Source organism: Peromyscus eremicus, chromosome 15 (assembly GCF_949786415.1).
Source record: "Peromyscus eremicus chromosome 15, PerEre_H2_v1, whole genome shotgun sequence".
Lineage (NCBI taxonomy): Eukaryota > Metazoa > Chordata > Mammalia > Rodentia > Cricetidae > Peromyscus > Peromyscus eremicus.
This window is the reverse complement of record NC_081431.1, coordinates 2,888,795-2,960,883: the sequence shown is the minus strand read 5'-3', so window position 1 is coordinate 2,960,883 and position 72,089 is coordinate 2,888,795. Positions and strand designations below refer to the sequence as shown.

At 46.5% G+C, this 72,089-nt stretch overlaps 1 protein-coding gene and 1 pseudogene across 1 annotated transcript; both read right to left on the bottom strand.

Annotated features, from left to right (window-relative positions):
- Positions 1-18,327: 18,327 nt before the first annotated feature.
- LOC131925663 (small ribosomal subunit protein eS28-like) lies at positions 18,328-18,532 on the bottom strand (annotated as a pseudogene).
- A 1,443-nt stretch (positions 18,533-19,975) lies between these two features.
- LOC131925133 (protein-cysteine N-palmitoyltransferase HHAT-like) lies at positions 19,976-59,697 on the bottom strand. The gene is made up of 3 exons (XM_059280403.1): positions 59,507-59,697; positions 30,262-30,406; positions 19,976-20,469 (listed from the first exon to the last, which is right to left on the bottom strand). Exons 1-3 carry the CDS (start codon positions 59,642-59,644, stop codon positions 20,372-20,374), a joined length of 381 nt encoding a protein of 126 aa, XP_059136386.1. The 5' UTR covers positions 59,645-59,697; the 3' UTR covers positions 19,976-20,371.
- Between the last annotated feature and the right edge of the window lie 12,392 nt (positions 59,698-72,089).

The following is a 72,089-nucleotide window of genomic DNA, read 5'->3' as shown; positions in this document are numbered from 1 at the left end:
GCCACAGGCCAAGCAGCCCTTCTGTCACTAAGTTGCTCTGTGGGTGTTACATCACAGCAGCAGAAAAATAAGAAACATATACATACAGCGCTACTTCATGCTTTCTAATGGCTGAGCACAGTTCCTCTAACCATGTGCCTGGCACACTGTGGTGGCTTCTAGTAGTCCTTCATTCCTGTCCCTTTGCTATGACAAACAGGGCAGCCAACCATGACTGTCCTCCCTCACATCTTACTTCACACCTGTGCGCTCACATCTGAATGACCCAGAAGTGAAATTTCTGCATCATCACCTTTCCCCACTTAAACTGAGAGTGAAGTTAAGGGATTGAGGGATTGGAGGTGTGGCTCAGCAGTAGGGCCCTGCTTAGTCCCCCTGGGTCATCGCCAACATCAGCGTGGTGGGCAAGAAGCACTTAAGTTGAGCATCTCTTCATTGATTTTACTTCCTTTTCCTGGGAACAGTCTGTTCCCATCTCTTCTCCGCCCATCTCCAGTCTGAAGCTGTTTCCTTGAGGAACTGTGGTGTGAAGACATGACTATGTCTGACCTGAAGGATGTTCCACAGCTGTCTCCCCAAGGAGAGGAAGGCCAAGGCACTGAGTCAGAGAGGCCACCACAGACAAAGCATATGTAGGGTTCTCTACTTCATTACGATTGTGGGTGGGCACAGTGCTGTGGGTGGACACGGCTGGAATGCATGTGCAAAGCACATGGCCAGCACCACATCTGCCCTCCAGAGCAGCTTGGGTCTCTGCTGCTTCTAAGTATTTATTAAGTGAGCAAATCAAAACAAACAACAGCATCATTAATTCAGCAAGGGGGGGGGTCACATGAGCCGAGCTGGAAAGGCTGTATGATGCTGTTTCTATTCCACAGGACCTCAGGCTGGCCAGCTAGGAAGCGGAGTGTATCGGCTCCCTCTCTTCTCCTTCCTCACCTCCCCTTCCCTCCTGTCTCTCCCTGTCACTCCTCTCCCCTCTATCCATCCCTCCCACTGAAGCACCACTTAGTACTGACTGAAGGGCAGGCAAAGCTTTGCCCCAGCGTCTGTATCTAGCTCTGTATTCCAGACACACACACACATACACACACACACACACACACACACACACACACACACCACCCCTGGGCAAATGGTGAAGCATAAGGGGAGGCCCCTCTCAGAGGTGTGAGCATCAGCCCAGAGAACATCTCTCAGCTCCCTCCCTGCCTTGTCCCCAAGCCCTGGGGCCAGCACTCTTTACTGTAGTTAGTGGAGTCTAGGTCACCAAGTGTCCCTGCTGACTTTCCTGTTTTCTAGGCCTTATGTATATCCCTGTATGAAACCTCTTCTGCTTGATACACCCAGCATGCTCTCTGTTTTCACAGATTAGACCTCCATAAATACACCACCTATAATAGTTATTATTAATTGTCAACCTGACAAAATCTAGAATCACTTAGAGATGGGCCTCTGGGCATGCCAGTGGGGGGTTATCTTGATTGGCTTAATTGAGGTAGGAAGATCCTCCCCCCCATCCTCTCACTTCCTCACCCCCATACCCCTGCCCCTGGTGGCTGAGATCCTGGATAATGTGGCGGAGAAAGGGAATCCAGAGCAACATGAATCTATTGTTCTCTGTTCCTGATTATGAATTGGCCAGCTGCTTCAGGTGCCGGCTGCCTTGACTTCCCTGCCAGGATGGGCTGTGCCTTGAACCACAATCGATGTGATCTATATAATATAAACCCTTTCTCCCTTAAGTTGCTTCTGTCGAATTGTTTTATCACTGTAACAGGAAAAGAACCTAAGACATCATCTATGTCCAACCATAGACAGGCTGATCAGTGTTTCCATGGTAGTGGGGAGGACTGAGGAGAGATGGACATTTCCATGTACAGAGGTATCCAGACACCTGGGGCTCAGGCTTCCTGGAGAATCAACTGGAGGAGGAGTTACCATCAACACATCCTCTCTCTGTCTCACGGTCAGTCACAACTGTTTCAAGCACATCACTCCAGGCTCCCCAAAGGGCTGTTCCTCTCTCTCCAGGGGTGAGACTGACAATCGCCCAGGGTTTTCTAAGACAGCACCTGTCAGTAACTTTCATGTGGCTGGTGATTTTTCTCTTCTTCCTTTTATAATCTGAGGATCTGTAAAAATTTTATTTGGTCCACTTACACAAAATAGAGAAGGGAATGTTGTAAGGCCAAGGAAGTTCCCAGGCTGCATGCTGTCCAGGACTTGCCAGCTCTGGCCCCTCCCTTCATCTCCGCAGCTTATAAGAGGGGACGGATTCAAAGGCTTATCTTGTCAAAGCGGGAACTGTTCAGGGATATCCAGCTACTCTGGAAAGAGATTCAAGACACCACCCAAGACCTTCCAAATGTCCTGATAAGATTGTGAGTTGTATATAAATCCCCTTAAATGTATTTATAGTTGCTAAATCACAAAGCCACAAGTTAAATACCCCTGTGTTACATTTGTCCTGTGTGTGTGTGCGTGTTTCTGTGCTCACACACACACAGGTGTATGAGGGGATACAAGTACTCATTTGCATGCATGTGTGCACGTGCATGTGTGCGTGTGTGAGTACACAGGTATGTGAGGGGATATAAGCACCCATTCATATGCATGCGGAGGCCAGAGGAGGGCATTGTGTATCCTTCATACTTGGTTCCCAGTTGGTGGCTGTGTGGGGAGGATTAGAAGGTGTGACCTTGCCGGAGGAGGTGTGTCACTGGGCATGAGCTTTGTGGTGTTTAAAGACTGATACCATTTCAAGTTTGTTCTCTTTGATTCTCATTTGTGGATCAAGATTTGAGTTCTCCACTGCTGCTCCAGTGCATGCAGAAAGTAACTAATACATGTCCCACCACTCCCTGCCTTATTCCCTCAAGAAGGGATGTCCTGCTGAGCCTGAAGCATGTCGCCTTTCAGCTAGGCTGGCTGTCCAGATTGACCCTCATTTTTCTGCTCCCCCCACCCACCCAGCCAACCCCATAATCCCGGCACTGGGATTATATCACTCTGTGGCCACACCTGGCTTTTACATGGTCCCTAAACTCAGGTTCACTCAGCAAGTACTCTTACTCCTGAGCTGTCTCCATGGCCCTATATTTGTTCTTTCAATAAAGAAAAGCATATTTTTGCTCCTTCCTATTAAACTCTGGAATGCACAGATAGTTCAACCCTTTCGTGGAAGCTTGCCAACCCAGTCTTCAGCAGAGCCCTGAGGATGAGGAACCAGGAGGAAGAAACAATATTCCTCATCTCCACGGATAGAGCCAGTTTCTGGACTCAAACTTCCATCCCAGACAATGTAAAGAGCCCTAGGGTACACCAACACAAAGGTTCCCTGAGCCCATATTGTAAGCTGGCTCTGGACATTGGTTCTCTGAGTCTTTTGTGTTCTTGACTTTAAAACTGACTCTACCTCAGCCACAGCAATGCTTGGTTCCAGTATTTTTGGTCTTTGCTGTTATCCCAACCACACACAGCACTGCAGCTACCCTGGTCTGACCCACTCAGGCCTATGTTCCTCATTCCCTGTGATCTTCTCCCTTCTCTGATGCTGGGGTGTAGCCCAGGGCTTCGCAGATGCTAGGCAAGCACTCTGCCACAGCAGTGGTGTTTTTGAGACCAGATCTCATTATATAGCTCGTGCTGGCCATGAACTTCCCATCCTCCTACCTCAGCTTCTGAATGCCAGGGTTACAGCACATGCTTCTAGGGGTTCTGTGGAGGTAGGGTTTGTTTTGAGCTGTTTTTATGCCAGGACTCCTGAAAGACTTCCTATTCCTGAGTTTAGACTAAAGGAGAAAAAGGTGCCTGTGTGGGAATCCAGATAAGATCCAAACTGAAGGCAGTTATGTATCCGAGGACAGCCCTTTGCCTAGAGTAGAGTTAAATACACAGCCAAATATACACTATATTGTCCCTTTTACCCTCCTTAAGCATTTGTGGAGGCCAGCATTATACACTTGGGCTGATTCCAAGGCTTCAAATTACAGGAAGCTGTTTTCATATACACCAATTGCGTTATTTAACATGAAATCAAACAATTCTGGATGTCTGAGCCTGAGTAAAGAATAAAATCATTACACTGAGAATGGGCTGTTTTTCTTCAAAGGCTCCATCCTGGTGTCCCTTGAATTGAACCCCAAATTTCCTGCAATTCCTATATGTAGGCATGTTAACTCAAATGTGCCTAATACAACCTGTGCTTGCATTTTGCATAATGCATGTTCAGGCCTCTGTGCAATTTCCAGATTAATCTTGCATTCTGTATGATCGAGCATACAGTACACGTGGCCACTAATTTCTCTGTAGAGAGGCTGGAAATGCATGTGCTGAACAACAAAACCAGTCAGCTTTGACACTGAGTGAGCGCAGGTTCGGGGTCTATAGCACTGAATAAGCTGGCTGGATACTGAGGGCAAGGTTTCCGACCCCAGCCAGTGACCACTGAGTCCAGGGCTGAGTGATGGCAGAAGAAAGAGAAGCAAAGCCTGCTGGGACAGGGGAGGAAGGCCTGGATAACACATGCACGGCTTCAACCCCCTGCAGGAAGCATGTGGTGGCGGTATGACGTTGAGATGGATGGGATGTGTCACCTAGAAAAACAGCCTGAACTGCTGTTGTCTCATGCCCCTGTTGTCCCATGTCCCACACACACCCACAACGAGGCTTTGTGGGGAGGGGAGGCAGAGCCTCTTGAGATGAGGGAGGAGCAAGAGGCTTTCTCTACACTGGGCCCATGAGCTGACACCTAGGTTTTCATGGCTGGAACTTCCCAAAAGCACAACCACAAACAAGCACACTGTGAGGGTGTGTGTGTGTGTGTGTGTGTGTGTGTGTGTGTATGCACATGGTAAGGGATGGAAGGGTGGGAGAGGAGGAATGGAAGGGCAAAGTTCCTTTGAGTCACCTGCCCAGAGGTGGGACACAGGAAGGAAGGCTGGGCTTAGAAGCTGTCAGCAGTCAAGAAGAAAATCAACAAGACTCATGACAATACATCCTTTAGCCGCCATGAGATTCAAAACCCTATGGAAGTCTACCTACTGTGGGACCCATCTTACCTGAAACTGTAATTTCAACAGGACAAGTTGTAAACCACTAAAAATAAATGATGCTACAGTGACAGGAAACTGGCCCGGTACCCACACATAGCAGATACCAACAACTGAATATGGTGATATTTTATTTGTATTAAAATGTTATTTGTATGTTAATAAATAAAGTTGCCCGGGGGACAGAGCTATTAGCAAGCCATAGGAAAGCAGGGCAGTGGTGGCGTACTCTTGTAATCCCAGCACTTGGTAGGCAGAGCTGGGTAAGTCTCTGTGTGTTCAGGGATACAGCCATTATTGGATACACATGCCTTTAATCTCAATACCAAGCATGGAAAACCTGGAAGCCTTATACAGACAGGCCGTGATGAGGCGGTCATGTGGTTGGGTTTACAACCAATGAGAAGGCAGAACAGGAACACTATATAAAGACTTTAACACAGGGGTACTTCTGGTTTGGAGAGGTAGGACCACTGCAGGAGGAAGGGTAAGGTTTTAGCTCTTAGCTCTGACCTCTTGGCTTTCTTCTTTGCATTGGTTCTGTGTTTCTTATTTAATAAGAAGGTTGGTTACATCTACATTTGAATGTAAATTTAACTTCTATTTCCTCCCATATTTGCCCCCAACCTTGTGTTCTTGGGAACACCAGAGAGAGGTCTTTGGATACACAGGCTCTAACATTTATGTGTAGACATATTGGGGTAGAGATATAGACAATATCAGAGTGGAAGAAGTTCTTTGGCAGTGAATACGGAGGGCCAAGAACGTGGCCACAGCTCTGTGCAAGGACACCTACAAGATGTGCCACACATAGATACTGATCAGCTCCCTGGGTAGAAGAAAATGGCCCCGGTGGGTATGGCTAGGGCAGGAAGGGACAGGTCTATGGCTGAGACTAGGCGGTAAGGGCTTCCTCAGAAGGAAGAAGGCTGAGTCAGTCTCCACTAGCAGGTGTTCTAAAGCCAAGAAGATGGCCATGATCTGTAAGAAGGAAAAACAGACATAGACAGAAAGACAGGGAGAATGGCATATGATGAAACAAGTCAGAAGAGATGCAGCTGCAAGCCAAGGACACCAAGGATGGACAGCTACCACCAAGGCTGACAGGGAGGACAGACAGCCACTGCTAGGGCTGACCCCGAAGGCAGACAGATACCACTCACACTGGGAAGAATGAGAAGGATCTTCGCAGACTCTCAATGACAGCAGGCCTTCCCAGGGTTTGGGTGGCAGTCTTGCAGCCTTCAGGGCTGTTGTCTAAGTCCTAATTGCCCAGTTCTGCCATGACAGTCTTAAAAGCTAAGAAGAAATCACCCATTACTTTAGTCCATTATGGGGGTATGTAATTTTACCACAAATTGGAATAACTGGGATATTACTTTTTTTGTTTGTTTTAGAAATAATGAGTAAACTGGAGATGTGCAGATATGGTCAGCTTGTTATTAAATTCTTCAACATTATTTTAAATATTCAACAAGACATTTCATTTAGAGTTTGGGCTCATAATCATTTTTACAGTCCACAGTTGATATTACAGAAAATTTGCAAATTGAAGATAAAGATGCATTTCTGCAAGACATGCCAGCAAAGAGCAGGCGGGGAAGTGATTATCTCTGGGCTCTGAGATCATAGGTCATTTTTCTTTCTTTTCTGTTACTTTGAAATGTTCCTCATTATGAGGCTACATTTTTTCAAGAGAAACACAGTTTTTTTTTACTTGCAAGAGCTATTACTCTTTCCATAAAGGCAAGAAACAGGATTCAATGCCTTCTTATCTTGGGGCTTTTATCTTGACTATCGACCCCAGGGCTCAGGGTTGTGTTCACAGCCTCCTGATCAGACCTAAGAGGATAAAGGCAGATCATACAACGCCGAATAGCCTGTAGAGGCCAGGAAATGATGAACTGACCCCACCAAAGCCAGAGGCCAGGCCAGGAAACAAGTGGGGGAGGGGTGTTTTCTTTTTAGTGCCATAACATGGATAGTTATGTTCAAGAGGTTTCACAAATAGGCTTTGAAGTCCAGTTGCTCAGTCAACAAATACTCTTGTGAAAATAATACATCTGAAGACAGAGCCCAGCATCCTGGATACTTTTACTTCAATTTAACAGAAGTTCCTTTCCTTTCCTTCTTTCTCTTTCTTTCTTCCTTTCTTTCTTTCTTTCTTTCTTTCTTTCTTTCTTTCTTTCTTTTTTCCTTCCTTCCTTCCTTCCTTCCTTTCTTCCTTCCTTCCTTTCTTCCTTTTCTTTTTCCTTTGAGTCAAGGTTTTTTTTCTCTGTGTAGCTCTGGCTGTCCTGGAATTTGCTCTACAGACCAGGCTGACCTTGAACTCATAGAGATCTGCCTGCCTCTGCTTCCTGAGGACTGGGATTGAGGGTGTGCATCACCACTGACCAGCATTTTCTTAATTAGTAATTGATGTGGGAGGATCCAGCCCACTGTGGGGGTATCATCCTTGGGCAGGTGGCCCTGGGTTCTATAAGAAAGCAGAGTGAACAAGCCATGGGGAGTAATCCAGTAAGCAGTACTCCTCCATGATCTCTGCATCAGCTCCTGCCTCCAGGTTCCTGCCCTGTCTGAGTTCCTGTCCTGATTTCCTTCAATGATGGAGTACAATGTGGAAGTGTAAGCCTAATAAACCCTTCCTCAACTTGCTTTTTGGTCATAGTGTTTCATCACAGCAGTAGGAACTCTTATATCCCAGTCAGTAAAAAGGTGCTCACTGTGAAAGTGTGAGGACCTTAGTTCAATTCCTAAAGCACACAAAAAATATGGCATCTTAGGTTACGGCTGTATCCCTGTACTCGGGAGGGAGAGATAGGTGGCTCCCTGGGGCTTGCTGACTACCCAACCTAGACAACTGGAGAGCTTCGGGCAAATGAGAGACTCTGTCTCAAAACACAAGTCAACCTTCCTAAGAATGACACCAAAGTTGACCTCTGGTTTCTAACACACATAAGCACATACATGTGTATGTTCATCTACACAGACACATGTACCCACACTCACACTGACACTCATTCACAGACACACACAGACACACACACACACACATACTCACAGATACACACACATGCACACACACGTGCATGTTCATCTACACAGACATATGCACCCACATTCATACTGATACACACACACACACTCACAGATACACACACATGTACAATCAAGCATAACTAAAATTAAGTAGGAAGTTCTGATTCTGCTGTGATAGAGTACTCAAAATGGCTACACCATGTTATATTTGTTGTAAAGAAAGGTGGTTTGAACCCCCAAAACATTGAAACAAAATATGTAAACAAGTACCTGAGCAACAAAAAAGTAAAGGCAGCATGTTTTGGAAGAATCAAACTTTGAGGAGATTCAGCAGTGACTTTCTGACCCTTCCTCCTTTGATATCTTGAGAGCAGGTGCCAATCATGGCAAAGCAAGATGAGGCAGACTCTTGGGGCAGGAATCCTGTCTTTCTGACCACAGCAATGGAAAGAAAGGGGCCTTGTGAGCTGGAGAGTGTGAGGGGAACTCCAGAGCGCAGCAAGCTAGCTAAGGAACCCCACAGGTCCAGACTCATGCCTGTACCACACAGGAGGCACCCAGACCAGCATCAGAAAGACTTCGGCAAAGGACCAAGGTTTCAGCCATAGCTGAAAGTCCCAGGTGAAACAGAATGGACTCAAAGGAAGAGACAGAAGGTAGAAGCATAGAACTCCCCACTGGAGCACAGCCAGGCTGACTGGTCATCTCTTGATGGAGGCAGGGTCCACACAGGGCAGTATGTGTCCAAATCCACCAACACTGGACAGTACTGAAAGTGTCTGTATTGTATTATATTTATTGTAAATAAAGACATTTTTTAAGGCAGTTCCAAATGATAATGCCTCCGTAGAATCTAGGAAGGAGGTGGAGGTGTGGTGGGAACCTCAGCTTGTCTGCTGAGCTGGGAGTCAGGTACACTGTCAGCCTCTTTATCTACAACACAGACATCACAATGACAACCTTTGAGAGAAGCTTGTGAGGACTGGATGGACAACAGAAGCAAAGGCCCAGGCAAGCACAACAGTAAATGGCAAGGGACTCTTGTCTCCAGATGACCACTCTGGAGGTCATGGACAAGAAATGAAACTTCAAGAAACAGCTTTACCACTTTCAAAGCTGCTAGGCTTTGCTTACAGAAGGCTCCCATAAGATTGTCCCAGGCCAGATACCAAATTGTTCTAGTATTTAGGAAATGATAAACTCACAGTTACATGTCCTTAGTACATAGCAAAAGTGGCAATGTTTATTACAGACATCCAAAGCAGAACTTGCTAGGCAGCAGTTCCCAAACCAATTTCCCAAAGTATTCTTTTAAAATGGAATGTTTCATTCTTCCACGCTGTCTCAGTTACTTTGCTATGGCTGTGCTAAGACACCATGACCAAGGCAACTTACAAAATACAGGGTTGATTGGGGGCTTCAGCTTCAGAGTTAGAGTCCATGACCATCATGGCGGGGTCATGGAGCCGGCAGGCAGGCAGAGTGCTGGAGCAACAGCTGAGAGCTTACACCCTGACCCACAGCACCAGGCACAAAGAGCTAACTGGTGTGGGCTTTGGAAACTTCAAAGCCAGCCTCTACTGTCAAACTTCCTTCAACAAGGTCATCCTTCCCAATCCTTCCCAAATGGCACCACCAACCGAGGACCACGCATTCAAATATATGAACCTACAGGGGCCATTCTCATTCCAATAGCACACAGGGCTATTTTCTTCATGAATTATACCCTGAGAATACTTTGGGAAGTGCAAGCCTCTTGAAATGAGACCTGGCCTCTAGCTCTAGCTAGCCACAATTAACCGCATCCCCTAAGTCTCAGTGAACTCTTCTACAAACTGGGGTGGCAGGGTGGAGGTAGGCTGGACTCTCTCCTAAGGCCTTTCTGTATCTGTATACAGCTCTACACCTTCTGCAAGATGTGATAGAGTGCATGTCCTGGGAAGATGGGCCAGAAAACATCCAAACTTCCCAATAATTCTGAAAAAAATATCTACTTTTCAACCCTGAAGCATGTCCTGGGAAGATGGGCCAGGAAACATCCAAACTTCGCAATAATTCTGAAAAAATATCTACTTTTCAACCCTGAAGCATCAAAACAAATTAATTTCTACGTGGTATGAGGATTCTTCAGAGTGGCACACCTCCCTTCATGGGCATATCAATTTCTAATACTCTGACCACCACTAGATGGCTGTGCATGGTCTCCCCATTAACTCTGTTGCATTTAAAGTCTGTCCATTAAGATGAATAAAATGCTCCCTCTTTCTCCAAAGCTGTCTGTTGAAAAAAAAAAAACAGTGATGCTAATCAGGGGGTCCCACGGAAGCCACTGTCTTCAGGCAGGCAGCTCACATAAAACCATGATCTTCCACTGACTTCTATATCACCAACTTCCACTGACATAGTTATGATGATGCCATGCAAAAGACAGAGGTGAGTCACTCTCCATATGTCTTAGTTAGGGTTTCAACTGCTGTGAAGAGACACCATAACCATGGCAACTCTTATAAAGGAAAACGTTTCATTGAGGTGGCTCACTTACAGTTTCTGAGGTTCAGTCCATTGTCATCATGGTGGGGAGCATGGCAGTGTGCAGACAGATATGGTGCTAGAGGAGTAGCTGAAGAGTCCTTACAGGCACCAGGAAGTTGACTGAGACACTGGGCAGTATCCTGAGCATAGGAAACCTCAAAATCCACCCCCACAGAAACATACTTTCTCTAACATGGCCACACCTCTTAATAGTGCCACCTCCTATGAGATTATGGAGGCAATTATATTCAAACTACCACACCATTTGAGTGGAACATTCCATAACACATTAAAATACATCAGCCAGGTACTTCATTGTGTATATAAATGATTTTACTTATAACTGATCAAAAATTACCACTGATTAATAGTTTTATATTCCATTGTTTCTAAATAAGTCAGGGTTAAACCAAATGCTGTAAGAAATTTATATATATATTTAGTGTAGCTTCAATATGAAGCCAAAGAAATGTTTTTTGGGTTTTTTTTTTGGTTTTTTTTTTTGTTTTTTGGTAGAAGTTGGTAAGATGTTTCAAGGTCAAGAATAAGCATGACAATTCTAAAGAGGGAAGATGGTCACCTTGACTGTGATAGACTTATACAACCTCACTAAGGATAGTATTGGCCTAACACATTGCACATCTGTGCAGGAAAAAAAAAATGGTTTTTTAAATGAAGGTTCTGGGTAAATTTGATGTCCAAAATGACCCCTCCTCCAAACCTTGATCTTTACCTCCCAACATTCTACAAAATTAATTCTAAATGAATTTGAGATCTAAGTAGGAAAATCAACAAAGCAAAGTTTCACAGAGAAGATACAGAGCGAGATCTTTGTGACCGTGAGCATACTTCCTAAGCAGTGCAGAGAAAATACCAGCGGTGACGGAAATGATTGACAAATGGGACTTGGCAAAAAGTCAGCCGACGTCACTAGAGAAGGGGAGGTGGGGGACACTGTCTTGGGCAATTGTTTTGGTCCCTGTTGGTGGCTGGGGAGGTTTAGGGGAAGTATGTGGTGGTGCAGGGACAGCGGACTCTGAGATAAAAAGCCTCATCCACTTTGAGTTTGCTCTCCCCGCTGATGCAGTAAGAAACGTGAGCTCTCTCCTCCCTGCTCTGGCTACCATACCTGCTGCCTGCTGCCACGATGGGCTCTTAACCCTGAAATAAGCTCAAACTAACTTTTTCTTCCATAAGCTGCCTTGTTCATGGTGTCTTATCACAGCAATAGAAAAGTAACTAATAGAGCTACAGAGCAGAAAAAAAAACAACAACACATAACACCACAGAAATGGCTACACAAAATCTCTACAAACATCTACGGGCTGAGGAGAAGGCCCAGTCAGCGAAGTGCTCACCATACAAGCAGGGAGGCCTCAGCTCCGATCCCCAAGGCAGCAGGCACCGCAGCCCTACCCTTGCAGGGCCGGTGGGACACAGGCAGGTAGGTTTCAGGAGGTCACTGGAGGCCAGTCTAGCCAGCCAGTGGACTCTGGGTCTAGTGAGAGACCATAGTTATCCCAAAACTAATGTGAGGAGTGAGGAGCAACCGAGAAGACACCCAGAGCCACTCTAGTCTCCACTCCTGCACACGTGTGTGGCTAGGCCCGCACACACATACAAGCATGCTCTCACATATACACTACACACACACACACACACACACACACACACACACACACAAATTTAAGAATGCTAGAAATCAAGAAGAAAAGAAAAACTGACACACATTTTTAGAATGGCCAAAAGACTTCTAAGAACTTTTCACAAAACTGAGGTCATGAGGCTGGAGAGATGGCTCGGTGATTAAGAGCACTTAACTGCGCTTGTAGGGACCTGGGTTAGGTTCCCAGCACCCACGTAGCAGCTCACAACCATTTCTAACTCCAGCTCTTGGGGGATCTGATGTCTCGGGCCTCCTTGGGTATCAGCTCACACATACACAATTTAAAATAATAAATCTTTAAAAAGTAAGTAAAAATAAATAATTTTCAAGCACAAGCTTGGATTCTAAGAGGCTAGTAATCCTAGGGAGAACATAACTAAGAGCGAATGTGAAGAAACTTCTAGAGTGTGGGGTAAATCCTTCTCGCTACTCACTTCTCCAGCATTCGCCCACGTAAAAAAGGCCAGGGGCAGCAACACACGCCTGTGATCACTGGGAAAACAGGGATCGGCAGATCCTAGGGGCTTGCTAGCCAGCCTAGAGCATCTGAGAAGCCCCAGACCAAGAGACCACATGCATACATGTGTGCACACACATACACATACACACACACAGACATATACACCTCCCCAGGCACACACAGATGGGCACACTCCCACACTTGTATACATACAGATGTGACCCCCACAGAGGTGCACACCTCCCCTACACACACACACACACACACACACACACACACACACAGATGTGCACACCTCCCTCCCCCACACACACACTAAACAGATGAGGGAATACTGTGTTCACACAGCTCTTCTCAAGAAGCATTTGGTAGCTCATGGTCCACATCCTGAAGACTGACAGAGTAGCCTCATGTAAATTAGCAAAACCAGACAGACAACTAGAGAAATGTCAGTTTTCCCTCAGGGGTGTGACGTAATGGCAAGGTAGCACTGCAGAGATGGCTTGGCAGGTCAAATGAAAATCACAGTGTTTTACAAACTGCACAGCACACTGAAGTGGGTGAGGGACTACCACAGTACTCCATGTTCACCTGGAATTTAGTCTAGGGCTTGTATTCTCTCTCTGTGCATGTCAGTGTTTGGGATCTCAAACTCCCAAATTAACAAGGATGCCTGACAGTAGTCTACAGTTTTTAGCTGGCACATGATTAGGTACATGTATGAGCCTTTGATAGATGTATATAATGTGTAATGATTAAATCAGGGCAATCAGCTTATCACCCCAGGCACTGGGGGCTCGGATCAAGAGAAGGAGGCAGGGGAAGGGAGAGGCTGGTTGGGCTGAGACAACAGAGGCGAGTTCTCCTGTGTGGTAAAGTGCCTGGAGTTGGGACTTTATTTGTAGCTGGGGAGACGGCTCAGCACTTGATAGGTAAGAGTAGGACCCGAGTTCGGATCCCCAGGACTCACGCAAATGTCAGGTGGGCATGGCAACTCCCAGGTAATACCAGCCCTGGAAGGCAGAGATGGGATGCCCCAGACCAAGCTAGCTAGCAGGACTACCACATGGGTGAGCTCGGGTCTTCACTGAGAGAACCTGTCTCAATGAATACGGTAGAAGAGCAATCAGGGATTCTGACTTAAGCCTAGGGTCTTCACAGCACGCACACCCATGTGCACACATGTTCCACATACATACATACACACACACACACACATACACACACACACACACACACACACAAGCACACACACAGTTTAAAAAGGAGAAAAAGAAAAAGAGAACATAATGTCTTTTTCCGAACGGTGAACAGAGACTGTCTCCCTGAAGTGGTTTCTAGCACACTCCCAAAGGTCCTGAGGGCTTCCACAGCAGCATCTGACTGTGAAGAATGCTAGCCCTGAAGGGTTTTTCCCTCACCAGGGAAAGTGTTAGATCTCCACACAGTGTCTTAAGGTGGGCGCAGATCGAGGGATGCTTTTCCACCCGCTGCTCATCTCTGGAGCCAGACATCTGTTGCAGTAACATCTGCTTGCCCCACCCACAGCCCTGATCATGTCACTTCCCAAACCGCCCCCTCTGTCAACCTATAAAAATCCAGTCAACTTATGCAGAGCAGAATTCTGATATTAAATGGTCTGTGTCTAAACACAGATGCTGGTCATTGTGATGAACTGGTCAGATTATTTTTCTCAGTAGGCTGATAGGCTCTACTCCAAGAATTTGAGGGTGTGTTATACTCAGACATATCATACTCATAAATAGAAAATATTGTAGGTCAGCTCTTCCGGGCTGAAGGAATGGGCACTTGTGGGACACAGGAAGGGAAATTGGGAGTTTTCCATGCTATTAACTAAGGTGGCCATTAGCAGATCAGCTATGATAGTTTCCCCGAGTGATACAATTGGAGTCACTGGAGTCCTCTGTACAGTACAGATTCCTGGGGCCATCCCAGAGCTGCTCCATCAGAATCTCTTACAGGTCAGAGCAAAGCGATCACATTTTAAATAGCTGTCAGGTGATGCTGATGGACCTTAGAGCAAGGTAACGACTGTGCTGGAGGCTGGGTGAGAGAGCAGCTGACATCACACTGATTAATGACATAGAGGGGGCAGACTCACAATGGAAGCTGCTTTAGAGCAGGTCAACCTCAGGATCACTCAACACCGTGTAAATAATGAGGAACACAGCTACCAGGCATCCAAACTGCATGAAGCCTCAGACTGCAGGCAGCAGTGAGTGTCAGACATATTTAACATTGAGTCATCACAGCAAACAAGAAAAACTGGGAAGTTTTAGACACATCATTCTAAGGACCCAGCAGAGCTGAGATGTGGTCCAGGTATCCCTGCCTCCTCAGCAAGTCTGGGTCTGTCTCACAGTCTTCACTTCTAGGCATCCATCTGTTTCCGGATGGATTGATAAAAAGCATGCCCCCTGGAGAGCCAGGGAAAGTCACCTTATGCTAAGTTATGAAGCACAAGGACATTAAAAATGACAGCATAATAAAAAGCAGTAAATGGCATGGTTCCTGGTTTTCAGCATCAATTATTACTGTGAACATTGTTTTTGATTGACAGAATGAGAAATGATGGGGAAAAAACAGAATTGCATGAGAAAGGAGGAGGGGTAAATGATAAACTAAAGGGTTAGTGGAAGGCAGATGGACAGATGGACAATTAGACAAATGCATAGAGGAACAGAGAGAAGGGTCAAGTCTGGCTATGCTGTAGATATTTCCTCACAACTGAAAATTCTCTCGCAGAACCATGAGGGAAGCTCAGGAGACTCAGAAAGCTTACAGTAACCAAGGAGGTTATAAAATCCACAACCCCTGCCCCGCAATGTTACACAGGCAGGAAAACCGTTGGGGAGGAGACTCTTCTGTAGCTGCTGTGGGATGTTCTGTATGTTAAATGTGTTGCTCTGATTGGTTAATAAATAAAACACTGATTGGCCAGTAGCCAGGCAGGTAGTATAGGCGGGACAAGGAGAGAGGAGATTTCTGAGAATAGGAAGGCTGAGTCAGGAGAGACGCTGCCAGCCGCCGCCATGACAAGCAACATGTAAAATACCAGTAAGCCACAAGCCATGTGGCAACTTATAGATTAATAGAAATGGGTTAAATTAAGATATAAGAACTAGATAACAAGAAGCCTGCTGCGGCCATACAGTTTGTAAGCAATATAAATCTCTGTGTTTACTCGGTTGGGTCTGAGCGGCCACAAGACTGGCAGGTGAGAGAGATTTGTCCTGACCGTGGGCCAGGCAGGACTGGAGGAAAACTCTAGCTACGTGCAGCATTGCCTGCAAGTCACGCAGAGGGTTCCGGCGATGCAGCTTTTGTGAGTTGTTGTTGTGCTGGGGTGGGTTTTCAGTATGGCAGCTGAGTTACCCATGATCCTGTGGGCAACCCCAGTAAGCTCACTGGTTCCCTAAACCAGTCTGGGATGGAACTGGCGTGTGTGTGTGTGTGTGTGTGTGTGTGTGTGTGTGTGTGTGTGTGTGTTTCTCTGTAGCCAGTGCCCCATGTGAGCTGAATAGATGTGCTCACCTGGCTCCAGGAAAAGTCCCACAACACAAACCAATTATTATTTACCCTTAAGTGATGTCCAGCAGCTTTCTGAGAAACACAATTTCTGCGTTTTGAGGGCATAACTTCATAGCTTGTGGGATATTCAGCAAGTGTGTCACCGTCACCATAGTCTAATTTAGGATATGGGATCACCCTCAAAAAGGAAACACGTACCCTCTAGTCGTCACCCTCCAAACTGTTAACCACTGGTCCAGTCCCCATCTGTACAGCTTTGCCAGCTCCAGGCCGCTCACACCAGGGGAACTACTCCATGGGGGTCCTCTGTGCGCCTTTCACTCACCATGTCTTCAAGTTTGTAGTTCCTAATGTTTTAAAACATGCCACGTTGTGGGGCCATTTCACACACTGCTTCCGTTCATTGGCTGACGGCTGTCTGGGTTGGTTCTCTTTGGCGGTCCTACGCAAGGGTGCCGTGAGCACGCATGCACCAGGTTTTGTATGGAACCATATATTTATTTTTCTTAGATACATACCTGAGAGTAGATGGCTGGGTTATGTAACTCTGTATTTAAATTTTTAAATCCCTGACAAACTCATTTTCTATTTTCATCTGCAGTAGATGAGTGCTCCATTTCCCCGGGGTCCTCCGCAAAACTTCTTCTTTACGACTTTTTGTTTGTTTTTATTACAATCATCCTAGAGGTTGTGACGTGGCATCCCACTGAGGGTCTAGGCGGCCTCCTGATGACTCACCTGTTGGGTCTTTTCCCTGTGCTTAAGGGTCTTCTGCATATCTTCTTTGGACAAATGTCTGCTCAGAGCCTTTATCTACTTTTAATGGAGTTATGGCTTCCAGCTAGAACAACAGTTCTCAACCTGTGGGGTCGCAACCCCTTTAGTGAAGGGGTCAAACTACCCTTTTTACAGGGGTCATCTAAGACCATCGGAAAACACAGATATTTACATTAAGATTCATAACAGTAGCAAAATTACAGTATGAAGAACAAGAAAGATAATTTTATGGTTGGAGATCACCACAACAGCATTAGGAAGGTTGAGAACCACTGAGCATGGAGGTTCTTATCTGACACATGGGTTGCAAAATCCCTCCTCATGTCTAACTATATTTTTATTTCCTTGATGATGTCTTTGAAGCAAAAAAAAATTTTTTTTTAATTTATTTCTTGTTGTGTTTTGGAGACAGGGTCTCACTCAGTAGGTCAGACCAGCCTGGAACTCACAGCAATCCTCCTGCCTCAGCACCCCATGAGTTTTTAATGTTGAAAATGTCCAGTTGACCTGCTTTTCTCTTAGGCTGTCTGTGCTCTGATACCATGGCTAAGACACCACCGTCCAACGGTCAGTCATGGTGCCTATTTTTTCCTAGGAGTTTGATACATCTAGACCTTGCATTTAAGCTTTGATCCTTTTGAGTTACCGTTGGTATGCAGTTTCAGGTCCAGGTCCAGTGCTTTTGCATGTGGACATCAGTAACAAATATTTTGGAAACAAAAAAGAACTGGAGGCAGAATAATATTCCCCTAATATTATCAGTATTGAGTGTATCCCTTGCTTTTCTTGCTGCTGTGGCAAAAACAATGTACAGAAGTTTGGGTTTGTTTGGGGGGCACAGTAGAAGCTGTAGTCCATTATGGCGGCATGAGCGGGAAGTGACATGTCACATGGTGTCTGCAGTCAGGAAGCAGTGACATGAGCCCTCTGCTCCCCCGCCCCCTTTTATTTGGTCTGTGCTCCCAGCCAGTGTCTAGGGTGGGTCTTCCTTCTCAGTTAATACTCTCTGGAAACATCCACACAAACACACCCAGAGTGTATCTCCCAGATGACCCTAAATTCTGTCAGCTGCCAATCAAGATGAGCCATTATGATAGCTGCGCCTAGACTAACACATATTTAACTTACACAATCACCCATGAGCTAGGTATTTTCTTTCTTTTTTTTTCAAACAATACAAATGCTTTGTTTAATAATTACAGGTCATCATGGGCCAAGTGGTGGATATCCAGGAACCAGCAGCAATGTCAGCTTAACCTCTGAACCTCTCTTTCTGACTCCAAGAGGGTGAGCACATCACCCTCCTGGACGGTGCCTTTGACATTTTGGATGATAGAGCTGCTGGTGTCATCCATAAATTCCAGGCGCACCTGCGTGCACTGTCCCTGCGTACCTGCCCAGCACTTTGGTTACCCTAGCCAGTTTGATAGGTTGCACGTGACTCATGTCCATGATGGTGGCAATCTGGGGGAGGAGCTAGGTATTTTCTTAATTCACAGATGAGAATCTGAGTGTCTGAGAGGCTGCATATGTGTTCCAGGTCTCACATTGGTAAACAACTCCATGTGTCTGCCTCCCAAGCCCTTTACTACCCTCTCCCATTGGCAGTGTAAGGAAGATCCCAGAACCCAGCGGACACCTCAGGACACAGCAACTCTCCAGAGCGCACGAATACAGTGCTTACTGGAAACTCCTATTTACATTTGAAGTACGCTGCCACTTCTTGGACATTCCAAATGGCATGTTTGATTCAAGCAAATATTAGGGTTTCTACAGAAAGATTCCTGTTTCTAAGTAAGATCTCTGTTTCTGATAATGTTGTTTTGAACAATTCTTTAAGTAGGAGAGAAAAAAAAACCCTGAAAATTGCCAAATAAATATATTTATTAACCTGGAAAGCTGGTAATAAAAGTAACTAAGATAATGAGATAGTAAGGAATTAAAGTGGGACCCCCAAAGAAGCAAGAGGTGCCCTTAGCCCTCCTTGCCCTAAGGATGTCTGTCTGCCCATCTGTCTGTCTGCCCATCTGTCTGGACTAGATTCTTATTCTGTGCTGCCACCTTTGGGGTAGAGTCGCGGGGTCCGGGGATTCCTCAAGTATTGAGATATGTGAGTAACAAAAGCTAAGGCCCGGGGGCAAGATCATCACTCCAGGTGGACAGGAAGTAAACCAGGCTCCTCTCATCTGGAGGTGACAGGGAGGGACCTGATCCTCCTTGAGGAGATGTAACCATAGCTAGTCCCATGTATCCAGGAAATGCAAGCACAGGCTGCCTAGAGGACAGCGGTACCACCAGGCAAGGTCTCAGAAAACATTCACCACAGGGTCTCCAGATAATGGGCAGCATGCAGAAGAGATACAAAGAGAGAGACATTAAGACTCAGCACTGAGGAAGGAATCGGGGTAAATACGGACACACACAGACTTAAAATACTAAGAACGAAGTGGAAGAGAAGAAAACCACATGCATGTCAAGCTTTTAGAAGGAAAGATAAATGAATCTGAACATACCTGGAAATGTCTATGAAGAGAAATGAACCCAGAAAAGCACATGTTCGGGCAGTTGACTGAGCAAAGCTGCCTGCAGCTACAAAGGACCAGTCCTTGGACTTGCATGCCCCCTCAGTCTCCAGAGTCAAAGGTCAGGAAACAGCGTGAAAATCTACTATTTTTCCAAAATCCAGAAACTGATCTAAGGCAAGCTACTAACATCAATAAGCAAACCTGGAATATTTTTGTCCAGATGAGTTACCCAAACCACTAAACTGCACACACTGTGAAGACCTGGCGGCTGACCCCCTGAACCCCCTCCAGCTTCCCAGTCCTTGTTACCCGGCAGCCATCGTGCAGGACCCCAATCTCCCCCCCCCCCCGTCCTACTGACCCCCCTGCCTCTGGTATAGATTCCCTTGCTATCCAGATAGATACTTGCTCCAACATGAGAAACCCCAGTGAACTGACGACGTGGTCCAGGTCCTCAGCATGGCACTGGGCCCTTCATTAACCGGTGCTCTTACTCCTGGGGCCCTTCAGCACATCTCGCTATTCACCTGCCTCATCTCACATTGTCTCCCATCCAACCCCAGAAGCTGCCAGCTCCTGAATGAGCAATTATGTCTCCCTGCATTTGTGGCTGTGCCCCAATCCCTGGTTCTGGTCCTCACCCACCCTTTAAAAGTCTACCTCTGATGCCACTTCCTCTCTGAAGACTCTTATCCAGACGGTAAGGGGGAACGGTAAAGCGGGGTAAGTAGATGTTCTGTTTCCTGTGACAATCAGCTTATGGCATCTACCCCGGCCACTCACCTTTTTGTCCCCAGAGTGCTATGTCCCCAACACTGCAGCACATTTTTGTCAGTTGGATCGTGATCACTATGACCTCTAGCCCTATGAAACAGACAGCAAGAGCTTTAGGGACCCCTCCACTTCCATCACTTTTCTCTATTCAGGGTCTTAGCCTCACGCCAGACTCCCCTGGCCACTGGCCCCTCTCTCCTGTCTCAGGTAAGCTGACAGGCTCCCCACATTTCTCATTCTTCACAGTGCACTTTTATCTCTTTTAGTGACATTCCCACTGATAACAGCATCTTGTGCAGCGATGCAGGAGGCGTGACCCAAGGCTCCCGCAATCCCGTTGGGCACAGCCACGGAGGTGAGAGGAGCAGTCAAGACACCGGCTTTAAACATGAGAAAACGGAGTTATAGGGTGACGTGAACACACACGGAATTTTAAAACAGGACCGTGAATATTTCCGTTAAGTTTAAATTTACTGGTTTCTTCTTGCTGAATAAAAAAAAACAAACTGAGAAAAAGCAGGGCTCTGAAGACAGGTCTCTGTGACCAGAAGATGCCCAGGCTCAGTTTTGTTACAGAGGATCAGGGCAGAGAGAGAGAGAGAGAGAGAGAAAGAACATGTTCCAGAAAGGCCTGAATCTATAATCCAGGAAGAAGACAGACATAAGGTGGGCTCTATGTAAATGACCCATGACGGGTCACGTCTCCTAGCCCAGGGCTCCAGGGTTTCTACCTTTGCTCTGTCTCTTGGGCCCACCTCTCCCCTCAGAAACATTTTCTTAAAGAACCAAGTAGGTGCCCCAAATTCAGACCCCAGATTGTGACAGTCTGGCTGCAGCATCACTAAGGTCTGACAACCTTCAGAATGCAAAGGCCCCTCCCTGCCCCCACCCCCACCCCCACTCCCCCGCATGGCTGTAGGTGACTCCCACCTGAGACCTTACCAAACAAAGAACAGTGGCCCACCTGCCCAAAATACACACACCAAGCAGGAGTGAGACCAGGCTAGCACAGAAAAACTGCATCTCTTGGTCTCTCACTGGGTGTCCTGGCCCCAGAGCAGCCCAGACACATCTCTAAGTCCTCTGGCTTGTCCCTCAGTACTGCCTCTAAACGGCACCGGTGACAGGCTTCCCCAAGGACAAGGCCCTAATGTTATGATATATTACTTGGGGACCCCGGAGGTATCCTGCACGTGCTGGGAAACTTGCTGGCATGCTGGGCAGATGCAGTTGCGGGCTGGTGCATGGCCCACTCCATACGGGCATTGTGGTGGGGCGGCAGGTGGACATCCACAGCCCAGATGCTACATCTGTGCGGAAATAGTTTATTATGATAGAGAGACAAAGAGAAGATAGGAAAGAAGAGAGAAAGAGAGAGGGAAAGAGAGAAGGGTGGAGGGGTGCACACCTCGTGGGAGTGGAGGGAGAGAGAGAGAAAGGGGCGGAGTTTTTCCTTAAGAAAAGGCTTCTAGATCAGGATGCAGGAAGGCAGCAAGGGGAGGGCAGGTAGAAGAATATTAACACCTAGTCCCCCAGATTTCCCACAGCAAAAGGACATGGCCCTAGGACATAAAAAAAATGGATTTTAAGATAAAGGATTATATTTTTCCTTTTATTTTACTGACAGCAGGTGAGGGTTTTCTTTCCCCCCTTCTTCTGTTATTCGGGGTCACATGAACATATAATCAGAAAAAAATGAAAAAACGTTTTTTAAATTGTGAGTTGTGCTGCCTGGAGACATACTCAATGTCTAAAATTAGCAACTGCCTCCACCTCTGTGCTGGAGAGGGCAGCAGCTGGGCCGTTACTGTGGTCAGAGGGCAAAGGGAGCCCAAGGCACAGGGGCTGCTGCGGCAGTTGAGCTCCTGAGGCTCTGAGGCTCCTGCTGGCTGGACGCTGCTCCGTGCGTGGCAGTGCCTCCCCCTCCCCCTGCCAGCCTGGCACAGGGTGACTTGTTCTTTCCCATCATTGTGATCTGCTGTCCCCTGTGCAATCAACATCCCGGCTTAGAGGGAGATGTGGAAGACACTGTGAGTAAGGAGGCAGAGGCTTGATACCTTCAGGCTTCCTTGGTGTTGCTTGTTGCTTGGGATTATCCAGGGCTTCTCCTGCACACAAGCCACAGGCACTCCAGCCCACCAGGCGTCCCTCGGAGATGCCAGCTCTGCCTCCCAGATGGGCTGAGGGACCCGCCCACCCTCCTCACCTACTGCCATTCTCACATTTACAGTGTTTGTTTTTTTCACTTTTCTAAGAGAAAGCCTCACTGTATAGCCCAGGCTGCCCTTGAATCTCCTATGTAGCCCAGGCTGGCCTCAGACTTAGGGTAATATTCATGCTTTTTCTCCAAGGGTGTTGGGATGACTGTGGCCACCGTACCTGGCTAGTGTGAGTTTGTCTTGGTTTGGTTTGGGTTTCACTTGTTTAGTACTAGGAATGAAATAAACTCCGGCCTTGCACATGCTCAGAAGGTGCTCCCCACTGAGCCATTTTCCAAGACAGCTGCTTCTCTTTAGCCTAACATGGATCACCACAACAGACAAGATCTCCCCAGGATCTTTGTCAGTTTTCCTTGACCAATAAATCTAAACCAAGACGAACCACAGATATATTCAAGAGGTGGCACTAGACCAGCCAGCTGTCCCTTGGTGCAGAGACTGGTGAGCTGAGCAGTTGTTTGCTCAAGCAATTAAAATCTGGGGTGACTTGTTACACTGCAGTAGCTGACTGATAAATGCTACCCCCAAATGCTGCCCAATCTAGATCAATACTTCTTTTCTTTGAGGCTAGGATAAAGACAGTGAAGTAGGCACAAAGCCCAGCTCAGTCTGTGGCAGCCACTTTCAAACTAGGTTATATACACCACAGAATATTTGCAAGGTTCCCCACACAGAATAAGGAGTATGGATAATGCTGAAGACTTGGTTTCCTTATCTTCAACTAAGACACACAACACACACACACACACGTATGTACACACATGCACACGAACACACACCTTTTCCTAAAAAGTAATCTTGCTACCAGTTTTTTGTCTCAATTTGCATAGGAAAATCAAGCCCTTCCGCCACCTTATCTTATAGCAAGGTATTGACCCCTCTGGAGAACTGGAACAATACCCTGAGACACTGAACAGCACCTGAATATGAATGACTGGACAAGATGGTGAGGATGGTAAGAAGTGGTCAGTGAGAACGAAAGGGTTCTAAATCTTTAGGTTTAATTATCAGCAAAGACACAAAATCACCTCATTTTTACTTGATCAGTGATATCTATGCTAGGAGTTCTATTTGCAGACACTTTACAACATTCCCATCTTTCACAGAATTCCTGGTTGGCAGGAATGGGGTTCACACAAGCTTGCAGAAGAGTATTTCCATGCACCCTGGTTGAACATCTTTCCTAGCCACTATAGAATTTCCCTCGACGCTAGTGAACCTCCAGGTACACCGCTGCCCCAGCTCTCACTTCTCAGCGTATGTGCCTGGTGACATGGCCTGAAACACTCCTGTGGAAACCTAGGTATCTGGGTGATGAAGCAGCACAGAGAGAAGAAGCCAACACTTCTCAGCCTTAAATTCAGATGCTTTGATGGTTAATTCTAGCTGTGCCAAGTGTCTTGCTGAGGAGCTGTCTGGAGCAGGGTGGCCTACGGGTGTGCTTGTGGGGCTTGTCTTGATTATTAACTGAGGTGCGAAGGCACACTCAGGGGGTCCTGGACTATATCAGACAGGAGAAGGTTAGGTGAAAGCAAGCAACAGGGATCCATTTGTCTCTCTGCTCTTGATGGTAGATGTGATCTGACTACCTGCTTGAGTTCCTACCTTGATTTCTCCTCAATGGTGAACTGTAATCTGGAACTGTGAGCCGAAACAAATCATTTCTTCCCATAAGTTGCTTTTGTTGCGTGTTTTGTCACAGCAACAGAAAGGGATCTAGGGCAGATGCCAAGTGTAGCCACCATGGACCCACGTCTAACCGTAGGTAAACACTCCAGAGTCTATGAGTCAACGTCCCTGGTCAGGAGACACCAGCTCATCAACCCTCAATAGTCTATGAGATCTGAGGAGTCAGAAGCAGCGAGAGGCATGAAAAAGCCACTTGAAGGTGAGGTCCAGTGAAGTTAGACTGAAGTAAGTCCTCACAAACGCAGCCCGGGAGGCACTGACATCTGCCCTCTATCTTCGCTCACGCACAATAAGTTTTCATTCCTAAGAACGTGAGGAGATGTGAAGGGCTGAGTTTCACTTCACCACAGACCTCTTGGATCTCCAGTGCCACACTCCAGCCCACCTTTAAATAAAATCCCTGTCTAGAAGCATTTGCATCAGGAGAAGAATAAACTGTCTGGACAATCTGGTAATCAGGGACAAAATACATTCTCTCCTCTTTTAGCTAGAAATAGCAAGAAAATTTGGGGAGTGTTGGGGTTCTGACTTGCATAACAGCATCACTCTCTCATCCTTCACTGGAATCCAGAAGGAAAGGAACCAGGTTCTCTGGGGCAAGGGGCTTCTCATGGAGTTAAATGTTTAGGCACGGTTTGCCAAAATACATGGGGTGGTGGGGTGATAAGGAAGAAGAAAGATAAACTTGTGTGTGTGTACATGTGTGTGTGTGTGTGTGTATACCTGTGTGCACAAGTGTGTGTGTGGTACACATGTGTACATGGCACACACATACAGCTGTGCAAGGAGTCAGATAGGAGAGTGTTGGGGTGGTCTGCATGCAGGCATGTGTGTATTGTGGTGAATTGTGTGTGTGTGTGTGTGTGTGTGTGTGTGTGAAGTGCAGACATATGTGCATGCACACCTGCATGTGTGTGCCAAGGAGTGAGGGTAATGTTGGTGGGCTCTGGGTGCAGGTCCATTCATGTGTGAATTGTGTGACTAGCAGTGCAGCTGCCCTAGTCACCTGTGCTCACGTAAGTAACCCCAATAAACTCATCGATTCACCACGAGAGGTTTTGGAGTCTGTGAGTACCTTATCTGGTATGGACAGGTGCCACACCTCCTCAGGAAAAGTCACACATTATGTGTCATTGATATCTTTATGGAGCAGAACTCAACAACCGCCTTTGAAGAGATCAATCATACATCAATGTGGTGGCTGGAGCGTCTCCATCATTAAGCTTTTGGAGACAAAGGGGACATAAGCAGCATTCATACTCGTCTCTGTGGAGCATGACCCAGGGTAGCTCATCCTAGAGTAAGCAGGTGGCCCAAACCCCAGCCACATTCCTCTTAGAGCCATAAAACTAAGTAGTCTGAAGAGGGAAGACACAGATTCCTTACTCTCTGCTGAATTATCTCAGCAACAGAGGTGAGCCTTGCTGTTAAAAATATTATGTGTCGGATGCACCCTGGAGCCCCAGGTTTTTTATTGGGCATGTCTGCCTTCCATTCTTCATTAGGGTGAGGGAGGTGCACAGTATGAAAAGGTGATCCAGTCCCGAAGCCTCCTCTCCTGCCCAGGGTCCAGGACGAAGGCTGCAATGGAAACTCTAGGATGGACTTGGCAGCTTAAAGCAAAGCCAACTGTAGCTGAGTTTATTGCACTGGAGATGGGAGATTCTGACTTTGGGGTCAGTCTTCCACACAACCCCATGAGATACTTGGAACATCGCTGGTGTGAGAAAGAACTCCCAGAGAATTAGTGAGTGTTTATTATGCATGCACTCATAGTCAGTAAAAACTAGTGAGCATGCATCTGGGTGCACCCATCTCTTAGATTCAGTACTGTGCACTTGCAGTTTCTGTATCCCTGCAGAATTAGCGAGCTTGTATCTGTGTGCATTAATTTCTGATTAGTTATGTAGCTAACTGCCAGCTGCAACTCTCCCTCCTAGAGGGAAGGTCCTATGACTCCAGAGTCAGAGACTTACAAGACTTGGGAACTCAGAAGGCTAAGAGTCACTAAGCCCCTCCCCAAGATGATATGAGCGGTGGCAGTTGATCGTGGGAAGAGACACTTCTTTGTAGCTGCCTACAAGTTGAGCAGGGAACGCCAGTGACCAGCTGCCTGTGAGTCTCCCATACTCAAGTAACCTCACACCATAAGGAACCACATTGGACTCGCTGGTTCGCTAAGCTAGACCTGCGTGGAATTATTTCTTCAGCCTGTCTAAGGCAAAGAGACATTTGTTCGTGTCTCCCAGGACAAGTCACACAACAGTGTGATGGTCACTGTATATTATCAACTGGACAGGATCTGGGATCAGCTGGGAGGCAAGCCTTCAAGCATACACAAGCAACTTGTGTAGATTATTTAGAATAGGTTAGGCCTCTGGCATGCCTGGGAAGAACCATGGTAATTATGCTAATTGGGGAAGACCCATCCTACCGGAGGGTGGCACCATTCCAATGGGCTGGGGTCCTGGACTTCATAAATACAAGCACTCATCTCTCTCTGCTTCTTGACTACAGATGTGACCAGCTGCCTCAAGTTCCTGCCTCTACGACTTCCCATCATAATGGACTGCACTTGTTCCCTCAAACCATGAGTCAGGAAGGCCCTTTCTCCTTTAAGTTGCTCTTGTCTGCCATTTTATCACAACAGAAAAGTAACTAAGATGATGGCATTTGAAAATCCTCAATAATCCCTGTCCATCACAGCACAGAGGGAGGAGATTTCTATTAAACCCTGAAGTCTAGGTGCTAAGCTTGAGTATGCTCCACTCCCTGGAGACAGGTCCCCTCATATCTTCATCATGTCCTCCATGTGCGGAGATGACTCTTAGAGCAACAGGAGGTCAGAGGTCAGAGCCAGTCAGGCTGCCAAAGCTCTGACACGTCCATCAGCAGCTACATGCACAGGGCAATGGGCCCTTCTGGGGTCCTTGGGGGCCAGGTGATTTCAGAATTCAGATTTTCCTTCTCAGTTTTAGAATGCTGATCTATTAACACTTCCAGGAAGACCTGAGGATGCATACTACTAACTCATTAATTATTTCTTGTACCTAAGCATGAATATTTATAACAACCGTCTCTATCAGGTTGATCTAAATTGTAAGACAGCCAGGCTAACAGGATGGGAGATGTGGCACCATCTGGCTCACTTCCCTCCATGAGAGACCTAACTCGGGAATTCAGGGCAAAGACCCCCAAGAAAATGACAAAAGAGGCAACTGACAAAATCCCAGCAGACGTTCCTTGACGCCAGCAGCCCATGAAACAGATGGGTTTGTCTTGAGAGCCCCTGGCTTCGGAACCCTGAAGGGAAATGATTTCACAGTCTTGTGTGAAGAATCAGAGTCTCTGAGTCCAAAGAGGACAGAAACACTGTGTGCTACCACACACCACAGAAGGACACACAACGTGCTGGCCCCACATACTGACAGATCTGCAGGGTGCCAGGCAAGCAGTGCAGGGAGCCTCCTGCCACCTGGAGCATCAAGAGCTGTAGATGGTGTTCTGCCCTCTTCAGGGCCAACATGCCCCAGGTCTGTCCCCAGGTCTTACTCCAGGCAGCTCCTGGCTCTGAGTCCACTCCCACAGCCTTGACTGCCAGCTCCATGCACTTGACTTTCACATATTAATCACTGGCCCTTCCTCTTCCTCAAATCCAACTCAAACTTTCCACCTCCATCTCGGTGAGCATGTGACATATACAACTGATACATGCCATACCTGCCTGCGTCCCACAGCTCCAGACTGGCCCTCGGGAGTATAACATAACTGGTTCCGGCCAATGGGACGTGAACAGAAATGTCACATGTCACTAAGGTATTTAGTATCTGGTGCACTGGCCTCATGTTTTCTTTTTTTCCCTGATGCTAAGACAAGACAGTGGACCATCATCAAATGTTCTAACTCCTAGAATTACAGCTTAGAAAAAGTGACTGGGTTTGCCATAAACTATGAGAGGAATAAAACTATGTGTAGGGGGGTGGGGTGGGCACATGTGTATATGTGAGTGTGTGGATGTTCTGTTTTCATTCAGAGAGCAGGGGATAGCGCCAGGCATCTTACCACTCTCTGCCCCACTCCTACGAAATGGGGTCTCTCACTAACTCTGAAGCTGGGCTAGGCCTGCAGCCGGCCAGCCCCAGCAACCCTCTTATCTCCAGCCTCCCACCTTACCCCTACACCACCACCCCTGCCTGCCCACAGCACAGCCCTGGAGTCACAGGCACACGTGTGGTCACACAAGCTTTTATATGGGTGCTGAGGGTTTGACTCCTACCTGCTGAGCCGTCTCCTCAGCCCTGAGTAATAAACATGTACAGTGAACATCCACCAAGATTTGGAGTCTCTGCTATGGCAGCCAACATTAGTTACCTTCTTGCACATTGGTAAATCCTTGTTTGGTGCTTAGCTTAAACACCACTCCTGAGGAAAGTCAGCCCCTCTGCTTTAACGGCTTCCGGCAGTTCCCTCAGACATCTGCACAGTGGTTACCCCAATCAAGTGTCCCGTGGAGAACATTTGTATTTGGCTTCTGTATTTATCTGTGTTTCTTTCATTTCCTCCACCTCTTCATGGGATGAATACAGGGTCTCACTATGTGGCTCAGGCTGGCCTCAGACTCTAGAACATTCTTCCTCAACCTCCTGAGTGCTAGGATTTTGGGTGGAGTCACCACCCCCAGTAATAGGCTTCCTTCCTCATCCTTGTGTTCACAGTGTTTTGTAAACAGCAAACACCTGATAGATGTGATTTACTGAAGTGGAAACCAGAGCCTTCTCATTAGGTGACAAGAGGTCTAAAGTCCCATCCCAACCCCACCCCATCATCTCTGTGCTCCTCAGTGTTCCAGGTTCTGCAGGAGCCATGAGCTGAATGTCCCAGAAAGTACATCAAAGAGGGGCTTTTACAGTGGCAAGCTTACAGGCAGATGGGACCTCGTGAGCCCACAGAGCCACACAGTCTATCTGCTTCATGACTGATATCAGGCACACCAGCTGCATCAGGTTAATGTTTCTGCTGTTAAAAGAAAGATGCACCCAAAATATCTCTGGCTCCTTGGGGACCCGATGCAGAGACGACAGGCCAGCCGCCACGTCCAGTCCCACCACCACTGCTCGGCCAGGACTCCCCAAACCCAAGCACAGGTGGGGGGAAGTAGAACAGTCGATACAGTGGATCCTTTCTTTGGAAGCACAGTAAGCTGGCTACGGTGCTACACTCAGAGCTATTCTATTCTCACCTTTCAGAAGTCCCAGTGGTGACCAGAGAGAACGATGGCCTGCCGTTACTGTAAAGTTTTCACAACTGCCCCACACTAGCATTCCACCTGCTGCAGATGTGGCTTTGCTTGGGTGCTGAGGTAACCCACTCAGTGTTCATGAAACAAAAGATTACCTCAGCACTGGGGCCAACGAGGTGGCTCAGTGGGTGAAGGTGCTTGCGGGGCAAGCCTGGAGACCTGAGTTTGATCCTTGGGCCATGAAAAGGTAGAAGGAGAGAAACAACTCCACAAAGTTGTCCTCTGACTTCTTGTGCACTATGGCACACATGTGCCTACACACACATAAGCCAACATGTATATTGTTCCTTTTCAGAACAATTGGGTGACGAGGTTCAGAGACAGATGTCCAGGTCCAGAGCTGGACACCAGACCCAGGCTCACAGCTCCAGGACAGCACAAGGGGATGTCCAGGAGCGTTGCTGGCAGAAACTCAGAGCATGAGTGGAATAAGGCTAGACTTAATGCGGAAGGGCATGGAGGGTGCAGGAGAGCTGGGGGTCCCACATTTGGATGTCAAGCATCATGGGCAGCAGATATGAGGTGCCTGAGAACAGGTAACACGTGGAGCAGAAGCTGTTCCCAGCTGACACCTGGCGGGTCACATGTCACGTGCACGGTTCTCCCAAGACTCCCGAGTCAACCACAGCACCTCACTACAAAGGAGGCAACTGGCAGCAGCAGAGCCGCACTCACCTTGCAGGAAGATCCTGTACCAGTAGATTTGTCCAACGTGAATCCCCCCGAGAAACACCAGGTTGAACAGGATCAGCATAGAGGTGGAGCAGGAGGCCAGCAGAGCGTGCAGCCGACGGCGAGCTTGCGGGGAGAGGTACCGGGTCTGTGAGGGGAATGCAGACGCGTTTCACTGAGAGGTCAAGAGAACTAAGCTAAGGTTTACTTCTGCCTTGGTATTTCTACTGCTGTCATAAAACACCATGACTGACAACAACCTGGGGGAGAAAGGGTCTGTGTCACCTTACAAGTCACATGTCCATCCTCCAGGGACGTCAGGGCAGGACTAAGGCAGCAGCCTGATGCAGAGGCCAAGGAGGAGCGCTACTGACTGGCTTGCTCCTCATGGCTTGCTCACCAGGGTGTTTTGATACAGCACCCAGGACCACCAGCCTAGGGGTGGCATCACCCACAGTGAGCTAGGCCTTCTCACATCAACCACCAATTGAGAAAATGCCCCACGGGCCAACCTTGTGGGGGCATTTTCTCAGTTGTGTCTCCCTCTTCTGTTGGTATAAAACTAGCACTATATCCTCTGTTGCCAGGGCCAGACTCTTCCTCCTGAACGTGGAGCCATGCCCGTGTGGAGAGTTCTCAGAACCTCTGGCCTACGACATAGCCATTCTACCCTAAGAACTGAAAACATTCCAGCAATGTTACTTCTTCCACACCCGGCCTCCCTCTGGCCTTGGCAACTTAAGTTCTAAAGCTGATTAGGCTGTAGCAGCCCTCTTACCCACCAGGTGAGACATGGTTGTGTGTTTTCTGCCTGTAAATCCATAGATAAAAATCACTTTAAATCATTCCCCACACTATAACTCCATGCCAAGACCAAAGTGACCAGAGGTCAAGATCACGGTGACCTCCTAGATTGGTGGACTGGACCCTAGGACATCAGCCAGCTCCCCTGAAACCTGATTTGATATGAGGAGTAACACTGTGGGTGCATGGGAGACACACTGTGAGCCTCAACTCGATGGACTTTAAAATCACCACAGAAACAAACCTCTGGAAGGTCTGTGAAGAAGTTTCTAGACTGGGTCAACTGAGTAAGAAGAACCATAAACACGAGCCCTAGACTGTGTAAGAGAGAGTGAGCTGAGCCCCGGCAGGCAGGCATTCATTCCCCTCTGCTTCCTGGCTGTGAATGCAGTGTGACCGGCTGCCTCACGTTCCTGCCACGGTGACTTTTACGGCTTGATGCACAGCATCCTCAAACCGTACGCCTGAAACAAGCCCTTCCTTCTCCAAGTCGCCTGTCTCAGGCATTTTGTCACCACAGCAAGGAACTTCTGTAGTTTCTCAACAGCACACAGCAGCAGCTGAGAAGGCGCTGACCACAGTTCCTGGAGGATGGTGGATAGAAGGACCCTTCCAGTGAGCACAGCTGTTCTATTATCCCTCCTGGGTCCTGGTTTCATGCCTCTCTGGTAGTTCCTCTTTGTACCTCATCCCTTACATTGTGCTTGGCCCTCCCAAAGGCCACCCAACCATGACGGGAGGTGTGAGAGCCCCATAAACACATCTGTGAGTTCAGTGTAGAACCAGGGGCAGTACCACAGCAGCTACACACAGCCCGGGGTGTCTGACAAACACTTTCACGGAATCAAGGAGAGGCAATGGACGGCCAGTAGATCTAACAGCTCTCTGAAAACCTACAGATCTCCGAGGCCATCAGCTTCAGCTGTGCTGTGATTTCAAGGGCTCCATGGCCGCAGCCTGTGTGAGTCACACAGGCAGAGACAAGCCTGGAAGGTGAATTTCCTCAGGGTCCCCTCAATCTAGAGAAATCAAGCCCCAGTCTGGTCCTTCTCTCTACTGCAAGCTCAGGGTTATTCCAGAAGCGCACATCTCACTGCAGAGGGGTGTCTCCCTGACACTGTCTCGCAAGAATGGGGGACAGACCGCCAAAGTCTATTAAACCAGAAGCAAACTTTATTCCAGAAAAATTAAAATATTAAAAAATTAAATAAAATAAACACCGCAGGGCACAAAAGCTTATCAGCTAGCTGAGACCACAGCCAATGTTGGAATTCTGAGGCTGTGGCAGCTGGAGGGGGGCTACAGCTTCTTTTTAAAGTAATGGGTAAGCATGAGACATAGACAAAGGAATTTTTACAGTTTTGAAGTTAAACGTTTAGAGACAAATTGTTTTAGGTTTTTACAGTTTTCCATTAACAAGGTTTTAGGGGGTTTCAGCTAAACAATATTTTTATATCCCTGCAGCCCTTCTTGACTCAGTTAATTGATGTTCGTCCAAACCTGCAACTTCCCCTGACACAGCTGGGCTCCCATAGTGGGGGGAATACGAAACAATGCAAGGCAGGTTGTCACAGAGAACTCATTAAAAGTTAACTTTGGTTTCCGTAGTGAGTGGTAGGGGGTTATGGAAGAATAGCTAAGCCCAGGGCTGCAGAGGGCAATCTTTAGTAAAGGAAAACTAACGTTTGGGTTGTTGACAGAGCTGCCCATCACAAAACACGGAGGGGCCCAGTTAAAGGTTGATCCTTGTTTTGCTAGCCATGCTGATGGCTGTCAGTTTCCATTCCTTAAGTTTATAACTTTATATTTTTATATTCCTGGACCCTTCAACCCCATTCTCTCTTCCTACACTACTTTACAGAGGGTTTTATGGCCACCTTACACCAGTGTGGGCTTTGCATGAATAAGCCACTTGGGAAACAGTGTCTGGATGTGGCCTAGAAAGCTCTCCAGCCCAGAGGTCCCAGACACAGTGACACCTAGTCACTCTCACTGCCCCCAGAGGCCATGAGCAGGAGCAGGGGTGTTGTCAGGCAAGGGGGGAAAGGACCTGGAGAAGGGAGCGCTCATCACCCAGCTGCTCACTTCCGAGAATGCCTGTCCACTGTGGTTTCTGCATCTTAAAGCAGAAGAAGATGTTCTAGGAGCAGAACTGACTCAGCTGGCAACAGCTAGGGAGGTGGCTGGCGAGGAGATGAGGATGAAGAACTCTGAATAATGAATCAAGAAAGCATGAGCTGTCTGGATTGGTGTGGATGTGTCCAAATAACTCCCTGCAAGTACAGAGGCCACAGTGACAAATTTGACTTCCCAGGATCCAGGGAGCCAAGCCAGTCATCCTGCCCTCCACCCTGAACCTGACACCTAGGAGGGAGTTGAAAGACCCCTTCCTCCTTCTCCTTTATCAGTGTAAGAGCCAGTGAAGCTAAGGGGGATCTTCTTTTATGAGAAGTGACTAAATTCATTTAAAAAAAATCAACAGAGAGATGTTGACTGGTTAAGCTTCCGAGCGTTGCTCAGCCGGCTGAGGTGCTGTTACCCTGAACAGGAAAGCCAGACTACAGTGAGCTGAGCGTCCCTATGAGGGAGGGTGAAGAGTCAGGCCTGGCTCGCCCCCGAGGACTATGTGAACACAAAGATGTTGTCCCTGCCTATGACACAAGGGCTACTTGAACACAAATGCCTAGCAATCAGCCTGATAACCAAGAGGGGTACAGAGTCACAAGAGGGTGGATAGTTCATACAGCATGGACACACTGGAAAGAGAGAAGGGTCACAGCGCAGTGGAGACAGAAGTAGGCTCAGGATCAAATGTTCTCCAGGCTACTTGGAGCTTTGAACAATCTAAACTTATATGTGTGGGTTTTTTTTATGTCCTAGAATTTTCCATGTAGTACTTTCAGACCACAGTTGATGCAAGTAACTCAAACTATGGAATCAAAAGTGCAGATAATGAGGGTTATTGTCCATGGATAGAGGTGGAAGTTGACGTTAGGGGTCTTTCTATGCTGGAACCTGGGTCTCAGTCACTGGTTTATAAGTTTTGTTTTGTTTTGTTTTAATTAAGACTGTTCTTAGATGTCCCAAGAGGAAAAACAGAGTATATTCCCTTGGTCCAGATAGCTGTATCAATAAGTGGAATGTTCTAAGTCCTTATTTAAACCCATTTCCTTCGTACTTTCTGACACTCTATCCCACTCCTGTGGTATCTTGTATCTAGGATGCAAGCTATCTGATGTAAATAGAGTCATGTCCTCAGCTCAGTGACCCACCCTCCTATCTCATATGCTTAAAAACAGCCTGAAGAAGAGAACTCATACAGAGGATAAATGAGACAGGGGAATGTCAACATACAAGGAGACATAAATTATGACAATGAGAGTCCAGTCTCCAACTTGATCAGATAATAACAGTATGACTGACAAACAGAATTTGAATGTCATTAACATAAATTTATCAGGGCAAAAAGAGTTCTGGTGTGGTTGTGGCCAATCCCCAGATGACAGAAAGGGCTATGGCATTCCAATATGCTGGAAGCAAGTATCTGGGAGTGGTGCTGTCCCCAGGACATGTTTGGAAAGTTGTCAGGTTCTCTAAACAACTACTCCACCAACCCTGAGAGTCAGTGAGCAGATCCAACAGCTATGGATCCTAGCCTCCTCAGCACACACCTCTGAAGTTCAGAGTGTGGAACGGAAGGGAGATAGAGCAAGTTAGCAAGAACTGCTGTGTCTCATGCAGGTACCTTAGACACGGCAGAGAAGCAGACTACTGCAGTTTGTTTTCATGTCAGTATAACCCACCCTCCCCGTTCAGTGAAGGTACAGGACTTGCCTTCATTACACAAGTGTCTCAGAACACCAGGAAGCTCAGGCCTGGGGTAGGCCTTTGCTCAGTCATCCGAGAACACTGTTTCAGACCAAAGGGATTGATGAAGGTGGGCACATAACAGCAGCTACTGAGGCTTCTCTAGCACACCTGCTTCCAAGGTGAGGAGAGTAGCAACCAAGTAAATCTCAGAATTCAACCAACTTCTGTCAAACTAGTTTTCACTTCCTGCTGTGAGATGCTGACTCAGGGCTCCATAGAAACGCCCCCTGCCTTTTCCAGCCAACATCCTGTCCCTGGAAATACTAAGATGGTCTGGGCCAGCAAGCTGGTGCCTGGGGTTCAGGCTGCAGCATGTGGGATCCAGTGAGGCCGAGCACACAAGTGGGGTGTGGGCAGGAGGTGTTGCAGAGCTGAAGGACGCTGAGCTCGGCCCCTTGACTGTCCACAGAGGAGCTGATGTGGGAGGGGGGCCAGCTAAGCATCTGGGGGAGCAGATGGCCGGAGGAACGGCTGCTGGAGACTGCGACAAAGGCTTGGCAAGTGTGACCCGATGCTGTTTATTTTTAAGTAGGGGAAAAGCTAAAAATGGAAACTTGGTGGGCTTGAGCAGCTGGACACGGTTCCCCATGAAATCACAGATTTTCATTTTCTAATGACAATGCTCACTACAGGGTGAGAGGGGGGTGGAAGCAGCATAGAGGAGGTGATGCTGGACATCAGTGGGACAGGTGGGCACCCACGGGCCACAAAGAAGCCACCAAAGAAGAGCGGCCTGGTGAAGCATTCAAGGTAAGAAAAATAGATTCCAAGGTCCTGTCTCCATCTCAAAATACTTTATTGAATTTGCATTAGAAGTCTGTGTTCCAGCCTTTGCTCCCCTCCTTCTGTTCATGCAGGCTCCTGAGAATCAGGCTAGGCCGAGTTAAGCTCATGCAGGAGTCCTTCATGTTCTGTCCCATCCTGTGCCCAAGCCAAATGAATAGATGAAAATATTCAGAACGTAATGCCTCCATCTTTCAAATGTACTGAACTTCAAAAAGTACCTAGTCACAGCTGGGAGGTGTGTGTGGCGCACGCCTTTAATCCCAGCACTGGGAGGCAAGAGGCAGGCAGATCTTCGTGAGTTTGAGGCCAGCCTGGGCTACACAGTGAGTTCCAGGAAAAGCACAAAGTTACACAGAGAAACCCTGTCTCGAAAAACAAAAAAACAAAACAAAACAAAAAGTACCTCGTCACACTTTGTATGCTAATTAAGGTTTTTAAATTGAGATTTAAAAGAACTTGTTCCCCTCAGCTTCATTTCCTGGTCGGCTGCTGAGATCTGAACACGCTCTCAGAAGAGAAACACCTGCAGCTTCAACACTGCTTCTGTCCCCAACACAGAGTGTTCGTCCACACACACACTTCCCATGCAGTGCTGCTCTGCACGCAGCCTGTGTTATCCTTGGGCTTGCTTCAAGTCTCAGTGCAGCATTAGCTCAGAAGAGCAGTGGTGCTGCTCAGGTCCGGCTCTCCACTGTTTAACTGTCCATCCCGAACAAGCCGGCGTCTCACTCAGTTCACAGCTGTGTCTGATGAATGTAGCAGGAATCTTAGAGAGTCTTACTAATAAAATCAAACCCGGGGCCAGTTATTGGGGTGAAATGCTGGATGGTCAGAGAGAACAAGCCACAGCTACCTCACCTCGCCGGATCCTCAGCTGGTTTTGTTTCCTCAAACTGGAGGCCTCTGAGTCCTCATTCAGAATGGGTCTCAGCTGAACTTCTGCTCAAAAGCCTGAATGCTTAACCAGGCCAAATGCTTCTAGTTTTTGGTCCTCACACCTTATATACCTTTCTGCCTTCTACCATCACTCCCTGGAATTAAAGACGTGAGTCACCATGCTTGGCTGTATCCCTGAACACATGGATTTCTGCCTCTGGAATGCTAGGATTAAAGGCATGTGCTACCACTGCCTATCCTCATGTTTAATATTGTGGCTGTTCTGTCTCTGACCCCAGATAAGTTTATTAGGGTGCACAACATTTTGGGGAACACAATACCACCACAGATGAACATAATCCTGACAGCATCAAACAGCTGTCTTCAGTGTGTTCTCCCACCGACAGGACACAGCACGCACCTTTACACTCTATAACTTCAGCTTGTGATGCAAAGACTGCTTGTGTGAGGAATGACCCATCCTGCAGAGTAGAGAGAACTATTCGATCTTACACACAGTGAAGCAGAAGAGTGGTGAACCAGTCATGGGCCCAGTTAAGACACTGACCAGTCAGCACAGGCCTTCACACACAGTTCTCCAACTCAAAGACTTCCTGCTGCCTGGCACTCTACACCTGGGTGGCAGGATGCACGTCTCTAGGCTGTAACCCCTGAGATCTTTTTCTCTTTAGGGTCAGCTTCAAAGTAAATTTTCAAGAACTGTCTATTCACCAGATGCATCCCACACAAGTTTTTCTAACCAGGGTTGGTAGATACACACTGTGGGTCAGTTCTCCCCCACTGTGACAATGTACCTGAGATGAACAACTTCAAACAAGGTGCGGTTTATACTCACTCATTGTTTAACCCATTGCTTTGGGCGAGCGCAAGGCAGAGCAGAATGGTGGTGAGAGCACGTGGCTGGGTGGGCTGCTCATCTATGGTGACCAGGAAACACGGGGAGGGGTGTGAGGCAGGAGATAAGACACAGCCCCCAGGAGATTCCCCAAGAACTGACGCCCAGGAGGTCCTACCTCTAAGGACAGTTCCATCACTCCTGTTTCCGTCACCTCCTAAGAGCCTACTGCACTATGAACTGAAATCGATGGGTTAATCTGCGGATGAGGTTGGAGCCTTTGTGCTCCAGTCACATCCTGAAGCCACACCTCTAGGAACTCTGCTGCAGTGGGAACCAAGCCTTTAGGGACATTTCAGCTCCGAACCAAGAAAGTCACCAAGCATTGAGTCTGGAAGCAGAAATATATGGCTGATACTCACACTGGAATCTTAAAAGGAGGCTTGGTTACCCTGGAGACTCAGCAAATCTTCCTAGAAAGTGACAGATGAAGGAACACAGACTATCTTAATAAAAATGAACAGGTCCTGGGGTGGGGCCCTCCCTCGGACACGAGATTCCAGATAGACAGCAAAAATGAATTCAGAAGCTCTACTCTATAGCACAATGGGGAATTTAATAATGCATATTCTTCTTACTCTTCTGGGGCTTTTTTGTTTTTGTTTTTGTTCGGGTTTTTTGTTTTGTTTTTTGTTTTTGTTTTTTGGTTTTTTTTGGTTTTTCGAGACAGGGTTTCGAAACTGTGTAGTTTTGGTGCCTGTCCTGGATCTTGCTCTGTAGACCAGGCTGGCTCTTCTTCTTTTTTTAAAGATTTATTTATTTTATTTATGTATATGAGTGTTTTGCCTGTATGAATGTATGTGTACATGTGCATGCCTGGTGCTCATGGAGGCCAGAAAAGACCATTGAAGCCCCTGGAACTGGAGTTATGGACAGTTGTGAGCTGTCTTGTGGGTGCTGGGAACTGAACCTGGGTCCTCTGCAATAGCAACCAGTGCTCTTAATCATTGAGCCATTATTGAAAACCATATAGAAAGCAGATTTTTGAGTGTTCTCACTAAAGAAAATGACTTTATAAGATTATGCTCCTATGAACCAATTCAACCATTCCACCACATTTCAGAAGCTGAAATGTAAATTACATAGTAAATATACAAAATTTTCATTTTGTCTATTTAAAAAATGAATAAATTAACTAATAGGCCTCATAACTATATCTGGAAAGGAAGAAGTAAAATGATCTCTGTTCATAACATGAGACTATAGTTTAAAGAAATGAAAAACATCAGTGAAATTTAGGATTACAAAATTAATATCCAAAAATTGGTTGTTTTTATATACTATGAACAATCTTAAAGGAAATTAAGGGGCTAGGAGGTGGCTCGGTGGTAAAATGCTCGCTGTGCAAGCATAAGGACCTGGATTTGGGTCCCCAGGACCTGTGGTCCCAGTGTCTCCATGCACCTGTGGTCCTACTGTCCCCATGCACCTGTGGTCCTACTGTCCCCATGCACCTGTGGTCCTGGTGTCCCCATGCACCTGTGGTCCCAGTGTCCCCATGCACCTGTGGTCCCAGTGTCCCCATGCACCTGTGGTCCCAGTGTCCCCATGCACCTGTGGTCCCAGTGTCTCCATGCACCTGTGGTCCTGATGTCTCCATGTACCTGTGGTCCTACTGTCCCCAGGACCTGTGGTCCTAGTGTCCCCATGCACCTGTGGTCCCAGTGTCTCCATGCACCTGTGGTCCCAGTGTCCCCATGCACCTGTGGTCCCAGTGTCCCCATGCACCTGTGGTCCTGGTGTCTCCATGCACCTGTGGTCCCAGTGTCCCCATGCACCTGTGGTCCCAGTGTCCCCATGCACCTGTGGTCCCAGTGTCCCCATGCACCTGTGGTCCCGGTGTCCCCATGCACCTGTGGTCCTGATGTCCCCATGCACCTGTGGTCCCGGTGTCCCCATGCACCTGTGGTCCCCGTGTCCCCATGCACTTGTGGTCCTACTGTCCCCATGCACCTGTGGTCCTGATGTCTCCATGCACCTGTGGTCCTCGTGTCCCCATGCACCTGTGGTCCTAGTGTCCCCATGCACCTGTGGTCCTACTGTCCACATGCACCTGTGGTCCTAGTGTCCCCATGCACCTGTGGTCCTAGTGTCCACATGCACCTGTGGTCCTAGTGTCCACATGCACCTGTGGTCCTAGTGTCCCCATGCACCTGTGGTCCCAGTGTCCCCATGCACCTGTGGTCCTACTGTCCCCATGCACCTGTGGTCCTACTGTCCACATGCACCTGTGGTCCCGGTGTCCCCATGACAAGATGGGAGGCAGAGACAGGAGAAGCCCCAAAAGCTCGCAGGCTCTCTAGCCTGTTGAACATGGTGGCAAACAAGAACCCTGTCTCAAGCAAGGTAGAAAGGAACAACACCTGAGGCTGTATTCTGATGGCCATACTGTCATCATGCATATGCAGCATGGCATATATGCACCCACAGCCCTGCACAAACATAAACACACACCACCCCCACCACCCCACACACATGCATTACACATGTCGTACACTGGAACACACTTGTGCACACACAAAGACTTTTAAAAGGGGAAAAAAGAAACCATTCAAATGCCTATCATTAGATTAGTGAATAGATAAAATGTAGCATACAAATATAATGGAGTACTACTCAGCTTTAAAAAAGAAATTCTGATACACGCTACACAGATAAACCTTAGAGACGGTAAGCTAAGTGGAAGACACACTGTCTGATTCTGGTTGAATGAGACACATGGAACAGTCGAAGTCACACAGGACACAGAACAGTGGCTACCTGGGACTGCCTAACAGAGTGCACTGATGGAAACCTCTGGAAATTCTTAAGGTAATGGTTGTTCAGCAACGTAAATGAGCCTGACACTGCTGAATTTTATGCTTAATGGTGATTAAAATGGTAAGTTATACTGTACAATTACTTTTATTACAATGAAAAGAATTAACAGGCCTTGTCTATCAGACAGATATGCAGAAGAGAACACATGTAATTTTCAAGCACATCCATGATCACATTGAGCCTGTGCTACATTCTACAACATAGTCATGAGTGTCATGCTCACTGACGAGGTTCAGTTAGCAAGACATGAGAAAACCAATTCTGCATCAAAATCTAAAGTCCTATTCAAACCCAAAGTCTATACCTCAGTAATAATGAAATGGGTAAGCTTCAGTAATTATGATCATGAAACCAAGGGAAAAACATGAGAGGAAGTTATGAAAGGAACTTAAAAGCCTCTGTTGTCTTCACAGCAATATGTTTGGGAATCTCAATGAAAACAGTAATTATCTTGAAAAATAAATGACCTGAAATTTCAAATAGAAAAGCTAGAAACATTGAAGAAACATCGCCAAGGAAGATTGGAAATGGCCGAAGCTGTAGGAACAAAGAACACATGGGAAGCCTCAATGCACAAGTTTAAGCCAATGGTGCAGGGAAAGGTGATTTTCATTTCACAGAAACTATTTTAAAAATGGAAAACCATTTCATAACATTAGCAGAACCCTGATATCAAGTCATAAAAAGATAAGGGGCTGGAGCGATGGCTCAGTGGCTAAGAGCACTTGCTGCTCTTGAGGAGGGCCCAGGTTCCGTGCAACCACCTGTAACTCCAGTTCCAGGTTATCTGACACTCTCATCTGGCTTCTGGGGACATCTGCACACTGCACACATATGATTCACAGAAAACTATGTAGGCCCACACACATAAAATAGATAAATTAAACTTAAAAATAAACTTAAAACCAGAAGCTAACCTTCTACACACTGCCTGAAAAAATACAAATTAAGTAGCAGTAAATTAAAAATAAGAATGATGATTTAAAAACACTCCTGATGTGCTGGCTAGTCTTGTGTCAGCTTGACACACAAACTAGAGTTATCTGAAAGGATGGAGCCTCAGTTAAGAAAACGCCTCTGCGAGATCCAGCTGCAAGGCATTTTCTTAATTAATGATTGATAGGAGAGGGCCCAGCCCAATTTGGGTGGGGTCATCCCTCGGCTAATAGTCCTGGGTTCTATAAGAAAGCAGGCTGAACAAGCCATGGGGAGCAAGCCAGTAAGCAGCACCTCACCACGGCCTCTGCATCAGCTCCTGCCTCCAGGTTCCTGCCTTCACTGCTTTTGATGCTGTGGAAGTGTAAGTAAAATAAACCCTTTCCTCCCCAAGTTGCTTTTTGGTCATGGTGTTTTGTTGCAGCAATAGAAACCCTGACTAAGACAAGTTGGTACCAGCATAGTGGGGTATTGTTGTGACAGACCTGACCGCATTTTTGGGAGGATTGTGGAAGAACTTTGGAACTTTGGTCTAGAAAAGCCACTGAGTGTTGAGAGCTCAGTGGGATGGTCTGTGGAAGCTTGGAGACAAGAATGTTGAGAGCAGTGGAGAGGATAGAGGCCTGGCTTGTGAATTTTCTGAGAAATTTAAAGACTCTATCAGGGTTATTTGCTATTTAGATGTAAGATTCTGTTATTCTGGTTAGCTGAGGATGAAGAATCAGCTATGAATTACAAGATACCAGGACTACTAAAAGCAAAACCTTTGCTTTGTTGGGATACTCGATGCTGGTCAGCAGGAGCTGAGAAGTTAGAGGTGATTGAGACCAACATCATTGAGTTGAAATCTTCTGGGAAGTGTTTCCTGAGAGTCAGCACACAGAAGCTGTATTTCAGAGGTGATCAAGGTTGTACCTCATATTGGCAACTGAACTTGGTAGCATAAGAGTCTCCCAGGTGTAGAAGTAACCAACTGAGGTAGGACCACCGTGATAGTGAAGGATAAGGTTTTTAGCTCTTAGCTATTGCTCTAACCTCTTGGCTTTTATCTCTGTATTGGCTCTGTGTTTCTTATTTAATAAGACAGTTGGTTACTTCTACACCCAGGTGGTGCTGGTTTTGAAGGCATAAGGGGTCATGGAGAACAGCTGAGTCTTGGCATGTAAGAGGTCCAGAGAGGCTATTGGTGAAGGTGCAGCCTCAGTGGCAGTTGAAGGCCCAGGACTGAAGGAGTCAGGCAGAGAAGTTGAGGCTTGACACCATGAAGAGAGCCTATGAGAAGCTATTGGTGAAAGTGTAGTCCAGTTGCAGCAGAAGACCCAGCATTTTGGAGATGCCAGTACCATGGATGACCACCAAGAGCAGCAGGGAGTGGAGTGGAGCCAGCTGGAGCCTAGAAGACAAGCTGTGTGTGCTGCAGAGGGCAGAGCTGGAGAAGTGACCCAAGCCTTTTGGAGGAGCCCAGAAGATGGTGAGTGGATCCTAGACATCGGACATTGTGTTGCTTACACAATAGGAGTTTGGTTTTGCTTTGTTCCGATTGTGACTATGTCCTGTGTCATGGTTCTTCCCTATTGAAGTAAGATGTTATTTAATTTAATTTTGATTTTCACAGGAGCCCACAGTGGAGAGACTTTGTACTTTTAAAAGAGATTCTGGATTGTTAGAGAGATTGGATATTTTAAAGAGACTGAAATTTTAAGGTGTATGAATTTTTAAAAACTGGGATGTTTAAAGTTACTTATGTTTTTAATGTGAGATCTTGGGGATGAATAAGAAAGGAAAGGTTGTGGCTCAATAGTGATGTGTTTGTCAAGTTGACAAGGGGTTACTTGTGCTGGCTAGTCTTATGTCAACTTGACACACAAACTAGAATTATCTGAAAGGAGAATCTCAATTGAGAAAATGCCTCCATAAGATCCAGCTATAAGGCGTTTTCTTAATTAGTGATTAATGGGAGAGGGCCCAGTCCATTGTGGGTGGTGCCATCCCTGGGCTGGTAGCCCTGGTTTCTCTAAGAAAACAGGCTGAGCAAGTCATGAGGGACAAGCCAGTAAGCAACACTCCTCCATGGCCTCTGCATCAGCTCTTGCCTTCGGGATCCTTCCCCGTTTGAGTTCCTGTTCTTCCTTCAATGATGAACAGCAATATGGAAGTATAATCCAAATAAACCCTTTCTTCCAAACCTTCTTTTTGGTCATGGTATCTCTTTGTAGCAATAGAGATCCTAATTAAGGCATTCAACTTAGAAAAGTTTATGCTGGAATGGAAAGATGATTTGATATTAGAAACACTAGAAAATCCATCTAACTCACATATTAAATAAAGAAGAAAAATCCTGTGGTCACTCACTAGATGCCAACACAGAAGAAATAGACACTCATGTGCAACATAAAGTCCTTGGAGGCTAGAAAAAATAAAAGTTCATCTGACGAAGATGCTCTGCCCATAGCTCCTACGCAGCAGCCCCACAGCGGCAGGAGGAAAGGGCCTCTCCCCTTCCTTGTCAGCCCAAACTGAACTGAACAACCTCATCAGTACAGTAAGACCATTAAATGTGTTAGAATTATAATTGCTGTCAGGAACTGAGCTGTCAGGACATGTGAATGACATGGTTATCCTTCTAGAGGACCCAAAAGGGACAAAATGACACAAGGTATCTGCAAGACACAAAGTCATCAGCTCAACGCAAAAGTCAACAGCTTTTCAGAAACCAGGAGTCAAAAAAAAAGAGGCAATAAGAAAACATGCAGGACTTGAATGAACAGCTCTGGCTAGGTTTGGGGGGCATGCCTCTCAACATTCACACCACCCTGCACCCCTGTAGCAGCGTATGAAGAGGCACTTTGGACAGTGATTAAGTCAAGACAGCCCAACTTTCAGGAGTGCATCAGGGTCTTATCAGAAGCACACTGGAGCCCCCTCTGTCATGAGGACAGAGCTCAGACACTGGGAAAGGTGAACAAGCACCATCTTGGACAAAGAGGATCGGATTTCATGTGTTTGTGTCCATGCATGTATGTCTGTGTGTCTTGGGGTTGTGCACCAATGTGCACCCATGCAGAAGCCAGAGGAAGGAACTGGAGCCTTCCTCTTCTGCTCTCCACATTATCACCTTGAGACATAGTCTCACTGAACTGGAAGCTTGCTGTCAGCTAGGCAGGTGGACCTGAGGGTTTCTGGAGATTCTCTTGTCTCCACCTCCCATCTGACACAGGAGCTCTGGGTTACAGATGCTCATACTGCATCCAGCTGTTTGTGGTATCTGAGGATCATGCTTGTACAATATCACTGTACCCATGGGGCATACCCCAGCCTGAATTTCTGTTGTTTATAAATTACTTGGTCTCAGAATTTTGTTTCAATCACACACAAGCTAAGACAATGTAAATGATTGAAACTGGGGTACAATTCAAAGAATTCCCAATATATTGCAGTAAACACACTAAAGGGAGCTTGGTGAGGGAAGCCTCACCAAGTCCAAAGTCCATCTGTAAGAGTCCTGTATCGGCTAGAGAGATGGCTCTGAGGGCAAAGTGCTCGCTGTGTGTGGTGCACAAGCCCAACAACCAGAGTTCAGATCCCCATAAGCCAAGTACAAGCTAGCACAGGAGCACAGATGTCTGCGATCCCACTGCATGTGCCAGGGGTGGGACTAGAGAACTGCCTGAAGCTCGTGAGTTATGCAGCACTGAACAAGAAAGACCCTGTCTCAAACAAGGTAAAAGGCAAGGACATGAAGTTGTCTTCCCATGTCTACATGTGCACTGAGGTGTGCATGTGCCTGAACACACGCACGCGCGCGCGCGCGCGCGCGCGCACACACACACACACACACACAGAGAGAGAGAGAGAGAGAGAGAGAGAGAGAGAGAGAGAGAGAGAGAGAGAGAGAGAGAGAGAACATGTAAAAACAGTCAATTAAATTCTGGAAAGGAATCAAAAGAGGAATAAGATGTTTGCCTACAAGAAAACACAGCATGTTATAAAACACTAGAATTTAAAATAAAGATAATCATCTAGGTCAATGCAATAGACTAGAGAGCCTGGAAATGGACCCATCCATGCTTGGATATTTATCTGTATTTTATGGCAGGGATGGGTGAGGAGCAGTTGGTGGAACAGTTTTAGCTGCAGGCCAACAGCAGACAAGACAGTCCAGATATAACCAAGAGAGAGTTTGTCAGTCCCTGCTCTGTTCTGTTCTTGGTATCTGCCCTAAAGAAACGTTCACACATACGTGTGAGGAGCTTGAATTGGAAGCTTCACTAAAGCTCCATCTGCAAAGGAAAGAAAATGAGAAACTCAAATTCAACAACTGGAGAATGCTATCAGAAGGGTTAACTGACCACACACCCACTACATATGGACCACAGAAACCACACTCCCACTACACATGGACCACAGAGACCACACTCCCACTACACATGGACCACGGAGACCACACTCCCACTACACATGGACCACGGAGACCACACACCCACTACACATGGGCCACGGAGACCACACACCCACTACACATGGGCCACGGAGACCACACATCCACTACACATGACCACGGAGACCACACACCCACTACACATGGACCATGAAGGCCACACACCCACTACACATGGACCACACATGAAGACACACCCACTCCACACCATTCATGAACACACACCCACATTATACAGCTCACGCATCTCTGCATTACCAAAGAATTATCTCTCCAGTATATCACTAAAGAATAAAAAGTTCTTAGCCCATGCACACAGGCTGTGTCTTGGGATGAAGGTGAACACGGCCTGTTTGTTAGGCCTGGACATTCAGTAGAGCTTCAGCCTTCACACTGCATTTTTATTTTAAAGAGACTGAATTGTCAGCTAGGAAAAAAGGGGGAAAGGGAATTCTAGGAGTCTTTCCACTGAGTGACCCGATACTCTGGCTACCTCCCTTGAGCATAAACAGTCACGGCACATGGGCAAGAAGCTAGAAGCCTGATGACCATCATGCTGAAGTTATGCTCATGGTCCTGGAGCCTCCCTCTCCAGGCAACTCTGAAGTCCCCTGGGACCACTAACTAACCTAGGATGTGTGCGTGGGGGGGGGTGGCTTCAGCTGTATCCTGTTTAACCAAAATAACAGCTTGGGGAAAGGCCTGCTTCCTAATAAACCTTGATATTTAACAATTTGAAATTGAAGAGAGGTAACACATTCTGAAATGCCCTGTCAAGGGACCACCTTATGAAAAAAATTCTCTAAGAATCACCAGTTCAGTGTCTTCACAAACATTATGCAACTGATAATAAACATTGAAAAATGGCACAGATCCCTAGATAAGGAAGCAGGTAAGGGAAGTCAACCCATTATAAGACAGCAAAGATAGGGAATTCACATAGTGGAGATACCCAAATATTAGTCCCCAAAGAGAAGGAAAGCATTGTACCCCAGAACAGGACACGGCCCACGTGGTATATGCTCCACAGAAGTTAGGAGAAAGCCACAGAGGAAAAGAGGAGCTTGTTAAAGATCTGGGTAGTACTCTCCTCCTCTTCCACACACACACAATGAAGGTCCCTACCTTAGTTAGGGTTTCTATTGCTGCGATGAAACACCATGATCAATAAGCAAGTTGGGGAGAAAAGGATTTATTCAGCTTACACTTCCATATCACTGTTCTTCAGTGAAGGAAGTCAGGACAGGAACTCAAACAGGGTATGCATGTGGAGGCAGGAGTTGATGCAGAGGCCATGGAGGAGTGCTGCTTACTGGCTTGCTCAGCTTTCTTTCTTTGGTTTGGTTTGGTTTGGTTTTTCGAGACAGGGTTTCTCTGTGTAGTTTTGGTGCCTGTCCTGGATCTCACTCTATAGACCAGGCTGGCCTTGAACTCACAGAGATCTGCCTTCCTCTGCCTCCTGAGTGCTGGGGTTAAAGGCATGTGCCACCACCACCCAGCCTAATTATTATTATTTGTTTTGGTTTTTTGAGACAGGGTTTCTCTGTGTAGTTTTGGTGCCTCTCCTGGATCTCACTCTGTAGATCAAGCTGGCCTTGAACTCACAGAGATCCACCCGGCTTGGCCTTCTGAGTGCTGGGCTTATAGGCGTGTGCCACCACCACCACCACTACCCGTCAGCCTGCTTTCTTATAGAACCCAGGACCACCAGTCCAGGGATGGCACCACCCATAATGGGTTAGGTCCTCCCACATCAATCACTAACTAAAAAAATGTCCTACAGGCTTATCTATAATCCTATCTTTTTTTTTTTTTTTTTTTTTTTGGTTTTGGTTTTCTGAGATAAGGTTTCTCTGTGTAGCTATGGCTGTCCTGGAACTCACTTTGTAGATCAGACTAGCCTCGAACTCACAGAGATCCACTTGCTTCTTTAATCCCAAGTGCTGGGATTAAAGACGTGTGCCACTACACTCGATCTTATGGAAGCATTTTCTTAATTGAGGTTCCCTCCTAAGTGACTTTAGCTTGTGTCAAATTGACATAAAACCATTCAACATATTCCCCACTTCAGATAAACTGCACCTGAGAAACTCTAAACTAGAGAAGTTATAGACGTGATGAAGTTTGAGAACATCGAAAACATTTGCATTAAAGCTTCTAGAAAGAAAACAAAGTCTATACAAAGAAACAAGAACAGAAACGGCATTTCCCAACAATGAAGGTAAAAGATACAAGACAAATATCTTCAAATTTTCCAGAGAAATTGCTTTGCAACATAAAATCGCAAATCAGATATCAATAGTGAGGGTAAAAGGAGCTACTTTTTAAGATGTAAAAGGTCTCTAGAATGTATTTCCCATGATCCTTTTCTAAGAAAGATACGAAAGAATGCGCTCCAGCAAACCGCATAGTAGAGTGTGGTGGAGGGTGACAAGCTGGCTCAGGGCAACAGGAACAAAGTTTTCAAGGAGACTGGGAAAGGCTGGACAGCCAATGAACAGCAGGTCCAGGGGAGGTTCTCCAGAAGTCAGCTGACAGACCTGCAGTACATCTGGCAGGGGGATTTCTATCGGAGGGATTTTTCACTCCTGCAGGTGAGTCTGGAAAGAAGTGGCGGGAACCTACTCAGAGCAGCAAACTGAATGCAAACTGAATTGGTGGGGCAGGAGGGTAAACAAGGTGTTTCAGGGCCCTGCAGTGAGTCACCTGACAAGGTAAACACTGAGTTTTGAGGGAAGTGGGGGATAGAACTAAGATGGTGAAGACTCACAGAAGTCAGACGTCAAGAGTGAGTTAGCATAGACTTGAGAAAGACGGACGATATAATATCGGGGGGAACCAAGGGAATTCAAAGTTGCTGTTAAGGGATGGACATGGGAGTCCGGAGTCAGGGGAGGGAAGCACACCTGTGATAGCACACCCTGCCCCAAAGAACCACACCTCCATCAAGCAGAGCCAGGAGACACCGTGGCGGTATGAGAGCATTTAGGCTGTAAGTTCACACTGTAAAGTTCACACCACTATAAAACACCCACATCTCCGTCATGAAGTTACAAGTGATCATCTAACTGCCTCTATAGCCCTACTTCACTTGGACCGATTTTTCAGATTAGTTACCCCATCCAAGACTGTGTGGAACTACAATTAAATTCCAAATTTTGGAGCCTGGAAAGATGGCTCTGAGGGTCAAGTGCTTGTCATGAAGCAAGACAAACTGAGTTCAGGTACCTAGAACCTACATAAGAATCTGGATACAGCATGCCTATAACCTCAGCACCGGGAAGCGTGACAGGAGGATCCCTTGTGCAGGTAGGCAAGCCTGTCTTGCTGAATTAGTGAGTTGCAGGGTCGGTGAGAGACTGTCTCAGTAACTAAGGTGAAGAGTGATCGAGAAAGATCCCCAACGCTGACCTCTAGAATACACAAGCACATTCATACAAGCATGGGTACACACACACACACACACACAGAGAGAGAGAGACACACACATAGACATAGACACACAGACACACAGACATACACACACGCTTTCTAACTTGTCTAAGAATGGAGGGCTGAGGGCTGAAATGTCACTGAGTCAGATACTCAATATGCACAAGCATCCAAGATCTGCAGAGCAGATGGGCAGGTGCTTCATGTGGGGTGGGAGGGAGTTATCCAGGAATATCCTTCATGTCTGAAATTCAGGATGCTCCTCCAAAGAAATCAGGTAGGACTGCATTCCACTTCCACAGGGTAAAGATAAATACCTTTCCTTGTCTCCGGTTTCCTCATCTGTGAACCTGGTAGAATTATCTGAGCCAGAAGGGCTGTTGCCACTGTTGAGTAACGACACATGTGTGTGACAGAGTCCCAGTGTCCATCTAGCCTTTTCTTTAACAGTCCCTGCTCGTTCCTCAGAATGACAACCCGACCCTCCAATCTCTAACACAGTAAGACATGAGACCAGCCACGCGAGGCCTCTGGAGGGCGAGTCCACCTGCTTGCTTTCCTGTAACCTCTGACTTGAGATCACAATACAGGGTGGAAACCACAATTAGCAGAAACAAAGTATGTATCACAGGTGACATCCCCTGAGGAGGTGGCATACATGCCTTCCACTGCATGCCTCTGACTGCTTTTCTGTGTCCCTGTGTACTTACAAGTAAATCTTAAGACATGTATGACTTGTTCTTCATCTTCACCTAAGACAACAAAAACATGCTGTCTTACAACAGCATTAAGCCAACACCATCATTACGCCAACACTGTCACTTTCAAGAGCACAGCCGGCTTGGCGGAGGCCCTGCATCTTTTATATCATGGTCTTTTCTGTCCTCCTCACGAGACACAGTCAAGGGTCATTCTCTCATTGACTCCAATCTGCTACATGAACAGGGCCAATAGCAGAGGAAACAGGACTCAAAGTGTGCTCTTCACTTTGTGTGGGTAGTTGCAGGCACGTGGCTGCCAGCCCAGCTCATCTCAAACAAGGCCAGCAGCTGCTCGGCGTGCTTTTTTAAGCAGAGTTTATTTCTAGGTCTTTGGAGGGATGTGAGATGCTTTGGGAGGATTTTATTTTAGAAGTCCTGTACTCCGTGCCTTTTCAGAGCTTTAAAATGAGCACTCACACATGCTACACACACACAGGCACAGCACACCACACACACACACACACGTACACACACATCATTAAGACATATTGCACTTAGTATGAGCATATTATTCATAGAATAAGCAAAGAGCTCCTCCTCTCAACAGCAGGAACCACAGCAGCTCCGGCCCTGTTGCTTCCAGTGGATTAATTTGGATTGGGGGCGGGGGAGAAAGGAGACCCAGCCTTAGGGAGGAGACCCAGAGAGGGCTTCAGTGGGTGTGTTCTGAGTTCTTTTTCCTAAGTTCATCTGTGGAGCACCATGAGGCACTGGTCTGAGTCTGTGCTCTTAGGTGGGATACCAGTGCCACAAGACCCACCCTACTGCAGCCTGAGCTGAGAGGGTCGGAAAAGGGGCTAAAGCCAAGAGTCAGCCTCCAGGAGAAACTAGACGCCATGCCAGAGTCTGCCCTCCATCAGATGGCATCTTGGACTCCCTAGACAAAGGGGAGTCCAAGGAACCTGAAAGGGGGATTATATTCAGAGTTCTACCTCCTGGACCAGAGAAGTTAAGACTCAGGCTTCAGATCCCACTGCAAAGGAAATGTATAGGCAACAAATTTCACAGCCTGTTTCCAGCTTTGCTAATGATGCCGTGGCAGGGAGACCACAGAGTGGGCATCAACGGGCCATACCCACCCGCTCCAGGAACATGCTGTTCATAAGAACAGGCTTCCTCTTTCCAGCCTTAAGAGCTAGTCCAGCATGCTGGTCTCACATATGTATTAATATGTTAATGTAAAACTCCTGTTTGGCATTTCCAGATTTCTAAGTGTGGTACTCAAGTCCTTTATGAGAGGATGTCTCTCCCCATGTGTTATGTCAGCCTCTGGATTCCAACACAGCACCCAGGTTCCCAATGTCAAGCAGTGTGTAACAGGACCAGTGTCTGCCTCCCTACCTACCCTTCCAATGCTACCTCACATTCATTACGGTTCTGCCCAAGCCCAGCTCTTTGAGGACCATTCCCAAGAGCTCAGCTTACACCAACTCCTCCCCTCATCAACATCAATGTTCTAGAAACTTCTTTCTGGCTACAGTGCACACAACGCCTTCCTCTGATCCTCAACTGGCTTGCACATGGCATTGCTCTCAACTACACAAAGCTGCAGTGGGGAGAGATGGGGACTCAGGACTCTTTGCTTCTGCTAGCCCTCTGACTAAGGTCCTTTAGTCTCACTTACCTGGTCCTTGAATGGCATCACCCGCAGTGAGCTCTCCATGAAATAGCCTCTTCTTAGTTTCTGCAAAGCCACCCCTAAATCTTTACCCCTCCTCCCGGTTCCCTCCTTCACCCAACTATGAAGTATTAGTGTGTCCCAGACTCAGCGTAGACTTATGTCTCATCACATCTCCCCTCCCCTCCCCTCTTCTCTCCCCTCCCTCTTCCTTCCCTCCTCTTCCTTCCCTTCCCTCTCCTCCCCTTCCCCCTTCTCTGTCTCAAACATTACCATGCATCAAAAATACCATCTATATGCTCCCAAATTTTTATTTTTTAGACCAGACCTTTCTTCTGAGTCATACCTGGCAAGGTTAAGTCAATCAGTGTTTTCTGATATTGTGAAAACAAGTTAATTTTTCATACAGGGCACTTAGCTACTGACAAAGATAAGCTCTATTCCTCGGTCTTATCATGTCTTGAATCTAAAGTGTCTGCCACTGAGATGGTCTCCTGATGAGAAGCCAAGGAAGACACATGTCCATTATAGAAGATGCTGACTAGACAGACACTCAAGTGCACATGACCAGAAGACCATCCAGGGAAATGTGGAGGAAGACACAGAACAATGAACTGGACAAAGGGATCATATGTTACACTTGGCTGAGAGTTCACTGTTTGACAATCTATTCCCCACATAAGACACTAAATTTAAGAAATGAGGTTGGTCATGCCTAAGTGGGCTCAGTCTTGGAAGGGCTCTGATCCCAACAGGCTTACGTCCAGTAAGCACCTGGTCTCACCCTGCTGCACTGGACTCAAGTGGAAGAATGGTAGACTAGCTGCCCCTGAAGACGGCATCGCTCCTCATAGGCAGGTTTGTTCTGTATTCCCTCAGAGGCCCTTAGGACCCTGGCCTCTGACCACTAAGAAAGGCTTTGTGGTTGAGTCAGTGGCATCTGTGTCTTAGTTGGTGAGTCGGGATCCCACAGAATCAAGTCATTTAAGTGTGAATGTCATTGAGCCTTGATAGCCAATTGTCTGCTTGTGTTTCAACCCATCACAGTGTGGATGGCACTGGCCCTTCATAGCCTGTCATCTGCTTTCTTCTGCCCATTTATCTGCCAAGTGCAAGGAGCCTCTCTACTTGTTTGTTCAAAATCAATAAATAAATACAGCCAAGAAGTTGAATGGACAACACCAAAAGCCATGGTCTGCTTTCTTGTTGCTGCACCAGAACTTCAGATCCTTCAAGAACCATTAGTCTGATCCACAGTGGTCAATCCTGGAGGCATGTCTCCTAAGTTAAGCTACAAGCAGAGATTTCACTGCTCAATAAGGGATTCTAGCCAGCTTATTCAGACACTGTGGGGAGAAGAGGAGATGGGGCAGAGGGAAGACATATTTAAATCATGTGTTGAAATGGAGGGAAGACATATTTAAGTCATGCATTGACATAGAGGGAAGACATATTTAAATCATGCGTTGACATGGAGGGAAGACATACTTAAATCATGCGTTGACATGGAGGGAAGACATATTTAAATCATGCACTGACATGGAATCAGGAGTGAGCTGGGGTGGGTCAACTTTGGGGGATATGGATTCACCTTTGCAAAGGAATAACCAACAAGCAGGCTGGAAGGGTCTCACTCCAAGGAAAGATGAAATCCAGGCTGCCAGGAAGCAGCGTCATTCCACCGATGCTTTGAAATGCCACCACTAACTAAGATTTCAAGTCTGAACCACAAATTCTGGCTCCCTGGAGAGTACAGTGTTGGGAAAGAATGAGTTGCCCCAGCAATTCCTCCTCTTCCAACCAGTAAGGGAGCTTGCGGGAGATGCCTTCTGCCAGCTTCCTGCAGGTCTGCGTTTCCCAGAGTCAGGGCCCATAGGTCCTCTCTTGTGAAGTAGCAGGATATAAAGCAGGTGGCATCTTCCCTATCCTTTTCATATGTGCATGTAGTTTTCATTGAGCATTAAAGCAGCATCTTGCTTTCACTAGACACATTAGTATCTGTACTGCTATAAAATAATGCCCAGCACCATGTTTAATAGCCCTCTGCCTTCCTGGGTTCTTCCAGCAGGCAACCTGCATCATCCCCACCACTGCACAAACCCCTTTCTCTTCTACACTCCTCAGTGAAGTCAGAAAACACCATCTTTCACTCAGCAAAGCACCGTGCCAAGTGCCATGATAACTGCCATTCTATGTTGTTCATCTGAACCCGACACCCAAAAATCAGTGAGGGAGATGGGGATAAAACATTGAAAAGTATTTCATTATGCTGTAACAGCTGGATAGGAGAGACCATGTGATGTCCCAAATGAGTTTTCCAGAGGGACCTGCCTGGACCAGGACTACCAGAACAGGGGTCACAAACAAGATGTCTACCAAGACAAAGTCTGAAGAGTTGGGGTGTGGTGGGCAGAGAGGGTACCCCAGGAGATTAGAAGTCTGTGTGAGGGAGCTGTAGCTTGTAGAGGGGGAGGCTTCCAGACAACACCCAGCAGGGCCTCTGAGTTCCTTCTAAACACTGAGGACTTAGTTCTAAGAAGATGGGAAGCCACAATTGAGTTTTATTTTAAGTTATTTTAATTTTACAGTATGGGTGTTTTGCCTTCATATAGGTATGTGCACCAAATGTATAAAATGCCTGTGAAGACCAGAAGAGGTTGCTGGATCCCCTAGAACTCATTACAGACCATTGTGAGCTGCCATGTGGGTGCTGGGAACTGAACCCAGGTCCTCTCTCTGCAAGAGCAGCAGGTGCTCTTTGCCACTGAGCCATCTCTCCAGCCCTAACAACTGGGTTTTAAAGAGAGTGGCATGATTAGGTTTTTACTAAGAAACATCACTAGGTGATGAATTGAGGGGGTTAAAAATGGAAGAAGAGCTACTAATTAGAAGCCATTTGGTTTCTAGCCACCAGGCACTAGTTTAGAGGACTGTGGATGGGGGGGGCGGTCCAGTGACTGAAAAAAAAGTTCAAGATCAAGCTAGGAGGCAGAAGAAACAGTACATATGAGAGACGGAAATGCTAATGGTTTTGGGTAACCCGAGAATGACAGTGTCACTAAGATAGCTAATGAGAATGTCTGAAGATGAGGGGACGTGGGTGCAGAATCAAGGTAGCTTCAAGGGAGCCAAGAAAGAGGTTCAGCTACCAGCTGGATCCACGAGGCAGAGCACCATTAATGAAGACAGTTTTACATTACTGAAGTCAGGGCTGGAGAGATGGTTCCGTGGTTAAGAGCACTTGCTGTCCTTCCAAGGGACCTGTCAGCACTTGGGTGGCTGCTCACAATCACCAGGAACTCCAGTCCCAGGGGATCTGGTGCTGCCTTTTTGCACTGCATGCAATGTGGTACCCAGACATTCATGCAGGCAAAACATTCATACATATAAAATTAAAAATTATCACAGTCAAATATGCTATTTAAAAAATGTTTTTCTAGAACTGTACTATTCAAGATAGTGGCCAGAGGCCACAATTAAGCTACCTAGATTCAAATTAATTAAATAAAATAAGGGGACTGGAGAGATGGCTCAGCAGTTAAGAGCACTAGCTGCTCTTCCAGAAGACCTGGGTATGATTCCCAGCACCCACATGGCAACTCACAGCCATCTGTAATTCCAGTCCTAGGGGATTCAATGCCCTTTTCTGGCCTCCGTGGGTGCCAGCCATGCACACAGTACAGACACACACATGCAGGCATGTGCTGGCTAGTCTTATGTCAACTTGACATAAGCTAGAGTTATCTTCATGAAGGGAACCCCAATTGAGAAAACGCCTCCATCTGATCCAGCTGTAAGGCATTTTCTTAATTAATGATCCATGGGGGAGGGCCCAGTCCATTGTGGGTGGTGTAATCCCTGGACTGGTGGTCCTGTGTTCTATAAGACAGCAGGCTGAGCAAGCCAGGGGAAGCAAGCCAGTAAGCAGCACCTCTCCATGGCTTCTGCATCAGCTCCTGCCTCTGGGATCCTACTCTGTTTGAGTTCCTGTCCTGACTTCCTTCAATAATAAACAGGGATATAGAAGTGTAAGCCAAATAAACCCTTTTCTCCCCAACTTGCTTTTGCTTTTTGGTCTTGGTGTTTCACACAGCAATAGAGAGCCTAACTAAGCCAAGGCAAAACACCCACGTACAAAAAATAGCAAAATAATTTTAAGTGTTTTAAAATGAAATAAGTCCTAATTCAGTGTCTCAGTGGCCCTAGCCACATCTGAAGTGCCTTGTGTAGCTGGTGACTTGTGTGTTACCATAGTGGCCATTTCCATCACCTCAGGAACCTGTCAGAGAGTCCTCTTATGGAAGCTGAGGGCTTCCTGTTCATAACAGTCTTCTGGAGAATGTCCAACTGTCAATCAGCCAGACCAAGAAATCCTGTGCTTCTGAGCCCCATCTAAGGCCCTGGGTCTGAAGGTGCTATGGAAAGAGAAGGAACAACCACCCTGTTAGCAGAGACCTGTCAATCTGTGTCAAAAACTGGCAAAAGATACATGCCATGGTAAAAGAAAAACAAAAAACAGGCATGTTGGTTAGTTTTGTCAACTGGTTGGGACCACAGGGTGCCCCACATATTTAGTTAAACATCATTTACAGGTGTGTCTGTGATAAGAGTGTCTCTGGGTGACATAGACATTGGAATCTACGTTCTGAGGAAAGTACACTACCCTCTCCAGTATCAGCCAGTCTACTGGAGGTCAGGGCTTAAATACTAAGGTCAAGGGAGCATCCCTACACTTGAGTGTGGTCTGGCTAGCACAGATCTGTCTTCTGACACCACCTGGAACTTACACCATCAGCTCTCCCGAGTCTGGACCACTCAGTCGCCATAACCACATGGCCTAATTCTCTACCCTAATCTCTCTCTCTCTCTCTCTCTCTCTCTCTCTCTCTCTCTCTCTCTCTCTCTCTCTCTCTCTCTCTCTCTCACACACACACACACACACACACACACATACACAGTCAGTTCTGTTTCTCTGGAAAACCCTAAAGAATACCAAAGATGGCACAGGCAAGGGAGTGAGCTCACACTGTGAAAACACTATCAGAAAAACTAGAGAGATTAAAGTCATATGAAACCAAGTGCCAAGAGGGTGTCCAGTCTTTATTTGGATTTTGACAATGAGAGGGGAGAGGTGATGAAATCATGGGAAGAGAAGAAGAGACTATGGGGGGAAAATTTATTCAAAAGCTTAAGGGACCAGTGAGATGGCTCGGTGGGCAAAGGTCTTACAGCAGAAGCCTGGAAGCCCAAGTTCTATCACAGGAAACTATGAAAAGGTGGAAGGAGAGAACCAACTTCACCACACTGTCCTCTGACCTCCATACATGCACACCCCACACACCCCCACACGATATTAAATAAATTATCTTAAAACTCCAGCTGTATGCATTTGGAATGCCAAAGGAAAACAGGTTCTCTGCTAGACTGTAAGAGACGGGATAGTGAGAGAGACTCCAGAGGAGACAGAGATGGAAGAGCTAAGGACAGAAGCATTACCTGCGCACTGACAGCCCCAGGTCAACTCGGACACCGAGACAAACAGTGGGCCCTATGTAGTTATCAGACACTGGCCCGTGCTCAGGGGCAGGGTCTCAACAGCCAGGAACACTATGGGAGCTAACATGGGTGTCAACTTGACAGTAGAATCCCCTAGAAGACAAACCTCTGGTCAGGTCTTGAGGGAGTGTCTAGATTGGGTTAACCGAGGTGAAATGACCCATCCTGCATGTGAAGGGGAAACATCATTTCACAGACTGGGGTCCTAGACTAAACGTGAAGGAGAAATGAACTGAGAGAAACAGTTCTCTGCTCTCAGCTTCCAGGCAGCTGATGCAGTGTGACCACCCGCCTCACGCTGCCGCCGCCATGCCTTCTCCTCCATGACACATCCCTTAAACTGTGAGACAAAACCAACCTTCCTTCCCTACAACAATGAGAAAATTAATACAAACACCATCCAGGATCCCAGGATAAAGACAGCTGATGTTTAAAAAAAAGTTTTATAAAATATAATAACAAATAGTAAATTTAATATTACATGAGAATTATTTCACCAAAATGTATCTAAAGTTATTATGCACCTAGGTGCCTGAATTGTGGGCATAATATCAAATGGGGTAAGCACATGAGGGCTTTGGGGGTCAGCACCCTACAAAGTGGCAAATCCTGTGTTTTGGTGAGTTGAGTTTTCCTCTTTGGTTTATTTCCAACCCAATTTAATCAGCAATAGGTCGTACAGAATAGTCCCTTAACAGTTAAGATCCATCAGTTTGTGACTCAGAGCTCACAGTGCTTCATATTCTGTTTAAGGTTAATATTGGAGCCCTCTTGAAGGAACATGGAAACAGAGTACCCGAGCAGGAAAGAACCCTCTGGATTGCAAGGGTGATCTCCAGGCTTTCAGGCTTTGGGGACGAGCATTCAGTCTTGAGAATGAAGATGTCCTTAAGACATGGCCTTGCATGACCCACTGCATGAGGCTGCCATGGCTTTCATTATTTTCCATAGACCTCATAGACATTTCTTGCCTTCTGGATGCTGGCTTCCAATATTGAATAAAATCTTTATCTTTTTTAAAGATTTATTTTAATTTTGATTCTGTGTCTATGTGTGTGTGTCTCTGTGTGGGCCTGTGCATGTGAGTGAAGTACCCTCAGAAGCCAGAAGATGGAGTCAGAACCCCTGGAACTGGAGTTCCAGATGGTTTTTAGCCTCCATGTGGGTGCTGGGAACCAAACCCAGATCTGGAAGAGCAACAGGTGCTCCTAACCACTGAGCAATCTCTCCAACCCCCAAATGTTTATCTGTAAATCTGCATGAGCATACTTGATTTCTTCCAATGTGCTGCTTTGCTGTGTGCTCTGTGTCAGTTTTTACTGAAGTAACTGCCCTTCTGTGAGTGGCTATCTTTATTGAAACACACTTCAATACCTCCGTTCTATCTCAAGGATGTTTAAGATGTATTTGCTTTACTCTCATGCGCTGGGTAGAGTTTAACCACATTCATCATTTTTCCCCCATTGGAATCTCTGGTGTTTTACAGCCTGCCAGGGGAGCAGACACTCTCACATTTCCTTTTAGGCCATTCTTTGGGCTGGCAGAACACTGTTCACATTCAGAAACACTAATTTCTTACAAGATTCTCATGTATCAGCTGCTGCATTTACACGGCAAAATATACGTGTGATGCTTACAATATCTACAGAGGGAAACACTCAATTTCCCAGTCACACCTATAGATAAAGAATGCAGCTTTACCCCTCAGCTGTCTGCTATGCCAGCATCAACAGCATCTGTCAAAAATTAAAATGCCAGCATCACTCAGGTCTAGCAAGGACATCTGGGAGGATGGGAACTTGACGCCTTGTCTTCAGGGCGGTAAGAGCTGATATGCAGCATGCAGAGTGAGCCGTGAACATGAGAAACCCCTTAACCTGACAGTTTTACCTCAGGAGAACTCATTCTGATTATGAGATCCACATCCATCGATATGATTTATAATGGAATGATTAGTAATAGCGTAATTAAACAATCATGAAGTATCCACCTTAGGGCTCCACACAGATCTGCTGGCTCGGAGGGGCAGCTGAAGCACCGCCATAGCATCACTGTGAGTGGCCATGTTGAGTGTGCATGCACAAACAGAACGTGCTTCAGAAGAGTGAATTTTAATGTCAATTTTATTAGCTATTTACTCATGTCTGGATTTTGTAATTTTTCTATAATAAATGCCTAGACTTTTATAGTTACAGTATTCATTCATATATTCACTTGTCTATCCATCCAACCAACCAGCCATTCATGTAAACAATGGTTTTGAAGCCTCCCCCGTCCCCACCCCTATCATGCTTCCTAGAGACACATAGACTGTGAAGTTGCCTGACAAGAACTGCTCATATTTGAGTGAATCTGGTGACCACCATCCCCTGCCAAACCAGTCTCTCCTTGCTCAGCTATGCCCTCCCACACAGGCAATGATGGATCCTGCTCACCAAGGTCTCCCGGATGCAGGGCATCTCCAACAGCCTCTGGGCTCCACTTTCCACAGTGACTCCCAGCCAGTTGAGTGCTGCCCAGCACCAGAGGTCTTCATAGCTGCCATGCCAGTAGCTCACAAATGCAAACGTCATCGCAGTAGAGAGCAGTGTCCCCAAAAGGCCATGCTGGGACCCACCCAGTGGAATGTACACATACCTGGAGAAAGAAGAGGCTGTGAGAAGCTATGCTGACAGGTGGAGAGATGCACCTGCCTCTCCCTGCTCTCTAGCTTGACTCCCTTAAATACTAGCATTATTGTTTAAGGTACAAAGATCCCCCTTCCAGGAAGCTGTAGGCCAAACCTTGAACTCTCCACCTCACTCATTGTTGGCGAAATCCTAAACTCTCACAGGGTGTGGCTTTAGGTTAGATGAGCATACATACCAAGGAGCCCTTATTGTGGCAAAATTGTACTTACAAGAGGCAAGAGGGGCAGTGATGAATTTAGAGCTGATGAATGGATGTACCCAGCCTTGCAGCCCATGATGAGGCACCTACTAAGCTGCTGGCATTGGGAGGACACTGACCATCATGGCAAGTGTGCATTTTACAACTCAGACTACTAAATTTATGGTAAAGCCATATTTAAAGTAATGGTAAAACCATTATTTAGATACAGTTGCTAAAAGCAGGCCCTTACAAGGTAGGAGTGGGGTACATAAGAAGGATAATGGAGCTGGTCCCAGATTCCCAGGCAAGTGGCCCAGAAGCAAGTATAGAGAGGAATTCTGCACTCAACAGGAGTGCTGGACCAAAGCCTTACCTCTGCCCTAGTGCCTGGCATCCTCAGATATGTCTTCATCCCTGAGTCACTAATGCCCAGGTTATGAGAATACGGAAGTGCAGAGATTCACACTCCTTTGTGGTTTCTAGAAGACCACAGGCCTCAGTTCATTCTGGTTAGTTCCTCTTTGTTCCAGAGAATTCCAGGAGGGGGCAAGAGGTCTTTATGATGTCTTCTGAGACACTTTACAAGGGTCTTCCTACTTGATTCCTTGAGGCATCATGCTTCACTTCTACCATCCCAGAATCCAACCCAGAATCCATCCCAGAATCCTTAATGGTTTAGTATTTGTACTATACACTCATTACTTGCTTACTATTGAAGAAGCTTTATTTAAAAATCATTTTTAGGAGCTAAAAAGATGGCTCTGTGGTTAAGAGCACTGACTGTTCTTCCAGAGGTCCTGAGTTCAATTCCCAGCAACCACATGGTGACTCATAACCACATAGTGGCTCACAACCACCTGTAAGGAGATCTGGTACCCTCCTCTGCCTTGCAAGGACACATGCAGGCAGAACACTGTAGACATAATAAATACATAAATCTTTTAAAAAATCATTTCTAATAGAACTCCTCAGAAGAAGCCAAAAGTAAATAAAATTAATCAGACCAAAAGATAAATGTCAAAAAACTATGTAAGTATTTTATTTGAAATAATTTAAACAATGTATAAAAATTAAGTTTATTACTAAGACACTGAATGGCAAGTCAATGTACATTCAATGTAATTGGCCCCTCAAACTCTATTTTTCCAAAATTCTGGGGCTAGAATTCAGGACCTTGTGCATGCTGGGAAAGTACTCTTCCACATCCCCAGCCTCTCTCCAACTTCTGTTTCTTTATGGTGAAAATGTTCAGAATCATTTCTCCAAGCTTCTCTAGATGCACAGGTTACTGTCCTCAGTTGGCACTATCAAGTCCCCAAGAAACCCGGCACAAGTTTCACACAGTACCTGCGGCTCCTCCCGGCATTTCTCATCCTCCCTACCCTAAACCCTACAAAGCCCCTCCCAGGGGCTTCACATCTCTTCCCCCAGCTTCTGATTCCTACATAAATCAGTCTTCTTGGTTCCCATGTGCTGTCTTGGTTCTCTTGGCCTCCTCTCCTCTCTTCTTTCCCCCATCCCCCTCCTCTCATGGCCCAGTCTGTTCTGCTGGCCATGTTCAGTCTGGACCCTTCTAAAGGCCTCTGGACATTCTCTCCCTCATATCAACAATAAACCCTTCTTCTCAACCGCGTCTTGCTGTCACGTCCTCATTCTCATTCAGTCACCTCACGTGCACCAGGACACTTGGACTTCCTGTCCCAGCCAGCTGTGATGGGGACTGCTTCTGCCAGTGCCTGGGGTTGAACTCTAGGTCTCACACAGGACTCTGCCTCTGCTGCAGACTCTCCCCTTGACTAAGCTCTATCAGGCCCCTCGAAGCCCCCTACACTGTGGCTTGTTGTTCATGCTTGTCTGGCCTGCATTGCCCAGGTGTAGCAAGAATCCCGCTAGGTCAGTTTAGGGAATGTACCTCCCTGCCCCACCTGATCAGCCTTCATGTCCTGATTCCTCTCCCCTCCCTCAGCCACCTCAGTTAGCCTGGCCACCTGTCAGCAACATCCAAGGCCATCCTCTGGCTTGTACACACATATGCATGCACACACACAAACACATACCTGCACACGCATGCACAGATAATCCTGTACACACATGTGCGCACACACACACACACACACACACACACACACACACACACCTGCATATGCATGCACAGGTAATCCTGTACACATGTATATACACATACATACCTGCACACACATGCACAGATAATCCTGTACACATGTGCATACACACACACACCTGCACACACATGAACAAATAATCCTGTACACACATGCATACACACCACAGGGAGTGCTCCTTCTGCTTCCAGCATTTACTTATTAAGCCTTCCGGGCACCCGGCATTTTAAGACACAAAGGCCTCAGATGTTCTTGCCCTGGCATGGGCGAGCCTGGCTGTGAGACAACAGCAGGTCCTGCTGTGAGGTGACATGCCATATGCCAGGTCCGTCAGGAAGGCTTCAGTGTGGGAGAGACAGGGTTGAGGAGACCAGAGGAGTGCGGGAGGTTGGACCACAGAGGGTCCCACTTTGGGGAGGCGTCAGGAAGAGGCTCTCTAAGCAGAGGGAAGAGCTGGGCGCTGCTGGCGGGACACCGAGGAGGAGGAAGAGGAGGAGGAGGAGGGGCCGTGAGCCTGAGAACACCTGCAGGAGTGCAGCTCTTACCTGGAGCTCTGCTGCCCCCTAGAGGCTGCATGGTTAGCAGCGTGCAATCGGGAGAGGATGAGGGCTGGAACCTCCGCGGTCTCCTATAGGCACTGAGGTAACTAACCCCTTCCCACCACAGTGCTACTGTCAGGTATTGTAACACTGCATGCTTTTAAAAGATGGTCATTTTCAACAGTGTTAAGAATGACTAGAGGAAACATTGCAGTATTTACAGACTTGTTTACATGTTAAGATGGTATGCACTAAAGAAAAACAAGCCTCACATGTCAGGAAACCCAGTACAGAATAAAAGCCTGCCATGCCTCCCACCAGTGAGACTTGTCATTGGGTCCAAATCCAAAAGGGACCTGTCTGCAAGCTAGGGATGCTGCAGCGGCTACCCCCTCCTCACGTGTAGCGGTTTTAAACCATAAGCTCTTACTTTGCTTTTGAAAATGACAGCTGACCAAAAACAGTCTCTGAAAATTCTTAATATTCCAGGAATTAAGAAATTATGATATTGCAGGTCTCCAAGAACACAAAACTTCTTTGTTCCAAACCTGAAAGAGGGTGGACTCTTCACTCTTCATTTCTGGAAGACGGTGGGTTTGACAAGAAGAGGGAATAGGGGCTGTCTCTTTAATACATTCCACCAGCCTGATTCTGTGATTATTAAGAAGACAGGCATGTCTGTCTCAGAAACATGCACGAGCTACTCAGACGAGCTGCACAGCCGCTGATCTCCTGGTGGAAGACACACTCAGCAGAGCAAAAACACCAAGTCTGTGGGACATGAAGCCTGATCCTGCCCGGCCCGTTCTGTGTGCTCACTGTCTGCAGAGAACACTGATGGAGGGTAGCACCTCTCTGCAGGCGCCACCTTCATGCAAACATATCTCACAGAATCAACACAACATGGGTGCCCCAAGCCAACAGGAAGCTACCAGCAACAGGTAGATGGCGTTCACAATGCCTGCCCCTGACCGGGTGCCCATGCCAGGTGCTTTCTGCACACTTCAGGCAAATAATGACAAAGCTTGTTTTGTCCTGAGAGGTCCAAGTTAAACCAGTGTGTTCTCTGTCACCGTTGTCACAGTGGGAGTCATCCTCGGTGGTAAATGCTCCCCTAATTTGATCAGGTGGGCAGGTTAGTCTCCATTGACATATCCACTAGTCTTTTGGGGACAGGACCTCTCACTGTAGCCCCAGCACACTCATGGAAAACTTCCTGCCTCTGCCTCCCCAGAGCTGTGACTACAGTTACATGCAACCATGCACTGTCTTTTATTAACTAGGGAAAATAATGCTCCTTTACAAAGATGGGCATCCACTGAAGCGTTCAAGACAACCCAGAGGCACTCCAAAGCGCATCTGCTGTGGGATGTATGGCAAATGTGTTGCTAATTAATCAATAAAACACTGATTGGCCGTTGGCTAGGCAGGAAGTATAGGCGGGGCAAGGAAGAGAATAAAGCTGGGAAGTGGAAGGCTGAGTCAGAGAGACACTGCCAGCCGCCACGATGAGAAACAGCTTGTGAAGATGCCGGTAAGCCACGAGCCATGTGGCAAGGTATAGATTAATGGAAATGGATTAATTTAAGATATAAACACAGTTAGCAAGAAGCCTGCCATGGCCATACAGTATGAAAGCAATATAAGTCTCTGTGTGTGTTTACTTGGTCGGGTCTGAGAGGCTGTGGGACTGGCAGGTGAGAGAGATTTGTCCTGACTGTGGACCAGGCAGGAAAACTCTACCTACAAATGGCGTCCAACGTGGTGGCAAGAGTTTCCACCTAAAACCTGAAAAAAGATTCTAAAACAGAGCTAAAAACAGCTTCCTAATTGTCTCTCTCAAATGAGAGGCAGCTGCTGGTTTGAGCTATTGGCGGGTTCCTAGCGCGTGTGCTTGATCTGCAGTAGGGCGGAAATGAGGCCTCTGCAAGTGGCACATTAAGCTGCATGGTGGATTTAGACATTGCTAGTATAAAACAAAGAAGTTTCTGGACTACATGCTGCTTGGATAAAAGCACAGACCCATGATAGCTCCCAGAGCTGGTGGTAAACGTAGCCATGTTGAGAAGCTGTGGGCGGAGCCAGCAGCCACAGCTGCTGCAGCTTAAAGCAATAGATTCACAATAAGACAGATTCAGATGTAATAGTTTACAATGTGTGTGAAAGATATGTAGGCTTGAAAAAGACAAAAAAAGGTGATATATACAGTTATAGAAAAAAATACATAGTTTTAAAAAATAAAGTCTTTAAAGAGACAGTAAAATTAATATAAAAAATAAGCCATGTGAAGATGACTATTACACAGAGAATCTGGATTGTGTTGTCTTTGGGATTTTTAACTGCAGAAAAACATTTGATTGTAAAAGCTGTTGAGTTATGCCAAAATGTATATTTTAAAGGTACCTTGACTTCAAAATTTGGATATAAGGATATGTTGCTTTGGAAAGGAGTCTCTGCTTTTGTTCCCACAGAAAGCCAAAGGCTATGGAATTGTTCCAGATTAAGATACATCAGGTTTGACCAGCCAAGACCCCCTGAAGGTCTCCGATGACACCATGGCCCAGATGATCCAACATCCAGAATGGTTTGAAGGCATCTGGCTCAGACGATACAGCCTCATGGACTATTCCATAATTCTAAAATTTTCTTTGTATCCCCATAAGATACAGCGCCCCTCTCCAGCAGGAAGTAGTAAGAGAAGCTACGCCCAAATTCCCAAATTATATGTAATTTTACTTGCTACGCCCAAATTCCCAAATGATATGTAATTTTACTTTGTTAAGGTTAAAACATTCCTTTTTGGAAAAAAAAAGGGGGGGGGAAGTGCTGTGGGATGTATGGCAAATGTGTTGCTAATTAATCAATAAAACACTGATTGGCCGTTGGCTAGGCAGGAAGTATAGGCGGGGCAAGGAAGAGAATAAAGCTGGGAAGTGGAAGGCTGAGTCAGAGAGACACTGCCAGCCGCCACGATGAGAAACAGCTTGTGAAGATGCCGGTAAGCCACGAGCCATGTGGCAAGGCATAGATTAATGGAAATGGATTAATTTAAGATATAAACACAGTTAGCAAGAAGCCTGCCATGGCCATATAGTATGAAAGCAATATAAGTCTCTGTGTGTGTTTACTTGGTCGGGTCTGAGAGGCTGTGGGACTGGCAGGTGAGAGAGATTTGTCCTGACTGTGGACCAGGCAGGAAAACTCTACCTACACGCATCACTGCCACACTAAGGGATGAAGCCAAAGCAGCGTCCTCTTAGATTACTCTGACCAAGGACAAGCCCACATTGCAGTCCTTCCCTTCTCTCCTGTCTGCCTGCAGTCTGTGGTCAGAGGCTGATATGTGGTCTGTCTGTTATGTGAGCCTGAAACTGTTAGTTTTTGTTAGTTGTGTCTACGTGCTGTGCCTCTCCCTAACCCAGGGCTTTACTCTGTGTTTATTGAAAAACAGAAAACACATCACAGGACTGAAATGAGGAATTCTTTACAGAATCCTCAACAGAGCTTTACAGGGAAAGAAGTTGCTTTACTGACCCTGACTAGCACTCAAGATTACAACAGACATTATCAAGCTATATCTATATTGCCTGCAATATTTATGGTAAAATTTGTTTGATGGTTGCTTTCAATCTGATGGCTGCGTTCAGCAAATGATCACCACTATATATATATATATATATATATATATATATATATATATATATATATATATATATATATACACACACACACACACACACAATGTACACACAATATTCTGGGTCAGGACATGGAAGAATACATAATTTAAGATTAAAGTTGTGCACTAACCTAGGTTGTAAAAGCTGGTTGTGTGGGAGATCTAAAGCAAGCTGGGTTGGTTGTATTGTTCTCTTAACAGCAAGTTAAATAGGCTGAGTACACAGTAGGCTAACAGGTTAATTACATAGTCTTAAATGATTTCAAGACATACAATTAACTTGGACGCAAGGTCCAACAAAAGTTCAGTCTCTTTGGGGTCAAGGGATCTTTAGAACAATGTATCATTACAAACGTGTCTGGGCTGGTGAATTCTATTAGTTCTATTAGAACTGCTATTGAGTGTAGCGCCAAGAGTTGGGGTATAATATTCGTTAGTGGACAGAACAAATAATTACCCTCAGAGATAACGTGCTACAGTGGCCAGGCTGGCACCCTGAAGATGTCGTGTCAGTCACAGGTACGGTATAGGCAGTCAGTGGGGAGGTGGGTACATGCCCGTGGACAATTCCCATGAGGGGAAGACAGTCTTTCTCTACCTCCCCCATGCCCACCACAAAGAATACCTGACAAATACGCTTGTAGCAGGGACAGGGTAAGAAGTTCATGCATGTGCATGTCTTAAATCTAGTCTGTTTTTCCCGTTTCCCAGGAAATGCCCTTTGAATTTTCTTACTTTCTCTTTGACCTAGAGAATCACACAGTAAGTACACTGCTTCCTGAAAATGTCTTCACAGGGCATGACTTTTCTATTATGGTTATCATTTCAGCTAAATTCTAAGATTCCAACAGGGCTAAAAAGGTGAGGAAGTGTGAGCCTCTGTGTGTGTGTGTGTGTGTGTGTGTGTGTGTGTGTGTGTGTGTGTGTACATTTCAGTGTTCTACATTAGCCAGTGATGGTGTGCTAGTCAAATTCCCATCCGAGCCAGGCGGTGGTGGCGCACGCCTTTAATCCCAGCACTTGGGAGGCAGAGCCAGGCGGATCTCTGTGAGTTTGAGGCCAGCCTGGGCTACCAAGTGAGTTCCAGGAAAGGCGCAAAGCTACACAGGGAAACCCTGTCTCGAAAAACCAAAAAAACAAACAAACAAACAAAAAAAAAAAACAAATTCCCATCTGAAGGGGCATAGATAAAGGCCTAGTGTTTATTTCTCACAAAGAAGCTAAAGATTACTTATAAAGGGTTTTAAAGGAGGATAGACACACAAAAGAATATAATTTGCTTTTAATATCTTTCAGTTCAGTGCAGATCATAATGCAACTTTAATTACTAGGAAACCACAGTTGGTTAATGGGCAGCCATAGACTTGATCATTTCCAGAAAGTGAGGAGGAGACCACTTGCAAAGCAGAGTGGATATTCTGAGCCAGGCGAATTCTCTGTTCCTTCACTAAAAGGAGCTGGGTAGAGATTTTTTAGGCAGTTCTGAAAAGTTACCTAGTAAGAATTCTATGTCCTGTCTCTCAGTAGAAAACTGTGGAATTTATAAAATAAAAGCTAAATCATCCATGGTGATGGTTCATACAATCCTAGCAGGTAGGAGGCAGAGAGGCAGGAGGATTGCTGTGAGTTTGAGGCTAGCCTGAAGTGATGACTAAAACCCTGTCTTAAAACGACAGCAAGAACAAACTCAGTCAAGCCACACCTACCCTGTATCTAAACACCCATGTTTATTTCATTAGATGCCCATATTTTTAAAACTCATAATCTCAAATTCCACAAAGCTGGTGGCTCTGAGGGCTGAAGTGCTATGCTAAGCCCAAGACTATGCTTAAAGCTTACAGAAACAGCTTGATCTTCAGTCCAAAACCTGGAGATAATCCCTCCAGAGTTCTGCTTCTCAGGGCAGGAAATGTTGAGAGTTTGGAAAAGGCCAGCCCAAGCCAACAGCAAAGTGCTGGACAAGGACTTAGGAGCCAGAGGCAAAGCCTTGGGCCTGCTGGACCATCTCAGAACCCCAGAGCCTGTCAGAAGTCTAATCTCCTGCAGGGCCTCAGCCAATGTAGACAGAGGGTACTGACACCTTCTTCTGGGCATCTGTGGAGACCAGATGAGAAGCTAGCTCCGGGAGGCTCCAGGAGGCTTCAGGAGGCTGAGGGTGGGGGGTTGGGGTTAGGATGCTCTGGGAGGCTTCGCGAGGCTCCAGGGAGTCCCCAGGATGCTTCAGGAGGCTCCAGGATGCTCATGTTCCTTCTTAGTTGTGGCAAGGATACGTAGTGAGAGATGTAGGCAGTGCCTCAAGTTAGAGGACAGTACGACCAGGCAGATCCCAGGAATGTCTTCATCTTGTTGAGATTTGAAACCGTTGATGAGTAATGAACCCTCCTCCCTCACCCCTGCCCTAGAAGCACCTACTCTTCCCTCTGTTCCACACACTTCAACTCTGATGGTTCCTTCCTATAAATGGATCATACAGGAGATGCTCCTCTGGACCAGTTGGCTTCTCTTAGCAGAACACTCCAGGTTCATGCATCAATGTTGCTCCAACAGAGAGGATTTCCTGATTACAGATGAACGCCTGCACACTTGCTAATTGGCCAGCAGCACAGGGAATATCTTGCTACTTATTATGGATTGGATCTAAAACATCCCATCCCCAGCAGGTGTTCTGGAAGACTGTGGAGCCTTCAGAGATGTGAGATCTATTTGTCCAGAAACAGGCTAGGAGCCAGAGCAGGGCTCCAAAGCATTTGAAGCTCAGACCTGCATCTGTTCCAGCCTGTGTTCTCTGCTTCCCACCTACACCCTGCAGACAAAACCGCCACACACCCCTGCTGACAGTCACTGTAGCCACCAGGTCTCTCCTCATGCCATACCGTACCCTCAGAAACTGGGCCAAAATAAACCTCCCATTCCTTCAGCTGCTTCTGTCTGGTATTCAGTCATAGTGATGAAAAATTGAGACACTATTTTTATCAACAAAAGGGAAGAAACCAAAGGCAGATGAGGAATGTTTCATAGGTGATGGGTATATTTACTCCTCTGAGTCTGGTGTTGGCTTCATAAGTGTTTGCATATGTCCAAAGGCATCAAACTTTAAATTAGTAGATATAGTTTGAAATTGTCAGTTATACCTCACAAAGCCATCGTGTAAATAGCACCATCACAGAGACGAGCATTCCTGTGTCTTCTGTAAGCATGTGAAGGCACCAGAGGTTCCAGCTTACTGACTTCAGGATGCTCTATACTCAGCACCATTAGCCAGATCCGGGTCTGTCTTTTGTTAGGGTTTCTATTGCTGTGAAGAGACACCGTGACCATGGCAACTCTTATAAAGAAAACATTGAATTGGGGCTCACTTACAGTTTCAGAGGCTCAGTCCATTATCATCATGGCAGGATATGATGGCATGCAGACAGACATGGTGCTAGAGAAGGAAGTGAGAGTGGAGGAGGAGCTACATCTTGATCCCATAGGAAATGGGAAGTGGTCTGAGACACTGTGCAATATCTTAAGCATATATGAGACCTCAAAGCCCACCTCCACAGTGATACACTTCCTCCAACAAGGTCACACCTACAACAGCAAAGCCACGCCTCCTAACAGTGCCACTCCCTATGAGCTTATGGGGGACAATTACATTCAAACTACCACATTCCACTCCCTGGCCCCATAAGTTTACAACAATATCATAGTGAAAAATGCATTTAGTCCAACTTCAAAAGTCTGCATGGTCTATAACAGTCTCAACAATGTTTAAAAGTTTAAAATTCAAAGTCTCTTCTGAGATTCATACGATCTCTTAACTGTAATCCCCTATAAAATCAAAATAAAAAGAGATCACATACTTCCAACATATAATGGCACAGGATATTCATTACCATTCCAAAACGTAGGGAAGGGTGCATAGTGAGGAAATACTTGATCAAAGCAAGACCAAAAACCAGCTGGGCAAACTCCAAACTCTGCATCTCTGTGTCTGATGTTGAAACACTCTTCAGATGTCCAAGTTCTTTCAGCTTTGTTGAATTCAATATGCTTCTTTCTCTTGGGCTGGTTCTACTCCCTGTTAGAAGCTCTCCTCTGCAGATATCCCATGGCTCTGGCATCCCCAACATCTTGGGGTCTCCAAGGCAATCTCCTTCACAGCTCCACACAATGGTCTCTCTGGGCCTCCATTCAGGGACATCGCTGACACATGCCTGGTGGCTTTTCTTAGTCATGGAGGAAGATTCCATAAACCCTTTCTTCTATCCTTGAGTCTAAAGCCAGAACTACATGGCCAAAGCTGCCAAGTTCTGCTGCTTATTGGGCCTAGAACGTGGCCCCCTGTTTAATTACATCTTCACCAGTATATTGTTTTCAATGGTTTCCTTCACTGCCTAAGCTTTGCTGTCCTTGAACTTGCTCTGTAGAACAGGCTGGCCTCAAACTCAAGAGATCCACCTGCCTCTGCCTCTGGAGTGCTCAGATTAAAGGCATGCACCACCACACCCAGCTCTAAGCTTTTCTTTAATTCCTTTTCACAAGTTGGAAACTTAGCTGGGTGGGAATCTTGCCCTGAGGTCACCACTCCCTTTATTCCATTTCTTAATCTGTTTATCTCCTTGAACACAGGACTTAGCTCCATTCCACTTCGTGGTGCTCCTTTTCCCTCAAATTTTACATTTTGTATTTTTCCTTGCTCAGCTTGCTCCTTTTCATTATAAATCTTCATTAGAGTTACCACTAATATCCACATGACAGAGTCTATACTAGGCTGTTTTGAGATTTCCTCTGCCAACAGAATTAATCCAAAACTCTTCATTTTAGCCTCAGGCAGACTCTTTGGAGAAGAGCAAAAAGCAGCTACATTCTTCACCAAAACATCACAAGAATGATCTCTAGGAAACATGTTAATATTCTTCTCCTCTGAAACCTCTTGAACCAGATCTCCCAGTTCAAATCACCCTCAGCACCACTGTCTTTCATGCTCCTGCTAGGTCGGCCCATTAAACAGCACTTAAAGCATTCAACTGCTTTTCTAATCCACAGCCCCAAGGTCCATACTCCTTCAAACAAAAGCATGGTCAGGCCTATCACAGCAATACCCCAGTCCCTGGTACCAACTTCTGCCTTAGTTAGGGTTTCAACTGCTGTAAAGAGACACCATGACCTCTTATAAAGGAAAATTTATAGGGTGGCTTACAGTTTCAGAGGTTCAGTCCATTATCCTCATGGTGGGACATAGCAGCATTCCAGCAGACATTCAAACTACCACAGAATCTCAGTGAGGGGTGGGAGCTATGGCTTCAACCCACATAGACCTGCTGCTAGTGTTTAATCCAGATGTCATGCAGATGTCCTCCATATATGTAGAGTTGAGGGTGTATTGATGGATGAGGATAAAGACAACCCAAACCATCTTCAATACGCTGCAACAAAGACACTATGGCCCTTACATCTAGGATGCACCTTACCTACAAAAGTGACCTGATAATGTCCCTTGAAATGAATGGCTGCTGTGTGGGTGAGGATGTGTGTGTGTGTGTGTGTGTGTGTGTGTGTGTGTGTACATGTGTATGTGTGTACGTGTGTGTGTGCATGTTTGTATGTGTGTGTGTGTGTGTGTGTGTGTGTGTGTGTGTGTGTGTTTTGGTTTGATTTTTTGACACAAGGTCTTACTATGTACTTGCCTGCTACTCACTGCATAGCCTAGAATGGTCTTGACTTCAAGGAAATCCTCCTGCCTCAGCCTCTGAAGTGCTGTGGGATTACAGGTATGTATCACCATGCCAGGTTTTCATTCCTCCATTTTGAAGCAGCCTGA

Excerpts from the sequence above, each read along its gene's own strand:
- LOC131925133 (XM_059280403.1), bottom strand. The coding sequence starts at position 59,644 with ATGACGTTTGCATTTGTGAGCTACTGGCATGGCAGCTATGAAGACCTC. Across the intron at positions 30,407-59,506 it reads CCTGCATCCGGGAGACCTTG|ACCCGGTACCTCTCCCCGCA; the intron begins GTGAGCAGGATC and ends TTCCCCTCACAG. Across the intron at positions 20,470-30,261 it reads GTACAGGATCTTCCTGCAAG|GGCTAGAGGTCATAGTGATC; the intron begins GTGAGTGCGGCT and ends TCTGTTTCATAG.